Below are 72,089 nucleotides of genomic sequence, written 5' to 3'. Positions count from 1 at the left end.
GGAACACCTGCTATGTTTTACCCTTCACTGCTTTATGAAGGTTACTGTTCGGGTGTTGACTTATGGGAAGAGGTTCTGGAAATAATGAGGACAGTACAGGTTCTTCAAACAGTTGGCTTAGAGACACTTGGGAGGCTTTCATTTAAATGTCAGAAATGCTTACATCCTGCTGTCTGGTACAAAGAGACTTCCAGTGAATAAAAATGAGCCCATTTACACAGGGATCGCTAAGCTCCTTGCTTCTTTTTGTAGGCCTCCAAAGGTGTGAGCATAAATGTCTGCTATTAGTAAGGCTAGACCAATCCCATGACCTATGACTCTGAAAGCAAACCCCCCGCCCGCCCATCACCACCATATACATAAGCACATATCAGTAAGCTTTGTGAGCTTCATATTATATTTAAGGTCATCTATACTCCAATGGAGCACTTACATTTAGTACATTTAGTAAGACAAAAGAAGAAAATACCTAAAGCAGATTCTGAGAAACATAATAGAAATTGATGTTTAGCAATAAACTGTAGTCCATTTAACAATGTGTGATAATTAGAACAATTAGATGTTATAATTGATGTATTCCATTCAAGTCTAAAAGCTACATCTTTAACAGCCAATGGATAGTTTTCTTGAACACATTTCTATTAAAATCTTCAGAACACAAAGGAAGTGCAAAACAAAGCATTGCCCTCTTCCTACAAATCCCTGTCTCCCATCAGCAACCAGCAGATTTTGATGATCATTTCCAAAGTTAATGACCATATCGCTAGGGAACACTTTGTATTCACCATTTCAATTGAGATTAAATAAACTCCTCAATGAAAACCATTCAATGTGAAGCAGCATAAACAGGTTTTGTTGCCATCCTTTTTCATTTTTACCACTTTGTTGAGGCAATTCAATCGTCAAGGGATATTTGCTCTTATATTGTATATAGCTGCAAGTTTTCTCAGCCTTAGTACATCAACATCAAGCAATCCCTCATGTACAGCTGCCTTTTGGCTGTAAAGTAATGCTTGTTTAGAACTGACCATGTCTTAGGAATTATAATAATTCCTTCACCTACTGTATCTACACATAAACATACACACATACTGTACTCACAAATTATCCTTATACATCATCTTTGGAGATTATAACCCTTAGAATTATCTAAATAAAAACATGTGGAAAGAAAATGAATGTGCACAGTCATTTGCAGCTTCTTAACTTGATTTTAAGATACCAAATCAACTTATCTTGGTGAAAGACAAATCTGAAAAACATCACAGAAGAGTAAGGATACATTGTCACACTAAAGTATTTAGTTTATGCTAACAGTGTATTAAACTTCAAATGCACCATTTGCACTATTAGCAATCATGCATGATAGGCAAAATTAATTATTTAAGAACTGCATTATGTACAGTATAAACAAATTGCAGGTGATGTGAACCATTGTAGGAAATACAGAATGTTTAAAAGTGTAGACATGAACTTCAGCAGGATTTTTGATTATACAGTACTTAGAATATATGGAAATTTGACTTTCAATGAACTTTCAAATTCACGCTTAATTCTGTACTGTTTCCAATTCATAGAATCAGCTCATGGTAATACTGTACTGTCTTTTGATTGAATATATTCTGTTACTAGGATGCTATATTCCAGTGCTTTACTGTCTCAATTAAAAAGAATATGTAACAGATCCACTCTTGGAAACTGCAAATTTTCAGTATGGTAAACATTTACTTGACACAGCATTTTTTATGGGCCATAAATAAATCTTATTTACTGTGAAAATGTCAGGAACAATATTACTGCAGCTTTTGAGATGGGGGTTGTTTGTGCGATGGGCTGCTGTTGCAAATGAGGTCTTTGAGACTGGTTGAGTAAACATCAATAAAGTGGGGGGTTTGTAAAGCATTTAGCCTGGAGATGCTGGTTCACTCCCAGCCTCCCATCACCATATTAATATATTAACATTGGAGATAATAGAGTTTGCTTAATATGTATTCCTGAGATGCTCACATTCTGGAGTAATAAACCTCTCACATAGGGTTTTGTCTCTATGGTGACCTCATTGATGATACATGTGCAGTGTCTTCATAGTCTCCCAGGCCACAGCCAACCCTCCACAAGGATCCATAAATACTCCTTTGTTTCAGTGTGATTAGGATAGATGAGATAAGAAAACAGAATACCTATTTTATGTTTGGTTTGAAAGAGCACATTTAAGAAAGGAAATACAATGTATGTCTCATTGTTTTAGGATTAGTAGTCTTGGCTAATGCTCAAGCTAGAATGGGAAATTAAACAAAATCCATACATTTTCTAGAAGAAACCCCTCTTTACAAGGTGAAATGGAAAGAAACACTGTATTTGATTCAAAAACAGGAATTCCCTTTCAATACATATCTTTACACAGGATTTACACAGGTACAGCTTGGACCAATGAACATTCTAACAGTTAGGAATGATGTGTTAAGCAATTAAGCTAAAAAGAAAGAAGGATTTTGTTTAGATTTTCCAGATGCAATATTTGTTTCCAACTGAACAACTGTACAGATATGTACAGCTATGGGTCATTGCTCTGAAATCTAAATACAATCACCTCAGCATGTGGAATGAAATAAAATCAATTTATTGTATGTGATCAGGGTTGCTAATCAGAACAAATGCACTCTTCAAGCTTGTGCTTTATCATAAGAGTGAACATTTGTTTACACATTTTTTTAACTAAAATATGGATGGCTTAACCATTTGCCAGCCTAATATCAAAGAACATTTTTTCACCCTCTTTAGCAGTGCACACAGGGTTTGCACACTCCTCTGAATTACAATGAACCTTAGATTTCTAAAAACTCACTTCTAAAAGGAATATGCTGTATATATATTCTCTTTCCTTTCCCTTCATTCTCTCATTGTGAGAAATTGGTCTTAAGTGCCAATATGGTCCCTCCTCAGATATTATACACCCAGCAGACATGGAAAACAGAGCAGAATCCCCTGCCACACCATTGTAAATGTTGAGACTGAGCTATGCGTTTCAGATGTGTCAGAATCTCAGGGACCTTTCTGTTAAACCATCTAGCTTTGCACTGTTTCCTGAACCATGTAGTTCTCAAATGTTCTGCTATTTTACCAAGAAACACAATTTGTCTTCATGGGCTAGGAAGGTCTATGCTGTGTGCTTCCCAGGTTTATACCTCAAAACCCTTTACAATATTTATATGTACAGTACATGCAAGGTGCTTACTTACCATCTTTGCCTTATTTTATGTTTGTATCAGTATCTTTGGTGACTGATTCCTTTCAATTTTTAAGGCTCATTTCAATGCAATCATGATTTTCTTAAGAGAGGATTTTATCAGATTTTTTTTTAAGAAAGCATGTGACTTCTGTGTCAGGAGACTCTGCAGCTCACCATTTTGTTGTGACACAAAGGGAAAAAGTTTAAACTTGTCAAATAAAGATATCATTGTTTAATCCAATCATTGCTGAAATTATCTGTTCTGTGGAAGGAACGATAAAGCCTGATCACCAAATCAATGCGCAGTTCTTCAGTTAGAAGGATTTAAATCATTATCAGTGAACATCCAGCCAGATCAAAAGTTATTGCTAGATGCATGCCGCAAATTCTAAGCTTGCAAGATGAATACCAGAGAGCAGAATCCTATAAAGAATTGCAGAGTGCCTTCAACACTGACACAGTGCGTTTATGTCTCATCTGGTAGGTGATGATAAGACAATTTTGCCACTGAGACTCACATCAAAGCTGAATTGGTGCAGTGACATTCTTTAGCCATGACGCTTTTCACCATATTCTCAGCTGGTAAGATTGTCTTTTGGGATGAAGAAAGGGTGCATTAATTTTCCATACAATCTTATGGTACAATCCAATCAATACAATATTGCACAGAATTTCAATCAATGTCAGTACTGTGCAGAACTGCAGGCTTTGTAGCATAAATCACTGAAACTGGCCAGGGATTTTGACACATGACTGTCTGCTGCTGTATGACAGTACCTCAGATTATAAGATCAGGGTTGCATTGACCATCATTTGCAAGTGTGGGTTGAACTGTGGAATCATACACCCTACAGCAGAGACTTTCTTGAGTGGATATTGGATGTTAAGTCATCTAAGTTGTAAACCTTTTTGGCACTTTACCAAAATTTTGCAAGCTGTGATCCATGTCCAAACTCCAGGTGGTTAATAAATATTTCTCAACATCCAGTCAAGCTGTTCTAACATAAGCCCATTTATACACAATTGTGTGTTGTTATTACATTGTGTGTTACTAATTAGTCATTCATTGCTGAAGAATGCATTTCTATACAAACAAGTGAATGCTAATACTCAGAATCTTGCACCAATTTTGCATTGTGTTGTTTTAAAGCTTTCAGTAATGCACTTTGAAGCAGCAATTAAAATGAAAAGGTTACATACACAACCTACTCCCGACACTCAAAGCAAAAATAAAAAAGAAAGGAGTAAAAAATATAAAAGAGAAAGGAAAAGTCATGATTGGATAAGTACAACCTATTTATGTGGCAAATCTCAATTAATTAAGGTACAAAATGTACCTTAAAGAAGCACAAAATTAGTTGAGTGGCCTGGCTTTGCACAGTAATAGTGGATTATGTGATTTAAAAATAAATACATCTGTTTCCTTAGTCAGGCAGTGAATTTCAAACCAAGATTCAACGTTGAAAACCAAGGAGCTTTCAAAACCACTCAGGAAAAGGGTATACAAAAAAAATTAAAAATCCCGAATATCTCTTTGAGCATGGTGAAGTCAAACATTAAGAAGCGGAAGGCACCCACACACTGTCTAGATCAGGTTGTCACTGCAAGATAAGCGGCTGGAAAAGGATTAAACTGTTTAGGAATGTCACACTGAGGCCAACAGCAACATTGGAAAAGCCACAGAGGTTTGTGGCTGAGGTGGGAGAAAATGTCCAAAGTTAAACAATATCCTGCTCAATCCACTAATGAGGTACAGTATGTATGGAACTGAAAAAAAATCATTTCAAATCCCACAGCTGAAGAATGAAGACATTGCAAGTACGTTTCTCCTTCCCCCAGACCATAACACTGGCAATTTAGATCTATTCTGAATCCAGAAGGTGTTTCTGAGCACTGAAAAAACAGGAGGTAAAATTGGGGGGAAAAAGGGCGGTGTTTTATTATATATTTTTTGTGTTTTGTTTTCTTTCAGTGCTTGTGAGACACAGCATTTCTTATGGATTATATTATTTGGTTACAACAAAAACAGTTCTTATGCTTAAGAATCAGTTTCTGAGATCAGGCTGTCTTGTGAAGGCACGTTTGTTTTTAAGAAACAAGCATTCATTTCCTACATTTGTATCTCTATTAGTTCACACTAAGGTAGATCTATCAAGAAAGGGTATTTTTATTATATAGTAGAACTACAGAAGGCCTGGACTCAGGCATATTCAGTCTGTGTGGATAATCTCTAAATTTGTATTATAGCACAGATAATAAACACGTACAGTAGAAGAGTGGGAATGGAAGAGCTATTTTATTAATTAGAATGGTATCGTTTTGCTTTTTCATCTTTAATAGGACAGTTCTCACCAGCCAGTAGAAAGAAAACCACAACTCAGAGTGAAGGTGGAGACCCCGACTAACAGAGGCCATGCAGGTGAGGGTGGGAACCTAAAGCCACAGACCCAGGTGGAGAAACATGGGACAGCCTCACTCACATAAAATGCAACCAAATCCCTGTCCTCCCCCATGAGTCCAAGGAGTTAGCAATGTTCCTGATAGTCTCCAAATCTCCCGGACAAGTTTCCATTTTTATACTAATATTAAGTATATTAAGTAATGTAAATATTTGTCTTTTGAGGTTAGGCCTCTCATTACACTGCCATCATACTGTGCCAGGGAAAAAAAGAAACTCTGGTCTGAGTTTGTTAATGACTATAGGGGCATTTTATCTAGTGGTTGAATTTTGTATGATTTTTGGATCTATTAAAATGATATGCCACTTACTTATTGATTTTATTTTCTAAACATTTGCACCAGAGTCTGGTTTTGTATGTATGCATCCATTGACTGTTAATCCTAATCAAGATAGAATTGTTATCAACTATAATTTGCGCTTCCCTAGCTCTCGTGATGTATCAGAACAGCACAAGCCACTTGAATATACTGGTAACCTGCTTACTGGTCTGTATAGCCCCAACGTACAGAACATTAAAATGACTTTTCATAGTCTGGATTTGAATACTCCCAAAAAACACAACAATATAAACAACAATATAAACATCTGTAGCATGAGTTTGTATTTTCTCAAAAATGCCCCTTGTTAATAAACATCTTATTTTTATTTTTGATCAATTTGTTGAAATTGATTCTTCCCAACATTTAAGCTCATTTTTCATAAACAAGAATCAAAAAGCAATATTATTGGTCGAAGAGAGATTGAGGTAGCACCATCCTTTAACTTGCTACCTAACATTCACTCTCTCCATTGACTTTGTATGGCTTTGTGAACTCAGCTCTTGCAGTAATTTGATTGTACACATCCCAGAGGTGGACAATATTTCCAGACGAAATTGACAGTTCCATCTTACTTCCACACTGTACTGCTTTGTTTCACTAGCAAATAATAACCTTTATGAGATTGTGTCAAGATTGCAATCTATTAAACACAATACACACTAATGAGGAATCAATAACTTTCTGATGTCTCCAATATGTTTCTGACAAACTAAAAATGATTAAGTAGTTACTGAAGGAGAAGTTCGATCCTAATGTCTTTCCTCTTTAGTTGAACAATAGTAGTTTTTTCTTTTTATGTATGTTTTAATTCATAATATTGTTTTCTATTAACCAAAATTTAAGGTTTCGTTCCAGATTGTTCCTTTATTCTTTTCCCTTCTGGCATTACCATTGTATTAATCAAATCACAGATGTTAAGCAAAGTTGGGAATGATCAGTATTAAGACAGAAGACCTCAAAAGAAAGTCTCCCATAAGTGGGGCTGGAGAAGTAATACTTGGCACTGTTTTCCCTGAACAAGAATGTCCAACATAGTGCCCCCAGTATGGCAGGGGACACTGTACTGTGGCAGGTTCTGTCATTCGGATGAGACATTAAATCACAATCTTGACTTCTTGGACATTAACGATCCCATGACCTCTCACTGTTCTACCTAAACGCTACTTACTGTAGGTAGATACTGCACCCAGGTCAGTGCTGCACTTCAGGGGTCAGGGGAGGAGGAAGTGGTTTCTCTTTTACTTTATATGTGAACCACTTTAGGATCCTTTAGAATTAAAATTACAATATAAATATAAGAAGTTATTTAGAATTATATTATATGTATATTTACCTTTTACTGAATATGTGTGAAGGAAGAACCTCTATTACATACAAACTAGTTGTAATACCATTGTTCGTACTGGAGTAAAGCAGTAGTCTGTGGGTCATGAAGTCAACCCAAGACCAGGTAAGGGAACCAGACAGTCTATTAAAGAGCCTGCAAACATTTTCCAGAACCAAGACTGCAAACAAGAAAAAGTTCAAAGCTGACAAGATGTCAGCAAGGCACTGAAGGAATCCAAAGGCAAAGTCAAGTGCCAAGTAAAGAACACAAGGGAAATCCAAAAGCAGAAGTCAAAACAAAGCAGAGTCGAGAGCCCAAACAGCAGCACAACATGTAATGATGCAAGCCAAAGCTTTGGCCAGGGCCTCCTCTGGGAGTGAAAATTGGACACACCTGGTTTAATTGCCTAATTACAATCACCTGTGTCTGAAATACCACTGGACGAAAAACGAACTGATGTGATTGGTCCAGTGGTGATTTCACATCCCACAAGATTAACTCTTACAGTATATTAGTATTACTGGGGGTAGGTGAAGGAGCTTTTTATGTCCTGTAGTTCAAGGAGAGAGAAGGGTAGATACTGTACTGCTTTAGGGGCAAGGGAGAGGTAATTGCCTTTTTTCTCTCAGTATAAGATGTTTACTGTTCAAGTACTGTACTGAAAGGAGGTAGTTTTGATATTAGTTTTAAGTCTGCAAAGACTTGTGCAGGAGGTGTGGACACTTTGTCTGCACAAAGGTTGTTTGTGGAGAATTTGGACAAATCTAGGAAATGTAATCTGTGTGGGAGTGAAGATCATTCGTTTTGTTGAGGCTGTCCAAATTCCTTAGCAAATGAAGTGAAACAGGAAAGACCATTGTAAAGATAGAAAATGTTTTGAAGAGGCAATGCGAGCTGAAATAGTGATTATGGAACAGGAATTGGTGATGGAGAGGGTGTGTAGAGTTAGGGAGGTAGTGAGGGGGGCAGAAAATGTAGAGGAAAACGATGACAGTGATGTGAAAAGCAACAGTGAAGGATGATAGTTAGCAAATAGTACAAATCCAGAGAAGATATTTTCTCCCAGAGGATCAGAGGACTGAAATGTGATAGTGATACAGTATGTGGAACTCAAATGTGGAGCCTTCTTTGGGTGTGAAATTGTTGTACAATTGCACCCAGGTGAAACAGGTTTCCTGTTTGATAATATAACCATGGCAACCAACTGACAGGTGAGTTGAGGTACAGCCAACTGCTGTGGTAACACTAGCTTACTCCACAGCACTCCAGCAGGGAGAAAGATGACAAGTATAACATTGGTAGCTTAAACCAGGAGATTCCACTTCTGGTCCTGTGCAACCACACACCCATTACTTTTAATTGCAGGTGAAGTAATTGTGATTCCTTAATTAAACAAACAAGTTGTTTTAAATTGAGGTTTGTTTTAATTGCTTATAAGAATTAAAAATTTCATTAATTCCCCTGTAACATCTTACAATTCAAGCAATTAAGCCAAATGCATTCAAAATCATTCTGAGATAAGTGAGATTTAAAAAGGTCTATGCACTCAAGATTAAATTGTAAGATAAAAGCTGCCTTACACATTGAGATCTTCATACAGATTATTACTTTTTCGTTACATAAGAAAAGCTTTTTTTAAGTTTATTCTTAATCCACTTATTTTAACATCAGGGTAGTCCAAAGGCCTACTGCTAGGTTAATTGACTACTGGGAAAATGAGCCCTGGTGGGAGTGAGTATATATTTGTCTGTGTATTCCCTCCAATTGAGTGGTGTCCCATCCAGGCTATATTGTGGTCTGCAGCCCTTGCTCTGGCTCTCCTGCAACTGAGTATTTGGTAAAGCAGTTGGGGAAATGGATATGTAACATATTTTATCAAGGTGTGAATAAACTGTACAACACAACTTAAGGACTCTATGCTGCTAGTAAGTCATATCTGGGGGGGTGATTTTCAAGGTTCAACTCTTTTAATATACTTTCCTGGACTCAAAATCATCAATTCGTATTTGCAAGTTGGCAACAACACAGAAACCTTCTACACTTGGCTGAGACAATAACACGAGAACCAATGTAGATTTAGATATAAAGATTTGTTCATTTTCCTTAATGTATTGTGAGTTGACTGGTGCTGTAAATCAATGTCAGACAGCCTATGATCTAAATCTCATTTCTTCCTTAGTTTTCCCACATTCCCAGCAACTCATTTGTATATATAGATGAAAGCTTAGATAGAGCTTTCTGACCAGTAAATACTGTAAAGGTGGTATTATTGTTTAGACACTGTGATCCCAAGAGTAATAGTGTCTCCTGTTCCATACAGTAGAACTTCATATCCCTGAATATGAAAGTACCCCTGTAACCAACTATATTCCTGCCTTATCGCTGTCCTAAATCTTGAATTTAAGGTAATCTCTAATATGCCTGAGTAAGTCCAGAGGGGGAAAGATATTATTTGGGGTGGAGTGCTAGATGGGGAAACAAGGCCAATGCTGTTGTTGCTACTTGATTATGTGATATTGCTGTTACAGCATGTTAACATCAATGGAGTAATATTGAAATCGTTTATTGGAAAGGTGGCAATAATCATCTATAGTATAGAAGATTGAATCTGGATCTGCACCAACATGTGGAAACAAAATAAAAGTTGAATTAAACTTAACTAAACAGAGAGAAGAAAACAATAAGCATTTCTACTGCTAAGCCTTGTTCTCTGAAGTTGAAGAAGGAATGCAGACATGCTGAAGAAATAAAACTTAATATATTGAAAGAACAATTATATTTATTAATGAAGAAGAAACATTCTTTTTTAGAGCTACTTTCCTTATTATTAACATCACCACTATGCCTGTCATTATTATTGCTGTATTCTTCAAGCTAATGGCTGTAGTTATTTACAGTAGGTAGTTTATGTAGTTAAAACCTCCATCTTAATGCTAGAGTATTTTTTAATCCAGAAGAGTTAACATGCTTTACCAAATAATATTATAAACAATGAACAGGCAACTTATTTCTGTGGGATCTAATGAAGTCTTCCTGAAAGAGGCTTAAATGCTGCTGGAAGAGGTGTTAGTGGGGCCAGCAAGGGGCGCTCACCCTGCGGTCCATGTGGGTCCTAATGCCCCAGTATAGTGACAGGGACACTATACTGGAAACAGGCGCCGTCCTTCGGATGAGACGTAAAACCGAGGTCCTGACTCTCTGTGGTCATTAAAAATCCAAGGGCGTTTCTCAAAAAGAGTAGGGGTGTAACCCCGGTGTCCTGGCCGAATTTTCCATTGGCCCTTACCAATCATGGCCTCCTAATAAACCCCATCTATGATTTGGCTACATTACTCTCTGCTCTCCTCCCCACTGATAGCTGATGTGTGGTGAGCGTTCTGGCATATCAGATAGAATTCCATAGGTAATGCTACTATCTACAACATGTATAAACCATTCAAGTTTTTATAGCCTGGTAAATTAGATTGTCACAACTTAATGATGTCTTGTTTAAGTAACATCACATAATGTTATGCTGAGATTGTTGTATGGTCAGTACTTTAATATGACATTCATTAAAGATGCTTGTCATTAAAGTACCGGGACATGATCGCATGATCTAAAAGTAGCTTGTTTGCATTCAGTGTACATCAGTTTAATCCATTGTGGTTACACAATGAGGGTCTATACACGAAACATTAACATTTTTAATACATCAGCAATGTCAGAGAGAACCTTGGTTTCATAATTTAATGACTAAAATAAAGTTGCATTCTAATGGTTATAATTTTTTGTACAGCGGATTTGTCTGTCTATGTACTATACATTATTAGTTCAGGTGGGTAGCCGCGTCAGCATGCGTAGGCTGCAAAGGAACAAGTAATAGGTTTATTCCATGCTGAAAAAAAGAAGAAAGAGAACACAACGTTTCGGCCGTGGAGCCTTCTTCAGGTGTGAGAGAGACAGGGCAGTAGGCAAAGGTAAAGTAGCGGGAGAACAAAGGTTGAGAGGGAGGAGGAGTGAGAGGCGGGAGCAGGGGACAGAAAGAGAGGCCAATCAAGAGGTGTGAAGTCAGAATGGGTGCAGAGATGTGTGAAATGAAACTTCCAATGAATGGAGAAAATTTAAAAGAACAGTAATCTGTCGTTAAGGGAAGGGAGAATGTGTGATCCTAGCTGCAGAATAATTTTAGTTTCGGTGGTCTTTCTGATGTATGAGTTCGGAAAACCGTCTTTGAGAACACAGACGGAGAGATTAGAGTGGTCGTGGCCGTCAGAGGTGAAATGAGAAACAATGGGCTTGGAGAGATCTTTAATCTTCACAGCCCTGACGTGTTCTCTGAAGCGGTCTCCGAGTCTCCTTCCTGTTTCCCCAATATAGATGGCTGGGCATTTACTGCAAGAGATACAGTAAATAAGGTTGCTGGAGGTACAAGATGCTGTCTGGGTGATCCGGAATTGTCCTGAGGGGCCTTGAATGAGTGTGGTGGTGGCTGTGTACTTGCAGGTGATACAGCGAGCTCTTTTGCAAGGGAAAGTGCCTGGTGTGGATGGTTGCTGAGGGCGGTCAAGGGAGCTGTGAACAAGGAGGTTACGCAGATTAGGTGGTCGGCGATATGAGATGATAGGGCGATCAGAAAAGAGGGCCCCAATGGAGGGATCATCCTGTAGGATGGAAAAATTCTGGTTAATGGTCCTGGGGATAGGAAGTGTGTTAGGGTGGTAAGGAAGCACCAAAGGAATGCAGTTGTTACGGCGGGAGTTCCTGATCGGGTTGATGGTCCGGGGTGTGTTTTTGGCTCGGGCAAGTGCCCTGTCAATCACACTGCTGGGGTATCCTCTGTTGATGAAAAATGAGTACATTTCGAGGGCTTGGTTTTCGAAGTCGATGTCGTCGCTGCATAATCGTCGTAACCTAAGGAACTGTGAAAAAGGAAGAGAGTTTTTACTGTGGTTGGGGTGAAATGAGCTGTACAGGAGGTAGCTGTGTGAATCCGTGGGTTTGTAATAAACTGAAGTGGACAGTCGGGGGTAGTTGATAGACAAGTGGATGTCTAGAAACGGAAGAGTGGTGGAAGATATGTTAACCGTATATTTGAGGGACGGGTGGAAGTTGGTGAAATGGTGCAGGAAGAATTCAAGCTGATCATTGGAGCAAACATTATTATATTTATTCGGCTCACACTTTTATCCAAAGCAACACACACATGTACTCTTTTCTACAGCTGGAAATGTTACTGGAATAATTCAGGTTAAATGCCTTGCTCAAAGCCACAACCTATACGATTAATAGCTATTTAAAATCTGTTTTATCTTTCAATACAATGCATCTATTTAAAACGACTGCAGTGCAAAAAAATGTTGTCCAGCAAAAACCTTGCTTTTCATATACAGTATAAGGTCTGTGATATTCTCCTTAGCACACCTCATACCTGTTTTAAATGCAACAATTTTGAGTTCAGTACTAAACATTTTAAACCATTTTAACCATTTTTAAAAGTATGGGTGCATTTGATTTAAAGAACTAGATTATTTCTCTAAATGTGTTTGTATTTCTCATTGTAGAATATTTATTAAAGAAAATCAGAACACATCGTTTTGAATTTCTTCTTATTAGATTCTGATTCACCAACAAACATTCCTGCAAGGCTTCTGACAATGTATTTGCTTCAGTGCATGTCTTATTACCGCTTCCAGAGAAATTAGCATTGAAATTATTTTATCAACACCCTCACTTTCTCAGTTGAAAACCATCAAAAATCATTTCATGAATTTTTGACGGGTCACATATGGATAATACACTCTGATGTATTTTCATGTCTGAAAGCCTGCAAAATTATACTGTATGTAAGAACCATTTTATGGCAGTGTTCAATATTCACAAAGGAAGCAGTTAGGTGCTTTAAAATGTATCCTCAGCATAGATACTGTGTACTGTCACATTCCTTGTTGCCATAGAAACAGCTGGACTGGAATTATGATGTTAACAATCATTCATTTATCTTATGTGTAATGGATTTGGGTTGTGAAAAGTTCACAATTATAATGTCAGTTTTACAGAGCCATTCTTCAGCTCTTACGATTGCAACATAGTTTTTTTTAGCTGAAGTTAGAGTGGGGAGTGGCATCAGTGTGTGAGCAGCAAGGAACACGTAGAGGTTAATTCCATCATGAAAAGTAGAAAGGAAGATTAAAACGTGCTTTCTCGTCAAGCCTCTTTCAGGTCTGTACAGGAGAAATGGAGAATGCAGAGATGATAGAAAGTGGGACGAGGCAAGCAAATGGATGAGAGGTGAAAATGGGTAAGGTGTGGAAAAGGGGGGTTTATTAGATGGAAATGTGAGGGACAGATTACAGGGGGATGTGTGAAAACCGGCAATCTGTAAATGAATGAGAAGATTAAAAAGAGATTAGTTGATCATTGAGTGCTGGATGGTGTGTGAACAGACCCAGTTTATTGATGGTTTTGTCTTCCAATGTCTTTCTAGCACAGGTGTTGTGTGAAAGGACACAGACTGACATGGAAACATGATCCTAATTTGGAGAGTTAAAATAGTGGACTATCAGCCCTAGAGAGGTCTGTGCCCCCCTACTGCTCTGACATTCCCTGACGCTGCCAGATACTCCTCTTCCCGTTTCTCCAACATAAATAGTGGGATACTTTCTACAAGTATGCAATAAATGAGATTGCTGGAAAATAATGTTGCTTTCTGTGTCATCTGGAAGTGTCCAGAGGTGCGTGTGTATGTCTGCAAAAAAATTGTATTTGCCTGTGCTGTAGCAGCTTCTGCCACAGCTGATTGTGGACAAGCAGGCTGTGCAGGTTAGGTGGTGAGTGGTGTGAGATGATTGATGGATCTGGGGAAAAGTCCCAGTTAAAGCAGTGTTCGTTAAAGTTCATAGTAAAATGGTCTGTTGTTAAATTCCTTGTTTGGAAAATAGACGTGGGGTGAATTGTTCTGTTGTTGGTTTTCCTCCTGTGATATATGTTGGGAAGGCTATATTTGACTCGGGTAAGGCTATTTTGACTTCAGTATAGTGTAACAAATATCCCCTGCCAATAAAAAAAAACAATGCATTTTGAGAAATTAAATCAGGAAGTCAGTCTCGTCGTATATAAACGACAGTTTGTATAATGATGAGACTGACACCATTATACTGTACCATTATACAGTCCTCACCAAGTCCCAATAGTAGATAAAACTTACCTCATTTATCAAAATTCAAAATTCAATGCAAAAATTCTACTTAGTCAACATTTATTTGAAAAATTGATTTGTTTAAAAAAGAAACTTTCAGCATTCAATATCTTTGTGCAATAAAAGTGATTAGTTAATTAAGTAACTTGTGGCACATAGTTTAGTACCGATAACTTGAATTAAATGTTTCCTGTAAGAGTTGATCAGTCTCTTACATTGCCTGGGACGGATTCAGGCTCACTTCCTTACAGAACTGCTTCAACTCTGTGATGTTTGAGGGATTTCTTGTATGCACAGCTGGACTTCTTTCATAGTTTTACTCATGTGTTTTGGATCATTGTCTTGTTGCATGATCCACTTTCACTTCAGCTTTAGTTGTCGGACGAATGGTCTCACATTTTCCTTTACAATACTTGGGTATTGTTGGAATTCATGGTAGATTCAATGATAGCAAGGCCTCCAGGTCCTGAGACAGCAAAGCAGGCCCAAACCATCACCTTCTCCCGCCACCATGCTTGATGTTTGGTATGAGGTTCTTCTGGTCAAAGGCAGATGCTGCAAAGCATGACATTTTGCATTATGACCTAACAACTCCACTTTTGACTCATATGTCCTGAGGACATTGTTCCAGAAGTCTTATTTTCTACTCAAGTGCTGTTTTGTAAACTTCAGTTATGTAACACAGTTCTTCTTAGAGAGCAGAGGTTTCTTCCTGGCTACCTTCCATGAAAATCATGCCTATTCAATCTTCTCCTCATAACAGACTCATAAACTCTGACATTTACTATAGAAAAAGAAGGCTGTAGATCACTGAATGTAACTTTAGGGCTCTTTGAGACTTCTAGTAGCATCATAAGGTCAGATCCTGGAGAGAATTTGGTAGATAGTAGGTAGGTACATTAGTCTAGAATTTTCTCCATTTGTAGATTGTCTTCCTTGCCATCTTGGAACAATGGACTTCATTTTGTTTGCAAATAGCTTTGCAACCCTTCCCAGATTGATAAGCAGCAACTTATTTCTTTTTCTCTAAGACTGTCACAGATGTCTTTTGATCTGGGCATGATGTGCTTAAGAACAAAATGACGGTTTCTGTTTTTATATACACGTGGAATTATTTCTTGATGATCAACTAATTATTTGTATAGTACATGTTTTGGTGCACCAGATTCTATTAATCCTCTTAACTGAGTTGGTAGAACTAAGGGTGCACTTACTTTTTCATATTGAACAATGGCTGATTTATTAAAAAATAAAATGTGTGTTATTTGTCAAATTAGGTTAGTTTTATCTACTATTAGGACATGGTGAGGACTAGGTAAAGGTCAAATATGTGAAACCATAAAATGTTAATGCTGTGTACTAACTTTTTCACCAAACTATGAAGTGAATTTCAGAGAATTATGGAAGCTGGTGAAGTCATGTAGAAATTGTATTTGCAATTGTTCTTCTGTTCTGTTCTTAATAAGCTATCAAGAAAAGTAAATGTGAGTGTTAGCTCAATTTTGGGTGGACACAATCAGGTATAGCTGGTTTATGGATCTTGGAAAGGAGGTAGAATTGAGATACATATTAGTGTTCTAGCAATATGGTGTTAGGCTCTTGAGGCTTCAGCAGTGTAAAGACCAGAAAAACCCTTGCCAGCAGCTTTAATTCCAGTGCCTTCCCTGTTGTGGAGTGATTTTAGTGCCCAGAGTGTTAATTGGAACTGGACCTGTATTTTCTGGGAACAGGTAAGGTTGTTGAAAGTTGGTTATTGCATTGGTTAATTAATCAACCTAAAACAAAGGAACCCAAGGGGTGAGTTAAGCAGCTCTGTCTGGGATTAATACTAGTAATGGTGTTAATTACAAGATCTTTTATTGACTAGAACTGTATCGTAAGGTGAATCATGTGGTAAGAACAGTCAATGTTACTCTGAACCTTTGGGGTGACCAAAGTCTTGGGGAGCTGGCACAAAACTGAAGCTGTTGCTGAAAACAGATGTCTGAATTTGCTTTTTTGTGTTTCTGATGATGCTGAGGAGTTGTTTTTTGAGGAAAAAAAGAAGATTGAAAACTGAAGAGTACCAAAAGAATCAAACTATTAAAGTTTACTTTTTGGATTATTTTTTGTATATTATTCTGGCAACAGTGCATGTTGCAATAACAGGTGGTTCAGTAGAAGACATGGTAGATCACATGCATGAAGATACTTTTTTGCCTCAGTAACACTATATATAAAGTTCCCTCCTACTGCAGTTCATCTGTCAATGAACTCCGTAAGCACCGTTACAGATATTTTTAATGTCTCAACGAATTTCTAAATTCAATTCTCGTTTTTGTATGTTCTCTTTTGTCTGCAATGAAGCACAGCAGTAGATGGTAAAACCCATTTGCACCCATCTATAGGCTTAACCTGAAAATCATTTAAAAAAATAACCAAATACAATTTTCTGATATTATGACTAAGAGGCAATCTGATTTCTTAAAGGTCAATTCTTACATATTTCTGCAGACACAGCATTTTTTTAATTCACAGGCTGTTAATTTCATGAATGGTATCATCTCTTCTTTTTATATGTTCATTTAATGGAAGGGAATAGCTAATTGAAAATGAAGTATCTTTTCTCCCCCTGGTGCAATTATGCCTGCATATTAAAGAAACTGATAACATAGTGCAGCCCTTTAACAGGCTATGAAAAATAAGTCATGTATAATGTATTGACAATTTGTAAGTGAGTACAGTTGAAGGATCTTTTTGATGTGTTCCAAGAATCTACAGTAATGTAAAAAAGATACCCTTGTTCATTCAGGTGTAAAATGGTTAACATACCATTTTTTTATTTCAAATGGATAACATTTAGGAGAGTGTAGAAATTTGGGCACTAAGGAATATGGCCGATTTGAATGTGCTTTATTGTACAATACGTGTGTATTTTAATTGACGACTAAAACGCACAGGAATAAGACTGCATCTAGCTCCATAAATAATGAAAATGTTTGCATTGAATGAACCAGTTTCATGCTAACTTCTGGTTCATACCAATCACACACTCAAAAAGTAATATACAGCTTATCAGAGGCCAGAAGAGCTTCTAGAAGCATTACCAAAACAAATATCTTAAATATTGAAATAATACTCATTAAACATTATTAGGAAAATCAGAATTTATATCAAGGTAAATTAAAAAATTTCTTTTAAAAACATAAGATAATTTCATAGATAGAAAACTCTTTCCAAATACCTTAAAAAATAAGATTGCTAAAGCAAAACAGAAATATCAGCCTTATGTATGCTGTCTAGAAATAATATTTTTTTCTTTCTTTGGATAAATATTCAGTATTTACTGTATCAAATTAGAATGATGGAATGATTCATGTAATATTCAAATCCTCTGCCCAGGACAGAATTGTATTTTCTTGTAAATGGTTGGCATAAGGACCTTCCACTTTCAGGAGACACGAGCTTTGTGTTTGCTACTGTATGTTGATTTGTGAACATCAGATTAAAAATTCATTTGTTGCACTTTTTCTGTCTTTTGGCAAATCAGAATGATATTGAATATATGGGATTAAAAGCCTGAGTCACAAAAAAAAATCAGACTCAAAATAAGAAAAGAAAGGTTTTGGCGTTTTTTCCAACAACAGGTCAACTTCTTATCTCTCAGAATCAAGTATTTTCTTTACTTTAATTTGGTTCCTTCTATGCAATAAAAATACCCTCAGTGTTTTTAAAAGTGGCATGGCATTTTTACATAATTAATAAGTTAGCACTATAAGCAGCCTTTTCACCTTTTATTCAAATTAACTCAATATTTTACAGAAAATAATGTTTATAGCAAGAAATAACACACATGGAATTTATGAAAACCACGACAAAGCAATATCAATGGATGGTTAACCGGTAGATTTATTCAATATTTCCTGTAATCACACCAGCCTTCCTTTTATTTTCTGAAAACAAGGCTTTTTAATCTTTCTATTTAGTGTTGTATTTATATGAACAATAAAACACAAAACTGGGGCTTAATAATGCATATTTCAGAAAACCAGCATGTACTTACTGGGTCTAGAGACAAAATGTAAGATGCACAGTGTGTGTCAATTACTGGAACAGATTATATCTAACATTTTCTCATTAGGAGCAGGGAAAGTAGATGCCAAATTTGTTTAAGATTCAAAAGAGAAGAAAGCTGTTTTATCCTATACAGAGAACAAGGCTTGAGTTAAGCAAAATTGCTTTCTTAATAACTAGCTCCCCCTGTGCTGTGTGACCTTGGAACACTAATTTGACACCCTGTGCAAAAATTCCCACTAGTCTCTTGAGTTGAAGTGGAGCGCCACTAGATATGCACTGTTGCATCACAGCTGGGATCTCCAGGCTAAATTGTTAAAAATAATAACACACAAAAGGGAAGGAGGAAATTCCCAGTGGTGTAGCAGTGAATTCACCATTTCACTATGATATGGTGGGTATTAAGCACTTTCTTATTATAATATTTAATGCTATACTACTGACACCTCTTATATTAATGTCATAATCAATGTATTAAATAATTTTAGCTTTTTTTTCCAGAGTGAGGTTTTTGAGAGGCTAAAAAAACAGCTTTGCTGTATTTCAGAACATTGAAAAGCTATATAGGCCACAAATCTGATGAATAGCTACTGTATTTAATAAACATCTGTCTTTAACTATTCCTGTCACGATTGTAGTCCCTCCCCTTAAGGGCGCTCCAGCTCTTTCATTTTTGAGTTGATTTTGTGCACCTGCTTCCGATTCCTGCCTCCCTATAAGAGCCAGATGCGCACTCTGTTTGGGGCTCTGCATTGGTTCCTGTACCAGCCAAGTCTGGGATCGGTAGCGTCTGGTCCAGTTCCCTCCTTGTTCCCCCTGACCCTCCATCAGATCCCGCTCTGGTTTTTAATCATGTTTGTTTTAGTCTCAGATGCACCGCCCGGCTTTGGACTTTTGCCTCATCTTGGATTTCCCTTTGGACTTCTGCACCTGCACACTATGGACACGCCCCCTGTTTTCATTCCCGACTCCTGCATGTTTTTTTCCCCATGTTTTCCTCACTCTACCCCGGATTGTGTCGTCTGCATAGGGTCCGGAAAGAATGCTTTCGTGACAATTCCTTGCTACACAAGGCCACCATAGCACTCTGGATAGTAATATAAAGAATAAAAAAAGATGCTTTGTTCTTGTAAAGAGAGAGTATATTCTTTGCTAAAAATGTGTAAATATTTTCTGTCTGCTAAATGTATTCAATATGTTCCTTTTCATTTTGTTTCTTTTAACTGACAAAGAAGACAGAATGTTTCCAAAAAAATGCCATGAAGAATGTAAGCATGGGGTAGTAGTGCAAAAGTAAGGTAGTGTGCCTTGTCTTGAGGCATTAGCAGAAAAACACAAAGTCATCTATGTTTAATATGCTTTACAAAGTGATACATCAGACGTAATCAAATTAAAATTCTATGTCCAATCTTAAAAACTCCATGAATTCCATTTGGAATTTCTATGCATCATTTACACTCACCCTGCATTTCAGAAAATAAGCAATATTTAGAACAACATTGTTTGTACTAAATATTTATTTAGTTTACATCACCTTTAAGCAAAAAAGATGTAAATCATAAGCTTATTTTATTTTACTGTTAATTTAATGTCAACCATGATATTTGATTCAAAATGCCTATACATTTTTTTACTTAAAATATATTACTTTATCATTCTTCTAAATATCATTCAGTGCTAAATAAAATATGAGAAGATAAGAAAGAAATTATAAGAGAGTTTGAACCGTGGAGAGTAGTTCATTGCCATATGTTCACATATATTAAAATTCTTAATTGCACTGATCTCATAGAACATACACAGTAGAACAGAGAACACCTCACAATGTAGACAGTACATTACAAAGTAATTAATAACAGGAACAATAAATATGTTGTGAGACAATAAGTATGTAGCAGTAAGGAAAAAGGACATGTTAGATCATGCAAAAACTGAGTACTGCAGATATGTATTTAGTCTGAGGCACTGCAGTTAAGAATGCGTACTGCAGTGGGATAGAAGCAGTTCTTGAGTCTAGTGGTCCTTGCTTTAATAGTGTAGTACCATTTACCAGGGTTCAAGTTTGTGGCTGGGATGTTTGGGATCATGAATGATGGGTTGGCCCTTATTGTGACAGCGGATGGTGTGAATATCACCAATTGATGTTAAATCACATCTTATAATCCTCTGTGCCATTGCCATAACCCTTCGTAGTGCATCTCTGTCATGCATTGTAGAATATAAAGATCCTGTGCTATTGTACTGTATTTATTTGCTTCATTGTTTTCTGGATTAATTTTTATTTAAACAAAACTTTCAATGTATTTTTCATTGTATACCCACCATATTGGTGCCTGTTATGTTCCTCATGTCAGAGAACAGGAACTCACACAAAAGAAATGTAGGAGTACAGAAAGGTTCCTTAGATCTATCTACAGTACTCACTACAAATAATTCATTGTCTGATACATTGCAAACTACACAACAATGTGAAGGTGGCTAAGTGCTCGCCAGAGGAGAGATACATCTCTCACTGCTGTGTCACCAAAAGTCTGTAAATACCTCAGAAGACACACGGGTTTCACACAGTTTCACTAAATAATTCTAACCCTGTGCTCCGTGCTCAGCCATTAGTGCACCACAGTGTGGTGATTGCCAGTTACTGTCAGCCAGTGCTATGAACCAGCCTGGATCATAGATCATAGGATCATAGAGCCTATCCAACAACTACGTTAGCACTAAAGTTGCTTATTGTAGTTTGTACTCTTGTCAAGTGATAAAGCTTTCAAGAAGAAGTGTATAGTATTTTTATACCCAATCCCCATGCTTCTCGGAGTCTGTAGGGAGTCTTTGATGTATTTCTTGAGTCAAAAAATAATATATTTAGTAATAAAACATGCATTATTATAACTATTATTGTTCTTAATTATGTTTTATTACTACCTTTATGAGTCGTTCATTAAAAAAAGAGAATGAGAAACTACGAAACAATAGGTTCTACTTCTAAGAGAAGTAATGCTATACAGACATTAAAAACAGTAAAACTGGAAGATTGTATAGTAAATGGACTCTAGGGGACAATCAATCTGAAATTTGAAACATTTTTGTAGCGAGTTGTTTATTTTATTTATTTTTAACAGGCACCATCTCTAAAGGATTCCAACAGAGCACAACATACATTCAGATGGCCAAAAAACATTCCATATAGCGCCACATAAACGATTCATCCTCAGATTGAAAGCTGTTGGAATGTTTCTTTTGAGAAACTGTACACATTCAGAAACAGAGAAAATTGATAGTAAGTGAAACCTTAGGGGATATAATTAGTGGAGAACCACGGGAATCTGTTTAAGCCCCACTGCCAAATTAATTTATCAATGATCTTGATCTTGACGCAAACCATGTAGAAATTATAAATGAAATACAAAAATACAACATTCTTGACACACAAGGTAAATTATCTTTAATATACACAAGTGCAAAGTACTACATTTAGGGTTTAAGAAAGACATTGCAAAGGCATTGCAATGTCAGCCCAAAGGACTTCTTCAGGATCGACAATAAAACAAATATCAAACATGTCATTTTAATTACTTATTCCTAACTTAGCCTTAAGCACTGCCAAGCACTTTTCAAAGCCAACGAAGCCTGAAAATAGTAGGCTGTTTTTACAATTATGAATTTTAATTTTAAATATAATAATCTCCAGTGGTAGGGCTTTTATCTGGGATGATCAGTATTCACTGAGATTTTGGACAAAGAGCTATAGGGAAAGCCTAAACATATTTTACTATGGCAAGCTGTCAGATAACAGCATAGTAAATGGTCTAGTAAATGATTACCACTTTGCAGTATATCATAAACTTTAAATATTTAACACCAACTACACCATGGATATTAGGAGGGAGTACATTTTAGACTAAAATTAGGAGAAAATTCTTTATATTAAGACATATGACTGTCTGGTGTAGCCCGAGACAGGTCTGTTATCTAATTCTTCTCTTTCACATTTTCCATAGTAACCACTGATAGTTTGTTAATTTCACAGAATGGTTGATCTCTTATATGCATTTTAGACAAATGGCCAGATCTGTGGTAGAATCTGTCTCCAATTATGTTAGGTTTTATAATACTGAGACATCAGAACACTGTTAGACAACATTCTGTGGGAACACAGAATGAGAAGTACTACTGTATGTTCGATGCCTTTTTGCATGGTGTAATGTAGATTTTAGTTGTTATGGGGGACCATTTGAAACAGTATGAAAGGAAAAGAAGAGAGGAAGGTTTTGAACAGTAAACATCTACAAAGATAATGGACTGCTCTATTTCCAGAATAGGTAACACTCTCCTGTTATTCCACTATTGCCTAATAAAGGTCACATATATGATCACAATGTTTATGATTCATACTTTCCTAGTTATTTGTGGAGGGATACATTTATTAAGAACAAATATGTTTAAAAATTTCATTCGTCCAACATTGGAAGCAAAAGCCCAACCAATATACAGTACAGAAGTTGAAACTCTCAAGCATCTTTCATAAAATACAGTATACTGTATGTATAAGAGTCTAAGATCAATATGTTACAGTACTCACAACCAAATAAGCACAAAAGTCTTCCTCTCCTTTTGAACCTTGGAGAGGGAGAACCAGAGCAATCCTGGTAAGCAACAGGCACAAGGTGGGACATACCCTGGACAGGACACCAGTCCAACACAGAGCACACAAAAACACATACTTGTGCCAGTTTTCCCAGAAGCCAAACAAACCTACCACTATGTACTATAGGTAGAAGTCCACAGCACTGTAAGGAAGCAATGCTAGCTGCTGCACCAGTATTTCATATTAAATATTAATTTTTATGATTTTAGAAGTTCTGTGAAATTGTAATAACAACAAATTTATAATAAATATGATAACACTTAACACTCTGGTGCTACTTCACCTGGCTAAGGAAGTGACAGCGTTAGTTGAAGATCAGCACTGTCCCAACTCCCCTGAACGAACTCCCATACGCAAATACAGATTTCAAACATGGATCTACTGTAAGATTGAGTTGGTTCAACTACATGGAATGTGGAACTATCATGAAATGAACAGGAAGCGCTATGATGCAGGCTTCAACTTATTTGACTTAAAATAGGAAAAGACTGCTTGCTGAAATTTGTTACATCAGAATGGATGAGGAAGTATTCTAAACAGAACCCCCAAAAGAAAAAAATAATATTTGCTACTCTCATAAATGGACATTCTGGGAGGCAGAAGAGTCGAGGACCCAGACTGTACCAGTTGTATACCAAACAAGGGGGTAAATGAGGATGAAATCACTGCAGCAGTCAGGGGTATGACTGGGAGCTGGCAACAGGGAGAAGGCCTGGACCCAGCGCAGAATGACACTGTGTACTTGTATCCACAGTGAGGAGTGGGTTCCAGTAACCAGAGGGAGTCCTTTGGGGGGACAATAAAAAGAAGGATTGGGGAAAGGGGAGAGACAAAACAAGGAATATGTAGGAGGGGCTGTATGGGCGGTTGGTTGCACACTTGACCAGAAACAAAGAGAAAAAGAGGGAAGAGGGAAAATGGAGAGAGCAGGATTATGAGAAGAGAGGAAGGAAGGGAAATTGGACGACACAGATAGATAGATCGATAGATCGATAGATAGAAGCGTGCACAGTTGTTCAGAATTCCAAGAATGCCACTTGTTTTCTGTAAAGACATTCTCATTGAAGAGGTAATGTTAGTATTTCTTAGTTGCTGTTTTGTTTTTGATCCTGTGTCTATACTTTTTCATTTTCTCTCGCTTCACACCAATTCGGACATGTTTTGTTTGTCATGACCATACTAGACATTAGATGTAGTAGAGAATGACTTGTTTTGTGAGCCATTTACTATACCATCTAAACAGTAGTACAGGACACATTCATTCCATGAGAAGAAAATGGAAAACAGAACAATCGAACAGAACAATTTTGCTAGTTAAACCCATTCGAAACAATTGTGAAATTTTCTATTCAGTCAGAGAGTTAAAGGGAACTACAGTTTAAGAACATTAGAACAGTTGCAAAAAGGAGTTAGACATTCATCCCATCTGGCCTTTTTGATATAAAATTCAGCATTTTTGCAAAATTACAGTAGCAAAATCTTTCATTTATTTTCTTCAATAGTGTGGCTTAATAATAAATAACATTTTATTTTGGCCTCAGTATTATTTCCCTCTCTCAGTAATGCTTTCAGTTTAAGTTTTGTTTGTTTAACATTCTAGTTTGCAGAACTCAGCAGCAAAGTATGAAGTTTATTCTGCTAGATTACTTAAAAAGTATTCAAAGCAGGCATCCATTTTTTTGCTGATAAAGGAAAATAATTCTGAATGTTTTAAGAGATGTTTCACAACATTTGCTTACTGTCTTAATGTTCTTCATAATTTCTTTACTGCTGTTATTTGCTATTGTGGCAAGGGGAAATGCCGTCATATTCTTTCCAGGTTTGTTTAGCTTCCTTCTGGTATCCTGCCTATGAAGAAGAAAGATAAGAAAGATATTTGCTTTGGAAAAACAAATATTTGCCATTGATGCTGATAATCTCTAATATTCCCAGAAATCATTAATAAAATGATGAGTGATCATTGGCATGCATCATTTATATTGGAGCTTGCTAGCAGTAAATCTAAGATGTGGATATTCTTTATCTATGTGCCTCTTGAACTGTGTGCCTCTGCAGCACTACAAACACAAAGTGGGTGTGACCTCTTGCAGGGAAGGCAGACCTTGCAAAAATGATTGGTATTTATCAGCCATGTAACTATTTTTCATTGAGAAATGTAAGAGCTGAAATAAAGTGATCACCATTCCATAGAGTCTGTTTATTATATGGAAAGAAATAAAATTAACCACAGCTTCCTTATTATAAGAAAAGATAATTTGCTTTTATTACTCTGGTCTTAAGTGAGGTAAACAAATAAAGAACAAAACTGTCATTAAAAAAGAGATTACTTAGGTGATAAGTCACTTTCTAAGCCCAGACCTTTTGCTCAAACTGCAGGAAGTAAATTACACATGATGTGCAGATAAAACACCACATAAACCCATCACAAAATGCAATCTCCTATATGCAGGATTTAGTGCCCAGGAAAAATCAAAGTTTTCACTTCCAAGAATGGTTATGGCTGCCAGCTTTTCAACTTAATGTTTTAGAAATGTGCATTTCAGCATACCTTAGGCTGCATGTTTTCTCACCTTCTGCATATGAGGCTCAAGTGCCTGTTCATAAGATTTAGAATAATTTGTGCCAAGGCTTTTCATAATTTCTCTACACATATCTTCATTGTATTAACAATTTTATTCTGTTTTGAGTTCAAATGATTTTAAGTGTCATTGTGGAAGGACAGTAAGGCAGCTTACAGTATACTGTACGTACAGTAGTCAGTTTGTTTGGATGCTATAATAATTACAGTATTCTATGGTGAAATTAAAACAAATGTGTGCCATTATACTGAAAGCATAAATTTATGTTAAGTGTTAAGTGATATTATTCACAATATTCTGTGAAATGGATACAATTACACATTTCTATGCGACATTTAATGGAAAACCTTACCACTTAGATACAGTATGTCACCTGTATTTATTTTTAAGATAATTTTAAACAAACTCAAAATTAAACACAAAATAATGAATGATACCAGAATGATAATGATAATAAATGATACCAGAAAACATTCTCAATCAAACTTCCATTTGAAAATCATTTATTCTAAGTACATTTTAGCTTGTGTGGATTAATGTAATATCCAAATCAATGCAATCCAACCATCTGTAAACTCAACCCACGTTTTCCATCATCAATATTTCTTTACATTATTACAAACACAGCTAATGTATAGGATTACATGATTAAGAAAGAGGATAGTGTAACAGAAGTGAAAAAGTTTCACAAAGGTTGATCAACACAGAACTGATTTATTTCCTTAGAGTAAATGCTTGCTTGCAAGATGGCTTCTTTCACTGTGTAATAGAGCATTTAATCACAACCTTAAGTGCAAGCACCTCTTTTAATAGGAAACATTTGAACAGACATTAAGACTTATTTTATCATTATGCACATTTCCCAATATGCTACTGAAGCATATTAGAACGGTTTTCTGATGATCTGCTTTCAATATGAATTAAGGAACATAGGAGAGTAAGAAAGGTTGCAAATGAAAAGGTGTATTTTAGATCATATTGCGCATTTGTTGCTAGTAGCTTAGTGGTTCAAGGAACTCATTACACTGTTTTGAAAAGATGGCTAGATTCCTCAAGGAAGTATGCCAAAAGAGGGGCCAAAAAGAAAATACTGCTCCTCCTTTACATAATTCCTATTAACATTGCTTTAAGTACTGGCATATTATTTAAGTGTTTTAAGTGTTTTGATACAAAACAAAATTTGCCCCATAGTTTCTGAAGGCAAATCTCATCGTAATGCTCAGACATGGGTAAGTGCTGTTCCCAGCTTCTGCAACACCACAGCTGGTGTTCAATCACCTCATCAATCGCCCAATCTGCCCGTTCCTGTGGCAACGCGCTCAGGCAGGTTGTCAATACCACCTGCCCATAATTAAACAGCACTTAGCTTGTTACAAGCAAGGTATTTATTCTCATTTCACCATAATTATTACTCAGTCTTTGCACTAGTTCCTGGCTCGACTCTCTGATTGTCTCTTTGACCAGGTGTTTGATTTTGTAGACACTTTCTAGCATGTGGACCTCTTGCTTGCTCGACCCATTCCACTTGGATTTCTCCCCTGTACTTCAGTCACCTCTGTGAACCCCCTGCATCTCTGACTGCTGTGTAGCTCTGTCTCCTGCTGCACCACTGTCTTTCATCTCTTTCACCGAGTTTTGCCCTTCTGCACTAGGATCCTTCTTCCAGCAAGGACCACTGCCCCCTTCAGGTTTGTTCAGCGTTCCATTTCACTCGTCAGTTGAGTTTTAACAGTTTTAAGAGGCTATAACATACAATACATAAAGTATACATACAGTATACAGTGGTTTGCAGAAATATGTGACACCCCACAAAATCTTCAAATTTCATCTCCACCTGAGCACACATCACAATGCTTTCAGTTCAGACTTTATATGCATAGTCTGTAGGAATTGCTCCAAAATGATCAGGTAAAAAAACATGTGATATGGAAGTAGAAAATGAGGAGTAAATGAATTGTTTGAAAGGTCATAACATGAATGAAATGGTTTAACCCTGTGTATGATCAAAGTGGTGTACATTGAAGATATTTGTCCGTGTGTAAGCATAACCTGTAGATTTACCCTAAGGAGCATAAAGACTGTGATTAACCTCCAAAGCACCCGTCAACACCAAGGAGCTTAAGAAACAGTTTGGGGATAAGGTGGTAGAGAGGGACAGATCAGGAGAATGGTACAAGACAAAGTCAGATGTGATGATCACCTACATGCCTCTCATTACAGTAATGTCTTGTATTAGGAAGTGGAAGATGCATCATACGACCCAGATGCTAGATCAGCTCATCCTACCAAATCGAGCAGCTAGGCAAGTAGGGAACTGGTTTGGAATAACATTCTGAAGCCATTGTCCTTCAAGTATGTGCAAAGTCAAGTATCTGAGAAGTGAGTCTGTGTTCAAATTAAATTGCTTAATTAAAATTGAAATTGAACTTTTGCTCTTAATTCAGAGTGTTATGTCTGATACATGCCAAACACAGTCAATACTAAGCATCAAGCATAGTGATGAGAGCATTATAATAAGGGAATGCCTCTCATCGGGAGGGATTGGAAATCGTTTCTGGTTTGAAGGAACAAGGTACAGGCAAATCCTAGAAATGAACCTACTTGAGTCAGAAAAGAATCTAAAACTCTGCAGGAAATTCATATTTCAGTAGAACAATGACCCAAAGCGCAAAGGAAAAGTCACACTGGAGCAGTTTGTCCAAAAATAAAATAATGTTCTTGAATGGCACAATCAATGTCCTGACATGAATCCAATAGAAAATTTATGGCAAGACTTACAGATTGTAGTCCGTCAATAATTTCAAACAAACTTGTCAGAACAGAACAATTTTGACCGAAGGAATGGGCAAAAATTGCACCATCTTACTGAAAATCTGAGACCTACTGTACTATATCCAAAAACACTGACCTCTGTAATTACTGCCATTAGTACTTCCACCTAATCCTGACCTAGGGGGCTCAATACTTCTGCAATCAGTAAATTACGCTTTGTATATGTTATTGGCATGTTTTTCTGACATTTAACCTCCTCCTCCTCATCTAAGAGTGTACAGTTTAACCCTTGCAGTTTTGAACTATAGAAAAGGTCACTTTAAACAGTGTGCATGTATTAGTTGTAATTAAATTAAATATAACATTATTGGTGGGTGGTGAAAACTTGTGCAAACCACTGTGCATTACAACAATTGGCAAAGCAATCAAAAGTCATGTAAGGTAAATAAACAATTTCCCATTCTGCAGAAAGTGAATCAAAACCACATATCAACTTTAGTATAATGATTAGCAGTCACTAAATAGGGATGGGTGTTTTCATACCATGCAGCAGACATACAGTATTATGAGATAAGAGTGCACCCTGGAGATTACACTGTGACCCTGGTACTGCTGCGCATGGCGTTGATGCTGCTGCATGTGTCCTTCTGAATGTTTCAGACTCAATGCTTTCACAAAGGAAAGCAAGAGTAAGATCCCAGGTGGCAACACAGCTAATGCAGGAGATCCAAAGACCTTGACAGTCGTTTGCTCCTGGAAATCTGAACGGAATCTTCAAAAGAATCAATAGAAAAAAATACATGCAAACAAAAGCCCTCTAAGCACTTCAATCTTATCATCTATGGACTCTGTTTTAAAAGATTAAAGATTTATTAATTTGGTTCCACATTAAATTTACTAATTTGCAAGCATTCAAAGACAAGCTTGAACAGTTTAGTTCTATATTTGTAAAAATGTAATATTGTTCAGATTGTTTTACCACTTCATATAGAATTTGCAATGCATGTTTACTGCTGCGAGTGAAAGGTGCTGAATCAGAGTTGAGGAGCTGTAAAGGGACAGCTCCTAAATGCACAGGGAGCCAGCTGCACCACTGGGGACTGAGTGAGACAATGTCAGATCTGTTTCTCTTCCTGCCTTTTTTATTAAAACACTGCAAGGTCATTTTGACATTGATTATCTTGGCAAGAGGCCTTCTCAGAAGAAATTAAATTAAGATGCAATGATAACACATTTGCTTAGCACATACCCATATTTAAATTTCAACTAATAGAAAGTTTAAATAATACTTCAAATTTTATCTGTGTAATTTAAAGATACTGTATCACTGGTATAAACAGTAAATGGGCTATTTAATATTCTGTGTTGTATCTTAGGAACTACTGTTTGTTTATTGCAGCACTTATTGTGCTGAAACAGAATGGTTATTTTCCAAAGTAAAATGCATTTACAGTATACAAATCTGAAAAATAAGTGCAAGACCAAGACTATTTATCACAGTTAGGTCTGAGTTAGTTTAGTTTACAATAGAGCAAAATAATATACACATGCAGTCACAGCCTTTTCTAACAGCTAAGCAAAATACATAAATGCAGAAATATTAATTTCAATTAATTTGTATGCAATAAGTTATATAAACATATATATTCCAATTTTTAAGTCAATTTATTAATATTGCTTGAAAATAATCCTATTATTATTTGGCACAAGCATCTTCTCTTGTACTCTCTAGGATATGCACATTCTCATGCATTACCATATAATACTGCAGGTGTAGAAAAAATAGAACACAGAATTTTTCTTAAAAAAACCTTCCAGTTATAGTCCAGTGTTGTAAGCATTCAATTCAATTTTCTAATGGTTTCTTAAAGGTCTTTTGCTGGGCATCCATTTCTGATCACTGAGTTGTGAGGTTTGCTCTGGAAAAAAAGCTTAAAGGCTGCTTTTCTACTCTGCAGGGGCTGTAGTGCCACAAAACCAGAAACTGCCAAAATGGAAAAGCCCAGGTTATAGAAAAACCCTGTTGGTCTCACCCTGTAGGTCTATAATTTAAAGAATGTCTGTATAAATTAGCATCTTATTCATAAGATGGGAATTGTAACTTTTTTGCATTGTAATTGTAACAAGCTCTGATAATTCTGATTTTCTTAAGAAGCCTTGTGCTGCTTAGTCATGTATTATAATCAAGATCTGTCTTTGAAGTCAAGGCTTTCCATCAATAAATGAAATTAATTTTTCTATATTGTGCTTGGTTTATTTTTTATAGTGAGACAAATGAGACAAATGGGGAGAAAAAATGGAAAAGATCAGGCTTGCCGTTGATGACCTCTTTTCTGCCCTCTGGTGTTGATTCCTCAGCATCACGTTACATTACAGGATGATGTCGTTTGCTCCAAATTCACTGCTCTTTTAAGTCATTTCTTGTATTTTATGGAGTGTATGATTATATGCTGTATGAGAAGAAAAAAAAAACAAAAATACTTTCCTTGGGAGCCTTATTTCACGCTTCAATGTATCTTATGCATTTCTCAATGGAAACAATTGATTAGTTAAAAAAAATCATTTCATTTGTTAGGACTTGATAGATAGCACATTTCTAATATCAAAGTCTATTGCATATAAAAATATAACCTCAAAACTTTCTTGAATAATTTCATGTAGAATTACTTTTGGATTGTCATTTAGATTACCAACAAGCTGTTATGCTATGCTGCATAAGATATAAGACTAAATATTATAAAATGGCTATTTATTTGTAATTAAAAAATTCAAGTCAAGCATGTACATACCATATTTAAAACACACTCTGATAATGATAATAATAATAATAATAATAATATAAAAAATAATAATGCCACAGTGAAACAACAATGTTGATTCATGGTGCCTTTCATGCCTACAGTATCATACTGTATATCATGGCTTCACAAAATGCCTCTTCCAGACAACTCTAAACAACAATTTCAAAAATGTGCAAAAATGTACTTCTTTTTAATAAATACCTTAATGATTTGACTGATAATCAACAGGGTATTTATTAAAATTAAAGAGATTGTTGCATTAAAATTCTAGAGTGGAGCAAATTGGAAAGACCAGAAGTTGAGTACCCTCTGTACACAGTCATTGCCTTTCCAAATCAAGTCAAAAATTGAATTGCTGTTTGAGTAGTTTGTTACAACTGAAATTACCTTTATAGTTACAGTATAATACAAAGATCCCACTAGTAATAATACACACCTATCCTAAGGGCATAAAGAATCTGCAGACACACATGAAAGAGAAATGAAGCGAGGAAAAGGAAATGGATGATTTTAAAGACTTCATTTTTAGCCGCAGTTCTGATGGTGCAGTGCCTTAGGATACCCATTAGATGGCGTCAGTAGTTTAAGTGCAGAATTTTCCAGTTCACTGTTTCATCATAATTTGAACATTTCATGCCTGTAGTATATTTGCAATCATTTCTCATTTTGAATCTACATAAAATGGCAAATAAATTTATTTTGCATGACATAGCAATCAGAAAAAGCCTGTAGCATAATATTAAATAACTAAGAGGCTTTTTTTATACTGACAATACCTTAAATGTTCTTTTTTTAGGTGAGCCACTGAGGGCATTATGAATGCTTCTATGCTTAATACATTTTACTGTAGAAGCCTTACTCCAGATGGGGATACTCTAAGGATCTTTTATTTTTCTTTTTGGAGATTGTTCCTTCATTCTTCTGAGTATTTCACAAAAAATGCTGTTTTAATTGAGAAATCAAAAGGCATTTCGTGTGCGTTTATTCTTTTTCAAAGCTTCATCCCAAACTGCATTTCCCTGGTACACATGATAGCAGGATACAAATTTCAGTGTTTCTGATACAGTAACTTAATAAATGAACTTCAAGGCTAAGATAATGATGGATTCTTATTCAATAAATGTCATGGGAGGGTTAAGCCAGTGCCTTACCAGTGAAAGAATTATGGAGACTAGAGGAGTATTTAAGAAATACAACAAAAGTGAAAGACTCAGCACAGATTATAATATGTACTATATATAAATATGATATTTTCCAAAATGTAGGATGTGATTTTCTATAATTTCATCATCATTTATTGTTTATTGTTTTCTATAAATTCATTTTATTTCTGCTTCATAATGCCTCTCATTCTGATAGGTTTTAATGGATATTATCTTAATATTTTGCCCTATACCCGAGGCTCGGATAGCTCAACACACACTCATTCTCTTTTATTGAGACTCCCTGTCAAAATATTAGTTTGTATATTTTAATTGTATATAGAAGAAAATACCCGTCATGTTTCATCATGCAGCTAGACACTGACTGAATACATATGGCCAATGCAACTATGAAGTTCGTCAGGAGAACAAAAGAGGAAAATATACAGCATTTTTCATACAAAACAACAATATGAAGTCAGAACATCCCAAGAACTCAAAAGAGCTGCAACAAGGCATCTCAGATGATTATTCAAAAAGTATTGTGAGTGCGATGAGATGCAGTGAATTTCCAAATATGCAACCAAATACTGACATTTACACACTGAACATTACTTATAGTAGTTCGGGTGGGTAGCTGCGTCAGCATGCGTAGGCTGTAAAGGAACAAGTAATAGGTTTATTCCATGCTGAAAAGAGAAGAAAGAAATCTCAACGTTTCGGCCGTGGAGCCTTCTCCACACTTGTTCCATTACTTAAAGTATGTGTGTGGTCACTTAAAATCACTGGGTTAATTACACAGCGTAATTTTGTTGTACTGTACATATGTACAGAATTTCCCAAAATTAAATATTCAGTATATTGTTCTTATTTTAATCTTCATTCAATTCATATTAATCTCAAGATCACATTTACTTACTGCTTGACTTTAAAATATAAATTAATGAGGGCACTGTAGATACAAAAAGTAATTGTCAGTTGTACAGTACAAGTAAATGTCAATACTTTATGTATGAAAAAATAAATGGAATTTGACTTTGTAGACAGAAGAAATTATTAAAACATTCCACCTCAAAATACCATCTTTTTTAACATTGTCAAGCCCAAAACAATACATGTACATGTGTGAAATGTTGTGTATAAATAATTAGTGATATACTATTTGTAAATTAGTGAAAATTAGATAAGACCACTTTATTGGCCATAAACAATGTTTTGTATTAGGAATTGTCTTTTCACATACCCCAGCTTGCTCTCCATGAGGTATATAGACAGGGAGATTAGCTTGGGGTCAGAGCACAGGGTCACCCATTTATACGGTGCCCCTGGAGCAGCTGGGGTTAAGGGCCTTGCTCAGGGCCCAACGGAGTAGGATTCCTCTGCCGGCCGCGGGATACAAACTTGCAACCCTCCAGCCACAGGTGCAGATCCTTAGCCATAGAGCCACCGCACGGCACATAAATAACCTTATATTTAACATTATACAGTTGAGGAATATGTATATATTTTGGTTTTTTTTATTTTTAGTTTCTTCAGGTTTAAGTAAACAGTTGTTCTTTTATCATGTTTTTTTTTTCTCTTCTGTATCATCGATAGTAGGTTGTATTTTATTTATCACTGTAATTAGCATCCACTAGTGTCTTTTTAATCATTGTTTTCACATTTCAATGTTTGCCCCTCTGTCATCACATTTTTTTCTATTTACTTGTGAACATGACACACGAAAACTCACTGCCTCTCCTACACTGTTTTTAAGATGATTCGCACTCCATCTCCAATCATGTCTACTCACTTTTTACTCATTGAAGTTTCTTTGCACAAAATATACATATTGTATAGAATGTAGCTCTTCATTATGTAGGAGTTTTGTGAATTCACTAGGACAATTTATTAATTGTAGCAGTAACCACGAGGTGATTCTTTTATGGCTATTAGAAAATCAATTGATCAGCAATGCACACACAGATTCAAACACGAGATACATTTATTAATACAAAAATTGTGCATAAAAAACATATAACCTTCTGCCTGGATACAGATGGCAGATCTTACTGTGAGGGTTATCAAAATGCAAGGTATATAATCATGAATGATGCAAAACACAAAGAGATACAAAACAAAGAATCTACTTTAGTATACCATTCGGCTATACTATATCGTTAATCAGTCTCACTAATACCACTTCTACATTAGATACTCAAAAGTAAATGCATTACTTATATGAATTAATTTTATATCAACTTGTGTTGAAGAAACAATTGAATTTTCGAAATGCAATGTAGAACATTGGGTTACTTATCCAGATATGGATTCGTATATCCCGGCACAGATACCAAATGCCAGCTGTCGGCTGCGTCCAATCGCTTTGGCGTTTGATAGTTGTCCTACGGCCTGTTCTGGCTTGATGCCGACCAATCCTGGCGCAACTCCGAATCGTAAGGAGGGAGGAATCTAACTGTGGTGCACAGTGCAGTCGTCTCCTCCTAGGGACCTTCTAGTAGTCCAGCTGACTAGAAGAGAGTCTTTATGCACGGAGGGTGACCGCGGGTACGAGCAAGTCACTCTTTAGGGAGAAGAAACTTGGGTTGCTTCTGGCATAGCACTACTGCTGAATAAAAACGTATTCAGATTGCCGACAAGAGTCCAAATGTATACTTGGGTGATCAAGTGAAGCATCCATGTTTGCGGCTAGCAACTTAAATTCCTACGTACGGGCATTCCCCGGGCCGATGCTTTGCTGAAACAAGGTTCCAGTCCCTATACAGACAACACTGGCTGTCACATGATTGTCTAAGGGTCTGTGGCCTGAGAAGCAGCGTTCTGAGCTGTGCAGTGTCTTTTAAACCAGAACCAAGACAGGTGATAATTGGTCGAAAGTTTAGCAGGCATTTGAGACCCACGTGGGGTTACCACGCCCTGCAAGTACATAAATGGAGTAACTTAATGTGAAAGCTGGAACTGTTCTGCTGAATTCAAAGACAGGATGTCACACTGAAGTGATAAAAGTTTGAGCCCTATATAAGAATCCATATCACATTTTTATTTTAAAAGGATCCTCTGTAGTAGCTATTGCAAATCATGGGTTGCGAGCCTATAAATAGAATAAATAAGTATATTCCAGGCTGAAAAGAGAAGAAAGAAAACACAGCATTTCGCCTGTGGGGCCTTCTTCAGGTGTGAGGAAGGCCTTCTATAATATCTCAGTTTAATATTATACATGTTATCATAAACTATCAAATTAAAGGAACAAGTAATAGGTTTATTCCATGTTGAAAAGAGAAGAAAGAAATGCTTCTCAGCATGGAACAAACCTACAGTATCACTTGCTCCTTTGCAGCCTACTGTATGTATGCTGCTACCCACCTGAACTACTATAAAATTAAAGCACTGTTATGGAATTTATGGTATTCCAGGACTGTTCAAATTAGCTTTTCATGTTGCTTATAAAATGTCTTGTTTTAAGACTATTTTTTGTTCTCTCAGTCCAGTTTATTTTTTAATATTGATGACTTATTTTATTTGAACTAGCACAGTAGTTGCATTTGATTTGTTCTTTTGTTTTTTTTTTTTCCGGCTGAAGGATTTTCAAAATGAAAGTGAAATATACATTGAGAAAACGGTGCTGTAATAGACTATGTCAGTCATTTCAAAACAGAACTGTACAGTATGTTAACTGAACCGAAAGTGCTTTATTCCTTGTGTGCATTACTTGTTTTTCTTTCATGTTTTAAAATCTAATGTGTCTATAATGTGAATTGTGATTGAGGTGTATTTGAACAAAACATGACAAGACTAGAGGGTTTTCTTTTATGTACATTTGTTCAACTGACATTTTTTGCAAATACACAGTAGCAGTGTTTCCAGCACTAAGTAAAGTCTGCCTACCTTTCATGACACAAGCATTCATACTCAGTCTGTACTAAATTCATCCTTCATTTGACTGATTAATGCTCCCTGCTGGTTCAGCTGTATAATTAATTCTAAATGTCTTCTTCTCAGATTCATTACAAAAATTCTGTAACCTATGATGCAATGCCTGCTTTAACAGAATATGCATCAGCTTTATTAACTGCAGTGTAAATATAAATATTTAGTTCTTCCTTCTGTATACATTTTGTTGAGTTTCATAATGTATCTGTTTTTGGTAGGTTACATCTTTACAGATGTTACGTATCTTGAAAATGTGTTGTTTTTTAGGTATCTCAATGGGCAGCTTTCTTTTTAATTATCTTGTTGTGTTTTTTAGTGAAACATCTTTGGCAGAGAAAAAGCAATACATTGATGTTTTTTGTAACTGTATAATATCTTGAACAATGTACTTGTTGTTGGCTGCTATATTGTTGTAACAAAATATATATTTTTTACAACCTTTGGTTTCAGGTTTTATTAAGATTTGGAGATGTGGGTTCCACAAACCCACAGAATGACACTGCCATATCTGTCTAGACAGTTCTAATTGTATGAAAACTGTAGTAAGTGAAAATAAATGAGTGATAGAGAAAAGTTAAACAGAAGAATTAGAACATTCTAATGCTTAGTGAAAGCATAGCTTAGTTTTTAATTTTCATAAAGCATTCACATGCATTTCCTTCACAGTTCCTTTTCATTACATTAAATACAGTATATACTGTAGTTGCATACTTATATTGCTAATTTCTTAAGACATAATGACATTCTTTTCATCATAATAGATGTGTTTGTAGTGAATAGGCGATCACTGGTGCAACACTTGTAATAATTGTCTAATAATTCTAAAACAAATGGACAACCCTTAACCCACACGTTCTAAAATAATTTCTAATGGGATATAGTAAAGACTCCATGACTCTGAATTACTAACTAAAAAGACAGAGAAGCTGGTTAGTGCTAAATATGTTTCCTATCCAGCCAATGAAAAACCGCTGAATGTGGCTTTTTCTCAAGGTTAAAAGATGAGAGTTTTTCCCTCTTTGTGCTTTAATGGAGCATGAGGGCAATCTTTGGTTGTTATTTCTAGAAATAGATTAAGGTTCACTTTTTGTGTTAAATGTTTTATAGCTGTACTGTAATTTGAAGCTTCGGGGTTTACCATATGTTACTGCACACTGTCTTCAGACCTAGTTTTCCTTGTCTTGCTTTCAAAAGAAAATCATTCACCTATTTTGCTCTGCTTCTTTCTTTATTAACTGACCATTGTAAATTGTTCAATGGTTTCACAGACTGTATATGGGCAGGCAATATCAATGCCCAAAGCTGGTTATGGAAAGGTTGAAGTAAGAAAGGCTAAAAGTTACAGATTAAAGTTTAGTCCACAAGGAATAATGACATCCACATATCAGATACTTTATGAATGTTTGAGTATTTAAGTGTATGAGCCATAAGTTATGGCTCAACCTCCTTAGTTAAGGGGTACTGTATCCTCCTGATTGTAAGACATGGATGCCCAGCCCCCATTCAGAGATACACTAGGAGTTAACCAAGGGGTAGCTGTAAAGCTGGAGACGAGATGGAGGTGGAATGAATATGACATAAATGTGAGAAGATTTGTGAACAAGAGTTCTAAATACTGTACAGTATTTAGTGTATACTGTTGGCTTTGTTTGTCATTATACCTCTCAAACCTCAGTTTTGAAAGTCCATTCTAGGAGGAAAATCCAGTGAAAATGTTATCTGCCTGAAAAGTAGTCAAGCACACAAAATGCTTTTGCTGCTCAGGTGGAAAACTGATACAAATCTGCAGTGTGTACAAAAGTGGTTTTTCCATCATATAATAATTAAGGTGGAATATTATCTGTATTTGATTAAAACAATAGTAGCACTAGCAGTAACGTAGACATCCTTATCCAATGAGCCTGCACACATATCCTTGGTCATATAATAATTGTAATGTGTAATGTTCCTAGAGAGAGTGCTATAAATAGTTTAGAAAATACCAGTCAGTAAAATCCAGCTGAAAAAGAGACTACATTAAACATTGTTGAAACAATTATTTTAAAGCACCAAATGATACAGGTAATAACACAATTATTAATAAGACTGCCAGGGTTATGATACAAAAGCCTATACACTATATCAAACCCGTTTAATGGTTAAGGCTACAATTACCTAGAAAACGTGAAAATTATTAGTATACCATATCAGCATATGAGGTAAAGTTGTAAAGGATGGCAATTAAGAGCCAAACATATGACAAAGGCCTTACGCCCTATAACTTACTTAGTATATTTGTGTAGTCTAAGGATCCTACCAGTACGCGCTTCTCCAGATGGTCACAGGATAATTAGACCCAATTGCAAGATTCTGCAAGTTTATTGAACACAGGTGCAGCTAATAAAGGCCAGTGCACACTGTAAGGATGCAGCAAAATAGATCGGTTTGTCGCTTTTATAGAGACTTAGTGGGTGTGCTGAAGACTGTCATTTTACTGCCACTTACTGTAAGAAGCAGAATGGAAAGCAAACGTTTACAGTATATGAGAAATTAAGAGTGAAGGAAGAATTATTGTCAGTGAGTGCCTTTCTTACTCTGGTGTTGATTAAGAAATTTGAATGTGGAATATCATCTAACAAATTTGAGGGTTGTAAAAAAGTATAGTTAGAACTCCAAAAAAGAGTATTTTCTTTTCTTTTCTTTAGAAAATGTACAGTATTCTTCATTTCCTGTTTTCTCAAGCCTTGTTGAAGTGCTGGGCGTCTTATTATTTTTTTTTCTTAAATATTTTAGGAAATAAACAAGTGAACCTTCTTTTTAAAAAACAGTAGTGCACAGTCTATACCTTACTTTAGAAGACAAGCCAGGAGGAGCCCTGTTGTACAGCCCTGCAGAACCCCAAGATACCTCAATATGAACATTTTTATTTTATTGCACAAAATATACAGTATTCGGATAATAGGGTTTTTGAGCACCATCAATTCAATTTTGGTTCAAACATAATAAAATATTTTGAAATTGCATTGTCATATTAATTAAGTCTGTGTTCTTATTTTCAGAATATTAAGTCATGGTTTATAATATTGCAATATTGTTGGGTTTTTTTTTTTTGCTTTTTACTTTCTTACCTTTTATATTGATTCTCAGACTTTTAAATTGTTATTTTATTTAGTGGTTCTATTTTAAGTAGTTATAGACCAGCATGTCTGACATCTAGCTCCCTTATCCTCCTGCAATACTGCAAGTCTAGCAGAAAACTTCTCCTGGATGACTTACCACCATCTCCAGCTCAATTTCTCTAAAACGGAGCTAATATAGTATATAAGTCAAACCTGGCCAAACCTTCACTTAATTGTAAACTCTCTGGGCGTAACTAATGTAAACTCCTCCAAGACTGCCAAGAAGTTTGGTGTTCTTGTCTGTGGCTCACTCTTTCAGGTTCAACTTGTGCAACAACCAGAAGATCTGACCATGCCTAACCACCTACTGTACTCAGCTCAGCTATTTCTCATCTCTCGACACAACTCACTAGTTATCGTATGGCTGAATTGCCAGAACTCCCTTATAGCAAGACTCCCTATGTGTACCATAGGCTTAGAAAGAATGCTCCAGCCCAACTAGTCTTCAATCTCCCAAAACACACTCATGTTTCCTCTCTCATTGATTCTCTACAATGGCTTTTGGTCATGACTTGCACTGAATTCTGAACTTTAGTGCTAGCCAACAAGGCTTTCAAGGGGACTGCACCAGTTCCACTGGGTCAATTGCAACAAACTTGCCGATTTAGTATGGAGCTGTGGACTGAGATGAGAACTAGCTAGTACGGTTACTATCTTGGGATCATCCCCAGCTGTACACTCAATTGCAACACAAAAACCTGAGGAACAAAGCTGGAGAATAGCTGATCCTGTTCTAGTATGGTGCTAAGGATTAAACTGTTCTTCTACCAAGGAGAAACTGAAAGGAGAATCTGATTTGTAATATTTAAATTTGTATTAATGTGATAATATGTGTGACAACATTAGTATATTTTATATTACTTTGTCATATTTGTAAATAAACATTCATGATAAATGTAATGTTAGTTTTTAATAAATGTATATATGCTCAAATAATCCAGATGAAGGCATGCAACTAGCTTCAGTACCTGTATGCAATATACAGTACCACTTCACTAGGAATAACAACACCTAGGAATTAAGTGTACTGAAAGGATTATGGAGTGTTTAGTCAAAATTTGGCTTAACCCACTTGGTTGAGGGCTAACCTCCTGGCCAGAGGACGAGGAGACTGGGACCCCCCTGCAGAGTGAGGAGTGACCGAGGTGCAGCTGCAAAGGTGGGGATGGCTCCATCTTGGTGGAGGTGGGATGCAAAAAGACAGGGAGATAAGGGGATCACATACAGTATTTCATGTGTTTCAGGAGAGGAAATTACATCAGGAGCGATTGCGAATTACTGACAAACTTGGCTGTTGTCATCCCTCACGAACTTTCGTTGTGAACTCCTTGAATTCCAATGTGTCAGGAAACAAGTACAGCTACACTACATATTGTGATCGAATTTGCATATCACAGTGGCTTTAATTATAAATGAGACATACTGAAGCACTGTACATGTTTAAGAGACACATTGGTAATTTAATTTTTACTAATAATCTACATTTATGTTCTAGAAATACTGTGCAGGTAAAACTCATGCACTCATGTAATGCAGTTTTGATACTTACCCTGATTTATCAAAGATTACACTACCGGAGCCTCGACTGCCATTCCAAAGGATCTTTATTTTACATACCCTTGCATTTAACTACATAAAATAATACATTATGCCCAGTGTTCCTCAAAATATCCCTGCTACCCTGTAAGAACCATCAGTGTGCAGTCTATTCAGATCAAGGTTCTACATTGTTTATTCTATAGCAAGGGTTGTTCTAACATAGCTGTTTTACTTTAGTATCCTCTGGATGGCAGGGACTATTACTTTGGGTTCAATGCAATTGAGAATATTTTAAGTGTGGAGGAGGAGACTAATGTCAGCAGCCAAGTTCATTCCAAGTCATATTAATCTAACGTAAGGAGCTGCTTACTAACGACAAGCACATCCTAAGTTAGTACAATGATTTTTGCACATTGCAATTGACACATTGTGATCAATGCTGAAGGGCCACTAGTCCCAGAAACAACTGTTCTCTGCATTAGCCCCACAATAGTGTAATGATCTACAGTACCTGATGCTATCAGAAATGCTGATTTTAATGGAAGAAACTGAAAACCCGTCTCTTCGGACATACGTTACTCCAAAGGCCCAAGACAAAACCTCTCTTGCTCACTATGCTATTATTATAATAATTGCTTACACTTATATAGCGCTTTTCTGGACACTCCATTCAAAGCGCATTACAGGTAATGAGGACCCCCATCCACCACCACCAATGTGCAGCATCCACCCGGATGATACGACAGCCACAGTGCGCCAGAACGCTCACCACACATCAGCAATTAGTGGGGAAGAGAACAGAGTAATGAATCCAATTCATAGATGGGGATTATTAGGATGTCTTGATTGGTAAGGACCAATGGGAAATTTGGTCAGAAAGCTGGGGTTACACCCCTATTATGTTACTAATTCCTCTCGGTCAAGGATCTCTGAAACCTCTTAGCGCTGTACAGACTCCTAACACTTATTTAGCACTGTGATTACTGATTTGTGTGGTGTTATTGTCTTTTTGTGCTACTTTTATATGCACCCTTCACATCTTGACTGGATACGACAGTAGAATGCTTTGAATCATCCTGATGAATGAATGTAAAATACCTAAAAACAAATATCCATTACAACACAATGCACACTGAAACAACAGTGGTATATTAACACCTCTTAAAGTGTTGTTATTTTAAATTGCATCTTTTGACTTGCTCGCACGCAGGGGCCACCTTTATTGCCCATGGTGTATCCCCTCATTGTCCCTTTGTCTGCATAACTCTTTCTGAAGGATTTCTAGGAGAATTCTAGGAGATGTGACTGCAGAAAAGTTGGGTGGCATGACATTTTTCTTGACAAAGAAGCAAATGTCAGCGGTATCAGCTTACATTTACCTGATGTCTCGCAACTGACAATAAAAGTTTCATTGAATTATAAACATGTTTGTTTTAACACACTCCTCTAGTTTTTTTTTATTCAATTTGAATCACCCGTTGGTTTTGGTCATGTCCAGCCTCTTTTGGAATGGCCAATTGTGTGCTTTCACATCTCAGCTCATGGCTACATGCCCCACATCCTCACGATGGGAAGAAAGACCAAGTGTAGACAGACTCCCCTGACCTGCCTACCTTTGAGTCATTTATCTTTTAACACTTCACAGGCTTTGCAGCCCCATTTCAGAGGTTCAGCACCTACTGGAGGAGGGAGTCCCTCACAGACCTTTAACAAATATACAAGCACCTAGAAGGCTACAGAGGTTGTTGTTTACCCATCAAGCCCTGGCCAACTAATGCCACCCTACTCCCAGCAGTTTTCCACCTGAGGAATCCTGGTCATGGTCAAGGATCGACATGACCTACGCTCATACCCATGACATAGGTACCATATCTGGATCATAGAGCTCAGCCTGTACTCACGCAAGCAACTTGAGAGGCTCTAGTGCTCAAGTTTTCTTTTTCTTAATTGTGTTTATTAAATACTACAGAGTAGTCACAACAGGGACATTAATTTCTACACTTTTTAAGAGAATAACAATGAACTTCAGAAAAAGAAATATAAAATGAAATGAAAGAGAGAATGAAAGAAAAAGAACAAAAAAGTTTTGTCTGAATCTCTTCATCTGCCCATATATTAACCAATTCCACTATTTTACTGTATAGTTTACTCCATGTAGAGGATTCATTTTAAAATGAAACATTTGCATTTCATTTTTATTAAATTAATTCCAAATTAAAACAAAATAATTTCTATATTTATTTTTATCCTTATGGTTTATATTTTATTATTTAAAATAGATGTGAAAATTAAAATTATTTTTTTAATGAGGGTAGTTAATTGTCTACAATTTTGATTATCACATTAAAAAAGCATGTTTCTCTGGAATCCGTTCAGAGTGACCCAATACATTTCTGATATATGTTATGCTACTTTTAAAGGAAATATTTTAGTTCTCTAAAGAGACAGTTTCAAAAGTAGTTGGCAAAAACAACCTGATTATTTCTTCAAAATTGACAGTGAAACATGAGCCAGAATAGACAAATAGAAAATACATTGAAGTGCATTTAAAATACGAACAGGAGGCATTCTTTACATAAAGGGTTGTGGGAGTCTAGAATAGGCCATGTTGTTGAAGCTGATGACCTCTCTTCTTTCAAGAAATGGCTGAATTATATCCTTGGATCAGTTACTAGAAGCCAAAAGATATAGCTGGGTCAGATAATCTCCTTTTGTTTGGAGACTTTCTATTGTTCACATGTTCAGTCATCCTGAATTGTGGGTGTATAGAGAAAGTACTCCAGCAAAGCCAACATGCTCTGATGTTATTTCCTGAGAAAACAACGTGTACAGCAGATTGACAATATTGATTAGCTACAACAAGAGCCTTCCCAGAATAGATCCACGTGAGTATTTTTTAAATTCTAAAGCAATTTTAAACAGATTAAGTAATAAAACTGGAGAAATGGCATTACAGAAGTAATAGAATTGTGTTTTATTACTGAATGGATTTTATTGTAAAAACACAAAAGTCCCTCATATCCATATCGATACTGCAATTCCAAGTTTTCTGGATCCCCTCATGAAGTTGGATAAAATAAAACATCTCTGTGTTCTTTCTGGATGTGCACTGCATTTCTGTCTACTGTATATTCATTTTAATAACTCAAAAGGGAACTATTTCAAAGCAGCACAACAGTATTTATGTAGCCTTTTGCATAGAGGTTCAATGCAGTTTCTCTGGGGTTCTGTTCTGATCCTAGCTCATCAGTCTTTTCGTCTGGTCCAATTGTCCACACGTCAGCCTGCTAAACTCATCCCCCTACAGGAGAGTCATCACACACTGATCACGCACCTCGTTCTGACTCCCTACATAATAGACATGGACACATACATTCACCCTCACTATTGTCTTTTTTCCTGCACAGTAACAATTAACTATCTACATCTTGCTCCACACACAACAGACTCCCACATGTTGAATTTCATTTAAACCCACTAGAACTACAGATATGTCTTAGTTTTGTTTTTATTATTTTGTTTCCCATTTTATTTAGTGTTCAAAAGAAAAACAAAATTAACAAAGAATGTCTTCTCCAGTCCTTCTTAAAAAGGAATATACAGTAACTGCTGCTTGAACTCAATGTAGCCTGGAAGTGAATGCTCTGCCTGGATCATGCCCACTTAAATATGTCCCCTACATAGCACCTGTTAATTGCAGCAAGATATTGTCCCAGACGTTGTGCATTTCTCATCTGCAGCTGGAGTAGCCATGGATATTGGTTCTCTGATACTACGGCACAGACTGAGTGTTTACCTTCACCACCTAAAGTTGTAGCTGTCATCTGGTGCTTCAGGTGCTCCTGAAGTATACAAGGGGTTCAGTACAGTTCTCCACTAATAATAGTTTAGTAGTGTCACTTGACTTTTGCTGATTCTCACAACTCAGCCTGCGGTTCACTCTCTCTATGGCAGGAGCTCATTACTGCCATCATGCTGGCACTGCTGCTCATTCTTGGATTTGAAGCAGTTAATTTTTCACTTGAACAGCTCCCACTTGAACATTTCCCATTACACAAATTTGCTTTGTAATCACTCCTACAGTACCACAGCTGTATCTCTCCCAGCTGCACTTTCTTGGGATAGAGTGCTCTAGCTAATGCATCCAATGGAGCAACTATTAGAATTCTAACATGTTTTGTTTGTTTTTTTAATTCAGGTAAAGCTATCCCAATCAGCAACTGGTTACAGACAGACTTGGCATGAAGTACTGGAACAAACAAACAAAAGTGAAGGAAAACCGCACTCAAAAATTACCTGTTTAGTTATGTTCTCCTTATGAATGCCAAAGCGTCATCTGGATTTAAGTGAAATAAGTGAGTGCTCCTTTATAAAAACATGTTTATCACTTAAATAATGAAATAATGAAAATATCATTTTAATGGTACTGCAAACTACATCGTGAGTCATAAAGAAAGTATGACGTAATTTAATTGAACTATTTTCATTTATGCACTATTAAAATTAAATGAAAGGTAAACAGCAAAAATATTTCATATTTAAGCTGAACATTCTCTGAGTTACAAAATTGATATTTTCCAAAGATTTCTCTGCTGACACATCCTCAAGACACACATAAAAACAAGTCACTCTAAAATAGAAGATTAAGACAATAGGGAAAATGTGCCTGTGAAGGAATTTTTAATTATTATACACACATTGTCTTCATAAGAATGTAGAAGAATCAACATAAACACCCAAAACTCTATAATGTGCAACTTCCTGTATAGGAAGAAGGCTCCACAGCCAAAACATTGTGTTTCCTTTCTTCTTTTTTTCCAGCATGGAATAAACCTTACTTATTCCTTTGCAGCCCTACGCATGCTGACGCAGCTACCCACCTGAATTACAACTTCCTGTATATTGTCATATACATATTGTCTTCCCATGGTGTCTTATTTTGTGAAATTACAAAATGATGCAAGCATGTGTTTTCCAGTAGTTCAGTTAAATTCTAACATTGAACCAAACCAATGAATATGAAGAGATGGTGCACTTATTACTTTGGCTTTAGTTCACCTGGCTGAGCTAATATCAGTGGTGGCCACAGTCACATCGGTCCTCACATAGGATGGACAAGCCAGAGAGAAACAGCTACAAAGCTTAAGCTGGGTAGGAGGACGGAGGGGTGATAGAAAAAATTAGCACAGCACCTTCTCCAGCCAGAGATCTTATAAGTGTAAGGAAGGGAAAGAGCAAGATTAGAATTTGACCTCCTCCTCAACTTCTGTTTGAAACACACATCATTTTAAACTTCATATTTTATTCAAAATCTGAATACTCCAAGTGAAGATGAACTGTATAAGATGAGAACCAAATCTAAAGCAAAAAAAAATGAAAAATGTGGATTGCATATGTCTTTAGTTCCTTGAACTCGGTATTTGGAGGAAACACCTTTGGCGGCAATAACAGCTGCAAGTCTTTTGGGGTCTTTCTCTAAAAGTCTCCAAAAACTGTGGCCTCGTCTTTTGGATCATAACCCTGCTGAAAAGTGAATTTGTGCCCCAGCTTAAGGTATTGAGCAGGTTTTGTGCTTAGAGCTAAATGCACTCAAGGACAGAGTTCCTGAGCTTTGGGGTGAATGTAAATGAACTCGGGGGATAAACGAGATGGGAATCAAATGAACGAAGGTTGAGGAATGGGGAGCAGACACATAATAAGTTAGATAGGTACTGAGCCTTTTAGATGAGCATGAAGCAGCTCGAAACATGATAGAAAACCAGTGCAAAGACTCCAAAATAGGAGAAATGGCTTGTACAGAGTGGCAGTCGAATTCTGGACATATTGGAGTTTGTTCACTGTGGATTTAGATACTGCAGTGAATTGGGGCATTGCAGAAATACATTCTGAAAAATACAAATATATTGACTTGATAACTTTTCTGGCACAGTCAAAGACAGCATATGGTATGTAGATTGGCAATATTTGTGAGATGCAAGAATAATGTTTTTACAATATTCTGCTCATGAGGGTCAAAAGTCAGACCAAGTACAAATATCACCCCTAAATTATTCCATTATGATTAAAATTCAAGCACAGTGCTGTCCACAGATCGGGTTACTGCATTGGCTTTACATAGGTGATGGGAGGTGAGAAGTAGCATGACTTCAGTCTTGTGACAGTTCAAATGAAAGAAATTTTTCAATCATCTAGATTTTTATATAAGAGATGCAATTAGAGAATGCAGAAGCATCTACTTCAGTTTAAGGTTTAGAATGGTTAATTTTCATTACTGGCCAAGTGGGAATGCGTAAATACTGGATAGCAGGAAGCCCAGGTTTGAGCCTTGGGCAGCGCTAGACTTAATGAACCCATCTATGAGTTTACTGAGTGATGCACTGGGTTACATTCAGATTACATGTTAGTACATTGTATTAAAAGTTCCAATTTAGTATTATCTGACCAACTAAACTTTTCTCTTGGCCCCCTACATGGAGTATTCAGTCATTGCTGATCCATGAACACTTTTTCCTGTCTTGGTCACTGAACTCTATAGGGTTATGCCTGCACTAAGCGATCTCTTTTCCTAGTTGAGTCATTGATTTTTTTAATTTATTATACAGGATATCTGATGAATGGTTAGTGGTGCTGACCTGTAATTGGTATATGATGTCTGCTTCTGAACTGATGGACATGCTCGATTTAAATAAAGGTTTCTAATTTCACTTTACCAACTACCAATCTTTTTATTTGAATTTGTTCTTGGCCCAAAACTCAGGTGTATTTAGCATAAATAAAGAATTGCTCTAAGAGGGGTGCTGGTGGTTCAGGGGATGTGATCTAGTTTTTTTTTTTTTATAAAACAGCAAATTTATTTTGTCATTGTTAAAGTGCATTTGCTGTGACATTTTGGTTACGGGTTGCTGCCTCAGAATGTTTGGGTCCTGGGTTCAATTCTAGCCTGATGTACTATACTATCTGTGAGCAATATTCTTTTTTTATCTGAGTCCCCTAGTGTACTTCCATTTCTCAAAGTGTTATTGCTTAGGTCAATTTCATTGTCTCTAAAATGTTCCATTATTGTGCCCTACATTGGACTGGTGGAAGCTCTGTGATCTTTAACCAGGGTAAGAATATTTCTGATAATGGAAGGATAACTAGCACCTGTTTCATATACAGTATATACAGTATATAGACATATTCATGCTAACACATGATATACAGATTCACCGATTGTGAATACAGGTACAAGAATACAAGATTTGTGACAAATGTATTGATAAATGTATTTTAATTGTTTACATCTGGCATCATAAATACTGTGTCCTTTAATATATAGAGAGGTGCACCTCAAGCAACCACACAACTATTTACTGTATGAGTCAGCCTCAATGTTGTGCAATATTTTGATATATATGTGTGTGTGTGTGTGTGTGAATGTGTGACGTTTGTAAAATAGGTGTGAGCCATCAAAAACTATTCCATAATGTCTGGTGATAAGCTTTGTAATTATGTGTACTCTGAAAGGACCTGAAGTTTCCCGAAAGTTGAAGGTTACTAATTCATATTAAAACAATCTAACATTTTCATTGGGTAGTTGGAAAAAACGATTTTTCTTTATTTAAAATCGTCTTGTTGTGCTTAATATATTTTAATGCATTTTGTCCCCTTTCAGATTTTATTTTACGTTTACACAGTAAACAGTACTTTTCCTTGCAAATATGCATAAACCTTCGCGATATTTAAACGGTGTATTGTTTCCAGTGTACATTTCTTGTTAGGAATTCCACGCAGTGTGGTTTTCTCCCTCCATTGCAGGATCACCTTTTGACAGCTGACTGTTAGGCACTTTCTATTTTTATCCCAGTGGCGCTGTTTCTCTTCTTACAACAATTGTTGATTACAGGCAGAAATAAAACAAATCAAGGACTCTCTTCTTTCTCAATCTGTTCGTTTCTTAAAATAACCTACTGAGTCGTGATCAACTCGTCCTTGAAAGCTGTATATTGTAAAAAAAAATCAAATGAGGGATTATGGATTGTTACAAATAGTCACTCTCACCAACCTCGCTCGGGTTGAATTAATGTGTTACTATTTTTGGACCCCCAGTGTTTCCACGGGAAACCTAATGACGCAATGACGTCAATGCAGGTCAATAGCAGACTGGAGGAATTGAGTGCTTCCATTAGATTTTGCAGTATTTTCAGAAACGAGGAAAGAACAAAATGGATGTGTTTTAAATGCACCCCAAAAAATAAATTAATTGAGAATATAGTAAAAACGGTAACCGTACCATTGAGTTACTGGGGAAAAAAAGAAGTTATAAACGGATGTTGCGTTTTCTCGAATTCCCAGGGATTGTGTTATATACTTCAGTATCTTGGATCAATGGTTTCGGGGTGAGATGAAGCTTTAATTTTCTTTCTTGAGCTCTTGCTTTAGTAATCCACAGTGTTAGCTGATGTAAAACTTTTGTTCTCTTTCTATAAGGTACGTACGGTAGCAAAACTATTTAGAATTTCTGCCTTTTTTTGGAGATAAAGCGTCAATGGACAGTGATACATTTTTTATTATTCATAAAGATTGTCTTTAAGATAGTAGTGGAACTCAGAATATTTACACACAGAGAAAGGTAACAACATTAATGAATGGACTGTAATTTATTGAATTATATATATATAGGTAATGCACGTGTTTTAAGGTGTATTCTATTTTTGCTTCATATACATCCAAATTAGATATCACTGTTAGAAAAAAAGTAAAATGTTAATGCTGAGTTTTAAGCTTAAGTGATGTAATGTGATGTTCAAAAAGGTGGGATTTCATTAAATAATAATGAGAGCATAAAAGGAATGTGATGAGCTATAATACAGATGTTTTTTCCAATAACATTTCGAAGATTGATATACGTTATAATGCTTTACAAAGCATTAAAATCGCACTGATGTCGATCATTGCTATTTTAAGCTTATTTTAACTTCCTAGAATCCATTTATAATCGTTTACACGTGACTGCACAGTACATATAAAAGATGTGTATGTATTATATATGGGAAGAATATGGTAAAGGGATAGGGTGTTGGATGGTGGTTATAATGGTGGGGATGGAGGGGTTGTATGAAGATCATAAAACTATTATATCAGAATCTATATCACGGTCTTTGAAGCCAAATTAAGTAGTCAAGACAGGGTGCAGTCATTAAAATAAATAATTAGATATATATACGTAACCTTCAATTCAGCTATGAACAAAAATATTTTAAAACATTTTAAAACACTATAAATGCAAATGAGTGTGTACGGAAATAAGATTTTTTTTCTTTCCCAATCATTATTTCAGATGTAAGGGCGTTTACCCCAGCCTCCGAAGAGGAGTTTCAGCACCACGGTCAGCTCTCACCAATCATATTTTTTTCTTAATCAACATCGAATCTGTTGTTGCAGAAGGCTGTGTTCCCTAGGTCAGTCGTAAATTCAAGGGAAAAGTTATTGTTCAAAAGCTCATGGCAACAATATTAAATACACGAGATAATGGAAACTATAATCTATGCATTGATTGTCAGATAGTTCTTATTTGGCTATTGCTTAGAAAAGGACGTTATTAAATTGTTATTAATCTTTATATACATATATGCTTAATGCATATGATTATTTTATATCTGAACTAAATTGTAAAATTGAGTTATGCTTAGGGTCCTTAACACGAGGTCGTCTTCAGAAATGGAAGCCAGACCTTAAAAATGAACAAGTTTTTTTTTTTTTAATTGTACGGTTTTTAATTGTACTTTTGTACAATACCAGAATACACAATGACATCATGTTAGGTAAATTATTGTACGTGAAAATAAATTAATTTATTTAAATTTTAGAACGTCTTGTGCAGAAAGGGGATTATGTCACAACTATACAAATGACGCAGTTGGGCGGTGAGGTAAATGGTCTGAAAGCGGACATCTGAAAGATCAGACTTCGTCTAGAAAACTTGTTAGTTGCTGTTTCTTGCGCTTTTCAAGACATAAGAATAAATTAATATAATTTCAGGGGTAATAATGTCCCTTCATTAGTATTGTATTTTTGAAAATTGATTATTACTGGCATAATTTCAAAATATTGGCAATTTAACACAATATGCTAAAGGAAATCATAATACCAGGTTAAAATAGAATCAATTGAATTGCCACCAAGGTATTAAATTATATTTTAGACTGTAGTTTTCCAGATGTGTACATACAGTACAGTGTATACCGTATATACAGTACATACAACCATCTTATTTCTAAAGTGAATTTAACAGAAAAGGCAAAATATGAATATAGAAAATACACCATACACAGTGTCCTACAGTCAGGGAAACTTGCTTTTTTTCAAAACTTGGATAGGATGTATAAAGAATGTGCACAGCATATACAGTATGCAGGCCCAAAATCTGTGTATATCTTTGAAAGTTCATGCTAAGTACATTTTACTATAAGTGACATCGAAAGCAGATTAAAAACACACTTTAATTGTATTAATGTGATTAATATTGGATATTGGATAAAGAAAAGGTCTGAGCTTTTTTATTATTTAATCACACCAATTCTAATTGCTATAGTTCCAAAAATTTAAATATATACGAATTTGACCAAATCTAACTTTATAACTAAATGAATTAAAAGTGCCTGTGCTATTGAGGTCACAAATCATGCTAGAGTACATTACATTGCCTCACATCCATAAAAGTTTAACTTTTTTTAGTGGTTGGTTTAGTTTTTGATGGAAATCGTTTACATTTAGAGTAACAAAAAAGCAATGCTATATCAACAACCCATATTTTGTAAATGTATTATAAGAGTAACTGTCACTAAATTGAATTTGGCTTTAGATTGGATTAAGGTATTTAAATATCAGATACTTCACAGGCACCATTTCATGAGCATTACAGCCTTTTGCAAGCCTGTCCAAGAATTTGAGCTATTTGCAAGTTGCAAGACATTTTGATCAAATGGAAACCTACATTTCTTAAAATATTTTTAATAAACATATACAAATGTATAATGTACTTAGAAATTATTTTGGATGACTGTGATATTTAATTTTCACATGATACACCCTTTTCTTCAGAATGCAAACATACACATTCTGAAGTCTGAATAGCAGAGAGACAGAAGGAGGCTGGGGAGTGATTACAACTTGTTTTAATCCTATACAGGCTGTCTATTTTTACCGTATCCACCAATATAAATACCTATTTAAATTAATTTGGGGCTAATCTAGCAAGATCTGCCAAGATGTATGGTATTTTGAATTGGTTTAGTGGTTGTTGCTTTGTTTAACAATTTTGCTATGAAGTATTATTATAATATTTAATAAACATCTAATTTTAACAGTAAACAGCAACTCCACTTCTTTGATCAGTATTTCCTTTATCTGAATTTTAGCTAAAGAAGAGATGAAGTGTCTCCCTCTGTCGGGACTAGTATATTTCTTACATTTTACATCATTTTTCTATTTGACAATTTTTAATGGATGGCTACTGTAATTCTAACTTTAAAGCTGTACACTTTGATTTACCTGTTAATATAAAGTAATGTAATGTAACGTTTTTAAAAATCCAGGTGTTAGTTCAGTATCTGAAATTTCACATTGTTACAGTACCAACCCCCCCCCAATTGTAATGCAAATCAGTACTTTCAACAGTTATTTTCTAGTTGGTCACTAGTTGATCAAGCCAATAACCTGAATTCCATACCAGCCAAGTTCTAAGTTAAATTTATGAAGTATTTTTAAAGATTACTGACTCTACTAAAAATATTTCAGATTAAATGATATTGTACAGAGTTTAGGTGGTTTGCTGTCATTATGTTACTTGGATTGTAAAAACACTTTCACATAACTATACTTTCTCTTAAAAATCTGATTGAAATGGCAAATTGATGTACTGTATTGCTAAGGTACAGTAAAATATATCTAAAATGGTAGAAACATTCCTTAACCAGTGTGTGTGCCTCAAACATCACATGCAGTGCAGGTAAATTCAACATCACAAAGACAAAAACTACCATTTTGCACAGATGACTGCAAGGCACATGCACCACATAGAGGCCATCACATTGGTTGCTTGGCAGTACAGTTGGCAGTGGAGCGGCTCTCTGAATATGTGTGATGTATGACCTTCATCCATCTGTCTTGTGTAGGCATCACTAAACATGGGCGTCCTAAACATGCCTGGTCATTAATGTTCTGATTGCCACTATAGCATCTCAGTATGCACCTGTGGTGTTTCTGTAATATCTGTAGTGGTTTGCAACAACTTGTTTGGACTTTACAGCCTGATGTAGCAGTTGACTACACCCATTATTGTATAATTGTAGCACCAGTGTGGATGGGGGCTGTGTATAAGATGTGCAAGACCTTTTTGTTAGAATTTACGTTTTCTCTTTTTTAATTCGAGACTGCATTTTGCACATACAATTGAAGAAATTTGTAAAATGTCATGCCTGAACAGTTACCTGTGCCACTGATCTTTGTGTGAAAACTCTGCTGCAGATGTGTTTCATCACAGCATGTGAATGATGAAAAGTAACAGGGTGATAGATTAACAAATTTGACAAAATTATAATTCACTGTTTTAAGGGACCAGTGTATTATGAACAGTCGGTGCCTGTTGCTTAAATCCTGGTGATTTACGTTAAGTATATTTGACTGAAACTGAGAAGTGACGCTGTGTTTGAGACAGAACTGTAAAACTGAAGATAAATATTACTTTAAAAAACAAGTGCTCAAAAATCGTCAATAAAAATCAGTGAAAGTGGATTTTAATTTAATTTGTTTTATAAACAAATTTATAAACATTGGGAATCTATAATATGTGAATCAATTTATTTTGATCAATTTTAATTGTTAGTGACTCTTTTTCTACAGAACTGAAGTCATATCGTGGCTACTGTCCCAACATTGCCCTACCAGTGCTCTTCAGCTTTTCGAGATACATTAAGATCTGAAGGTAATACATTTTCTGCTTTTTGATTGGTGTAGCATCTCAGGAGGAAAGAAAGGAAGAACATGTTTTGATATATGCATAGTTAAATTATATGAAAACTAAACTTTTAAAAGAATGTGCAGTGTTTTATTGGCATTTTGTGTTACATATCCCTCAGCCATTGTCAGCACACATTCTGACATTCTGTCACAGAACATTGTATGTGAATTTTTGTTCACCTGTCCATATTGAATGGTAACTATATATAACTATAAAATGTTTAAGCTTAAACCAGATGAGCTTCCTTCTTAAATCGTTTAAGTTAAATATGGCGGCGTTTTTGTGAAAAAGGCTGTCCATTGTATTAAAAGCATACAACTTATAAATCCAAACTTTCTGAAAAGCAATCATCTTGGGTGTACTGGATTATAAACAGAGTGAAATGATATTATTCAGATACCACAGCTTTTTTTACTTTATCTTTTTTTGTGCACCAGACATTCATCTAAGTCTTTTATCACAGGCTCTCCCCAACATTCTGTACTCATATTTATGTTTCTTTTTTGTTTTCTTCTTAAAACTAGAAAGTTCATGGAATTGTTTCTTCTGTCTTTAACACTGCTGTCAATGCCTCATTTGAGCTCATTTTATTATATATTATTTTACACATGTGTAATTGATTTGTAGCTGCAACCATGTCCATAATACCTACTTCTTTGGTATCTTTTTAATGCTTTTTAATCTTTTGGTAAAATCTGTTTTAGGTTTTCACTTTCTAACTCATCCACTTTTATATGGATTGCTATGATTTTGTGTTCTGGTTCTGGTGACTGTGGCTTTCACTCCATCACATGAAATGTGTATTTTCTTGAATTTTATTCCACACTGTAGACTTTCCTATAAAGAGTGTCTGTAATTGCATGAACATTACATTTTATCTCAGTTATTGCAGCCATGATAACTGATTTGCCATGCATTCTTCATCTCAATCTTACCCAAATCAGAATTTGTCCCAAATTTTCCAATTTTCCTAATGCTACATGCTTCACATATATAAAAGGTACAAATTAAGTAAAATGCCAGTAAAACATATCTACAAATACATGTTCTCACACAAATGATAAACTTTTACATGAGCAGAGTATGATTTCAGTACCGGTACTCTTGTAATAATTTAATTTCTTGTAATAAGCAGTTGAATAAAGTATACATTGTTGTAATGTCCAGTAAGTCCTTCCAATTCATTATTTCATACAGTGCTTTGTGGACTGAGTGTTGTAAAGGTACCTGAACAGAAATGTCATTCTAAACTGTACTTCTAGCCTTACCATTAGAATTGTATTAATACTTATATTCTGTCATGTCTGTTTGTTGTGTGTGTTTTATCCTCACACTCTCACAACTAGTTGACCCAGTATTTGATCAATTTGATTAAATCTTTAATGCTATTTAGTTGGTCATATTAAAGTAACTGCCAGGCCACTTACTAAAAATGTGAATGTGCCAATATTCATTAACGCACGGAATGCTCATTTATGACTGATGCTTTTGAATCTTTGAAAGAAACTACTTTCAATCAAATCTAAAAACATTTTACTCTACTTCCCTTTACATTTTAAAGGAGTGCTTAATAACAGTATGGACACATTTGTACCAATTATTTCTCCACACGCCTTTTCAAAGAAAGGTGATGTTAATTTTTTCAAGATTATTCCTTCTTTTCACCCAACATTTAGTTATGCAACATGTAAGTTTTAAGTTGACAATATTTTAACAGTTCATTGAGCACTGACCTGAGACTAATTTACTTGCTCAGTCATAGTGAGACCAGCTCATAAACCTGTAAGCTTTATTGGTAATGCTCTGTAAATTTATTTTCCCACACAATCAGATTTTCTGTTTTTCAGTCTTACCAAAGAAAATAATTCGGTGTGGAAGAATCCTTGTCCTTTTTGGATCTTTTTGCGGTCTGGGCTTGCTGTTCCTAGAACCAGTAGTCAGGAAGCCCTTACCCCAAAAAGTATCTGCAAAGGACGCATTCAGCCGAGAAACAGTTTTCTACTAGTCCAGATGTAAGTTACGCTGAAGAGTTAATAACGTGTTGATAATTTTGAATCATTTCTCATTGTTTGCGTATTGTATGCACATAGTGGTTATTCAGTTAATGCAGGGTTATTCAATTCATGCAAAACTGTAAAGGGAAATTCAACTTTGTAAAAAAATAAATGTGTTTTCTTACCTGTGCAAAACTACATGAGGAAATAAGACTGATTACAAGTGAAAAGGGTATTGTGATGCCCCTGTAGCTCATCTAGTTTTTCAGTCATCAGTTGAATTCAAGAATTCCCCCCGCCCAGTTCTTTCTGACAAGAGGCTGGCGTTTGAGTTCCAGTAACACTTCTTGACAACATGTGCCAGAATCTCACACCCCTGTACATAAAGAAGAGCCTTGTATGCTTAGATTCAGCTCCCTGTAATATCAACTTGTGTAATCTATTTACAATAAACATCTTAAATCATGAAAGACTTCAGATGTCCTAATTCACTGAGACTTTTAATGAAAACCAAATATGAAAAACAGAAAATGAAAGACACCTTTAGTAAAATGCTGTCAGTCATAAATTCTTCCATAACAATTTAATAAATAAAGATAGACGTAACCACAAATGATTTTTGTACATCTTTTTTGAGACCTAATGATCTTGCCACAACTGAAAGATATCACCCGTACTCAATCACTTGCACACTGGCATAATACAAACAGAAACGATGGTAATAGTACACTGCTGCCTCTCAGTAGTAAAGCTACTACACCATTTAAATATGTAAATAATTTGGCATTATGAATAGAGGACGGTATTTTGCAGATGTGCACAGGATATTTAAACAAACCAGAAAAGTAAAATTTAAGTAACAATGGGATATTTAATTTTGATGACTATAGATCTATGGGGAGCAGATAATAAAGCCTTTCAAGAGTGATGATCCTACTGTTGTCATTTCTTCCTTTTTTTCGCTAGACTCAAGAACTTTAGTGTTTTGCTTTCTTTGTTTTTCAATACTATATGTACCATGGACTGTTAAATGGACTGTGAGTCTTCTCTATAAAGAGCTATTCAGGCATATGAAAATGTCATGTCCTATCACATCATATTTACATCTGAATGCTAATATTCTAATAAACTGTGCAGTTTCATACAGTATATAAGCTTACAAACATTTGCATTGCCTTTCAAATATTAAAATTATTAAATATTTTACATTTGTAACATTACATTTAAGAGGTATTTTCCCATAATAGAAATTATCCTCCCAAATAAAACAGAAATATTTGTTGACTTCATGTTTTATTTTTATATGTGTGTTGAAAAAGCCTCTGTCCTCTTTAGTGTCCAGTTTCAATCTCTGTGGTATTACTGTACACTTGTTTGTGATTTTAACACTTGCTTGTTAAAATAAAAATTTGCATCATCCAGTTTCGAGTGTAAAAGTGCTCACCATTTAGTTTACAATAATAACGACTATAAGAATCAAAATGCACTTGAATTAAAATTTTAAATAGTTTTAAATAAGAGTCTACTGCAGGAATAATTAAAATAGTTATCAAAAAGATTGTGACTTGCTGTAAGATTTCTGTAACCTTGCTTATGTTTCTTTCGTATACGTTTTGTGTATATGGTGCACATTTGACATTTTATCTTGAATATGCAAGGGACATGACTTTGAGCTCTTAGGCAGTGGGAAACCTGGGTTTGGTGGGTTCAAGATTATTGATGAATCTGTGCTTGGCCAGGTACAGAGGGCTTTTTAGTGTCATCAATGTGCAAGTTGCATCAGTCTTTCATTTGACACCCTAGCTTTCTTTATATGACAATGGTCATCAGGAACGTATACATGTGTCAACTTTTCACAACTTGCTTATTATGGGTGCGGGAACATTTTGCTTGTTTCAGGTAGAATATCCGATTGCCTTAAAAAATAATGATCTGGTTGTATTAAATGTGGGTTTTTTTTCAACTGATCAGGGTAAATACACATTAATTTTGTAAGCTTTCTGGGCTATACTTTGACAATACTGATGCTCAGTATACATTTACTTCCTCATTTGACTTCCTGCATGAATTGCCCTGTAGTTTATTGCATCCTTATTGAGAAATCCACATACCGTGGGAGGGCCAACTTTTTCTAGAGGATTATTAAAACAGATCAATTGTAATGTATAATTAACAATTACAGCATAGTAGCATTTTTAAGCTTTCTTTTACCTACAGTAGCATGTTTTTACATAAATCTCCCTCTCACCAGCCTTTCATTTTATGTCCTTTAAAGTTATTTAAAATTTGGTCTTTTGTTATCTGTGCAAGGACAATTGCAGGTTTTGCAAACATAAGCTACTGTATATCCATCGGTACACCAGGTTGAACTAAAGGTAGTATTTTCTATGTAAATCTCACATCCATTTTGTTTTATTTTCTTTAGTTCATTCAGTTTATTGTTTTGCATCCATAAACATATTGAATTTAATCACACTCATTAATCTGATTGCATAATGAATGCTAAAATCAGAGTGCATACAGTGGCATCTGGGTCATAATAAATGATTACAGGTTAGGAGTTTAAATAGTTACATGGTAAAGAAGAACTCCAGGCTCTATTTTGTCTTTCCTAATCCCACTTACACATCACTACACACCACAGTATTTTAAATTCCATTACCAACTGCCAGTCTTTTGTTCCATGAAATCCATGTTCATGTAGCACTCAGAGCAAAACTCCAGAAGAAACTGAAGTGGTTGGAAAGACCTGAAGTGATAGAACAGGTAGAACAGCCACAACATGATCACACAATGGTCACATAGAGTGTGAGAAGGTACAGATATTCATAGACTCTGGGATCTGAGTGCTGTAATTGAGAGAGAACACTCTGTCCCCAATGAGGACAATTCTACTGGCAATTTTTAAGACAAAGTATTTAGCATACTGGATGCCCAGTGTGGCTACTGGCATGTACGACTACATAAAGAAAGCTCAGAATTGTACATTTAATGGCACCTTTGTCAGACATTGTTACAATTTATGCCATTTGGCATAAAATTAGCATCAGAGATTGATGTTCATAGAGACTGCTCAATCAAATGTAGGAAGAACTTGAAGATGCAGAATTGATTAACACGAACACAGGAAGACTAGTGTATCTACAGGTTTTCTATGTCTCTTTAAAACAGCACTTCAAGAAATGGAAAAACAATGTTGAGTGGCCTTGAATAAGCCAAGACTTAGATTTAGCTCGTTAGGAGTAAAGTTGGAATGAAAACCTGACGAGACACCAGATTTCCAGGACCAGAATGGGACAGCCCTGTCCAAAAACAATGACATCTTTCCCATGAATCCTGTATTCCCTTCAGCTGCTGCAGATGAGAAAGAGCAAGCTCTCTGAGTCTTATGTCTATAAATATTTTTCAGTCAGGACTGAAGACAGTATTTGTGCTTTCTGGGTTCTCTCCTGAGGAGTCAATGTCAGGGACAACTGCAGGGCTGTTATCTGGTTTTCAGCCCAAATGTTTGATACACACTTTAGCAAACTGAGCATAACTGATGGTGTCACTCCCGAATTTGGAGCAGTTGTTATGCGGAGCGAACACGTAATATCAAACAGGTGGTGTTTGTTTCAGTATCCATGTGTTAATGGCTGTTTCTGAAGTGGATAGAGAATTTAGATTTCCTTCATAACCCTGGTCCCCAAGAGAGAGCAATATCTTTACTATTACTATAAATTTGACATGACTATAAATTCATGTCTGATGTCCAGTATTTAGGACTTCTGTGTGAGTCAACAGGCAAATAATTAATATACAGGCTGGTCATTCAATGAGCTATGATATGAAATTTTAGATTGTATACATTACACATGGTAAAGTACATATAAGGCTGCTGTAGCTGGTACAGGAATAATAGCATTATAGTTGCATTGTTATTTATTATCTAGTAGCTTACATCACAAATCTTCCAAGGGATTTTCACTTTTACATATGTGATGGTACCCATTTCTTCCATCACTTACAGTATGTGCAACCTCCTCCTGGGGTAGATAAAGTAGGTCTCCAATGTGTACCATTATGCACTAGCTGTCCCACTTCACAGCAGATCAGATGGAAAAGTTCAAAGTTGTGTCAATAATTAAATGAAGGGGAAACTATAGGCAGGCCAGATTCTTAAAGTCTGAGATGGAATTTAGTCAGGGCATCACAATTAACACCCTAACTCTTGCAATCAGTGCTAAGGGACCTTGAATGTCTTCAAATAGTCAGGACTAAATCCAAAGGATAAAACAGATAAATGCTTCTCTTTTTTGACACAGAGGAAAATGACTTTCAAACCACAGTAATAATCATATTTTGTTCCTAAAATGTGTTGAAATATACTATCGGCCAATTATAATATTATTATAATATAACTATTTGACATTATTACATGTTAAATAGGTCTGAGTCTGCAACAATATTTTTTGCACTTATGTACAGTATATCATTTATTATTTAAAATACTTTGAAGGCATACTTCAAAATACTGACTTTGAAGTCAGTTTATCTGGCCATATACAGTAGCTCTGATAAGCATATTCACACTCCTTACATGTACAGTAAATAGTTTTGAGCCTAATGTTTTTGGATGAGAAAAACTTTGTTTTGACTTGAAATACATTCTAAATGTGAAGAAAATGTGTGTAAGCGCACCTTTTGTTTTTGTGCAAACTTTTTTATTTGGTGCGCAATTAGAGCATTTGGGATGTACCAAATGTTCTATATGTCCTCCTAAAGTTTTAGAATGTGAGATTTCTTACATTATTACAAAGCTGACACCATTAAGTCTGAAGGCAGTTACATTCACTACAGTTATCAAATTAATTATGTGCAAAACAACTAATGGATGGTGGTGTCAGCGAAAAAGTACACAAATGTGCAAGTCTCAGCCTCTTTTTACTGGTTTGTTTGAATAAATCAGACTATTTAACCCATTCAATTCATAATGGTCTGTGTAGTTTATTATTTCTTCTTGATTCCTTCATCAATGTTCAGTTAGGATCAGCATACAGTACTTTGTTTTGCTTTTAGCAATTGAAAAGTAACAGACACTCTCCTTTAGTTAAAAAATAAAACATTCAAACCTATACCACTCACCTTTGTTAAAACTCAACAAACCATTTCCTCCTGTACAGTCACGACTTTTTCTCTTAGTAAACCCTGTATACGGTATGCAGCTGAGGATAATTCCACACTCACTAATGAGTCCACTACCTGTAATTCATTTATGTGTTCAACATTGCTGTCTCCTTCGAGGCAGGAAACAACACCTGCTTTATTAGCATGTGGTTTTCCATTATAGCTGCCAACTAAAATGTATCTGCAAACACTTTTAAAATCATTGTTAAGTATAATTTTCCAGACAAACCAGTGTCGCTGATCAGCTACACTGCCATCTACATTGCTTCCGTGAGAGATAATAAAGAGGAATATGTTAATAAGAATCATATTTTTTTTTAATGTGTTTAGTGCTTCTGTGGATATTTTTACTAAACGTCCCCTGTGATCCAAGGAGATGCAAAAGCGTGATAGAAACAGTTATAGCAGCTTTTCCAATGAGAGAATTAAGTACAGATGTAAAGCAACATGAAATACTCTGTCTCTGAGCTACAACACTGCACATAATAAGCAATTAACTTTGCCACATGTAAGCCTATCTGTTGCAATATTGCATCATACTAAGTCATTAGTGAGAGCCCAATTATTATACCTGCCTTTTACATAAGTGAACAATTGACAGGCTACGGGGCGATGCCTGCCATGCACAGACCAGATTCCTTTTTTATAATAAATCTCTGGATACCTTCATTTAGACCCTAACTATAGAATGTTTAAATTCTCATTTTAATTAATGTTCCTTGTATTGCTTTTGTCAAAGCAGACTGTATTTTAGAGTGCTGTATATTCTTTTCTGTAAACTGGTATTGCTGTTGCATAAGGCAATGATGCTGCATTGCTGTTCCCTTTTGTCATTGCTAATCTATATTTCAAATGTGTATTCTCTAAATATTTAGAAGAAAAATATTACAATTGCGAGAATAATTACACATATTAAAATATACAGTAAGTCATATATTGCGTGTAACACTGTCACTAAAGATTTCATTAGTTTGATACACTCATAAAAAGAAGCATCTAAAGCATTAGAAAATACAGATTGGTACAGTGTAATGAGTGGCTTTATCTTGATCCTTGCCACTCTTTGATGGCAAGACACCCACACATTCTTTAGAAAGTCATGTTTCTTTTTTCTTCCCAAAAAAGTTAATTTTATGTTACTGATATGTACAGAGAGCCCTTATATTATACCTTCCTGCAGTTGATCAACTGGCACAATATTCAAGGGTCTCAATTCAAAAGAATTGATTTTTTACATTTTTAGATATGCGAGACAAAGCCTGCTTCTAGTAAGAAAAGAGTATAAAGTATCAAAAGTATCAAATTTTAGTTCTTAATGTTCAAAGCCTAAGCTAGCTAAAAATATGAATGAAAAACTTCCTCTTCTGTATAAACTGGTTATTTCACCCTAGCAGAAAGGTAAATGGTCTCAAAAATGTCATTTCCTTGTTTGCATTCAGGTTCATTCAGGTTTTTAGGTATCACCTATTATTAAGATAATCAATCTATTTTAAATTAATTTTAAGGTTTAAAAGAATAACAATAAAACATTTCATTAAAAACTTAATATCTAAAATGCCTAAAACCAAAATCTTCCATAAAAAATAAATACATTTCTTATTCAGCATAAAATTTACAGTACTAGGAGTGACTTTTTTTCACTGCTCATTATTACATTAAAGAAGAAATATGAAATCAAAATAAAACAATGATTTTACATAAAACAAACAAATTCTTGGAGTGTTTTAGGATTAAAACCTAAAAATATTATGGGTAATAATGTCTCATTGGCTTTGAATGCCTACAGTACTTCATCTTGTTTCAATTGAATAATTGGCTGTTTTTTAAAAATGCATCAATGTTTATAAATTTCATAATATACTAAAGATATAAAAAACTGTCCATAGTACTCCTTTAGGAGTACCTCCACAACCTAAAGTTGTCTAAATACATAGCCTGTAGTTATCCACTGCAAATGAATGAACATAATGCATTTTATCAAGGAACCTGCTGTCTTGTAGTCTTAAGTCTCAAGCATAGCAGTATTGTAGTTTAGCACTTACAGGAAGATAAATGATTTGATATACTGTACATACTCTTTCTTTCAAAAAAGGGAGGAGAAAAGTTCACATTAATTGCCATATTTGAGATATTTAATATTACCCCTCTGTTTGTAGTAAACATGCTGTATATTGTGGCTATATATTAATGCAAGGGGATAATCATTTAGACAGGGTAACTAGATCTGATATTCGGTCAATAGCAACAAACTGAAAGTTATGCCCTAACAGGACTATCTCACGACTCTGTGTGAACCTACTACACACACTGAAACAAACTCTATATAGTTCTAAGAGCAGTACTGAGAATTTGCTCAATTGTAACAAACCCAAAATAAGAGCTGCTGCCCTCTAGAGGATATTGAAGCACACGACTAACTTCCCCTTATGTAGAGTAGTAAGACAATAATGTATCAAAAAACCCCAAATGTATTGTCAACTTTTAAACAACAAAATTATTCATAATCACTAATCCATAAAATAGGACTCAATTTTATATTTGAAGCACATATTTATGTATAGCCACAGTAAGTTTCTCAAATATATTGAGCATCATAAGAAATGTATCACTCGATGCAGGTCTGGTTTTAGAAACAAAATATATGTTGCAATATAAGATTGCATAAATGTCTGTGGTGTCACTTTGATTAATTGTTTATTCATGACTTGCAGTGATAAACTCTAGTAACATTGTTGTACTGTATAAATCTATACATCAACCCCTTATTTGTGAGAGGGTGGAATGGGCACAGATGATAAGGTGATTTAACCTTTTGAATGTCAAGCCTGATGAAAATCTCAAGAGACAAATACATAAAATTACCAATTTGTCCTGCGTATCTACAAAACAATGCCTTTATGCCATCAATATTGTGCACATTGAACTAAATCTAAGTTTTCATAATCAGCAATTTATAAACTGGTAAGATGTTGCAGCCAAACACAATCCATCAACAACACCATGCGATTTGGAAAAACAAAACTTCACAATGCACAGCTTCATACTGTTAATCAGAGCTGTCTTGAGAAATGAGAACATTACAGTTATACTGTGGATGCCCTACATCTAGCCTCATTTGAAATCTGTTGTGATGACCTGGGATGATATGTGGTTCAGAGACCAGAGAACAGACATATGCTTGGCTGTGGTCTATGAGAGGTGTGGAACAGAATCCTACGAGATAGCATCTGTAATTTGCTGCAAAACATAGATAGCAGATATACATACAGTATCTAGATTTCTTTCATTTGGGGTCACAAAACATTTATAGCCTCTGGGTTTCATGGTAAACCCTCTATTGGCAAGTTTTGTTAATGACAAAAAATTTTAATAATAATAATAATGTTTCTTTATTAGCCCTATACAATTTCTTGCATTAGGAATTTGTTAATCAACATAAGGAGTTTACCCATACGATGCTCAAGAAAATGTATAAGTTAACAAAGATGGCAGTAAGAAAATACTGTATATAGAGCACTAACAGCACTTGAACTGACCTTTTTCTCATCATACTTGGTAGTTAATGGAAAATATATTTTAATGGAGAGATAGAGTAGTAAAGGATTACACTGAAAAGTCACCACCTATAGTGTGCAATAAGGTTCTGATACTTCTGTGTGAAGATCTTTGATCATTCACCCAGGCAGAATTGTCCTTGTGCTCCACTCTCTTTGATTTCAGTTTGTGATCTTTAGTGTTCGAACCAAAAATATTTGATTGGATTGTGGTATGGACATAGCCAAATGAGAACATTTTGTGTGCATTTTGTCGTTGTCTTGACATCTTTGTCAATTTTGATTTACTTTTTGGATCATTGTAGTGCTGAAATGTCCATTTTACGACAAAGTTTCAGATTCTTGACAGAGGAACCAGGTGGAAATACAATACTATAGTGGAAAGTGGTAGATTCAGCTTTTTCTGGGTTTTTATAGCTAGTTCCTACTTTGTTGAGATCAATGAGTATTTGCCTGCAGTATTTGAAGACTTATCTAATCTTAATCATGATAATGGATAATGGCTAAGCAGGTGTGAGCCTGGTCAGCACCTGGACCGGAGACCTCCTGGAAAAAACTAAGGTTGCTGGTGGAAGAGTTATTAGAGGGGCCAGTAGTGATGGGCTCACCAGTATAGTGATGGGGACATTATACTGTAAAAAGACGCCATCCTTCAGATGAGACCTAGAACTGAGGTCCCTGCTCTCTGTGATCATACAAATTCCAGGTTTGTTCTCAAAGAGAGTAGGAGTGTTACCCCAGCATCCTGGCCAAATTTCCCATTTGGACTTCACCAAGAATAGCCTAGTAATAATCCTCATCTATGATGTGACTTCCCCACTGATAGTTGATGTGTGTGAGTCACATGTATAGTTCAGAAAGTTCTATTTCACTTCCAAAGAGCTGAATGTTTTTGGACATGTGTTTCCATTGGAGTTTATTTACAACAAATACTTAGATGTGTGAATATTGTGATTCTCATTGGAGTTCAGTTATCCATTCTAAACATATTCTTATTTCCCTTAATTTATGGCAGCTGCTAACTTCTCTATGAAACTATTTTTTGTGGTACAGCTTTTGTATCCAATGTGCGGTTGCATAGATGATTGTAATCATAAAAACATAAATAATCGATATGTAATCTAATGTACATACAGTTGTATGCAAAGGTTTGGACACCCCAGGTCAAATTGCAGGTTTCATAGAATCGCTTAAAAGAAATTAACACAATCTCTTCATGATACAAATTTAAACATGACGTATTTCTGCACATTTGCTATTTGAACAATTTCAGAATTAATATTTATTTGCTGCAAAAAATAAAACAGTGAATGTGTCATTTGCAGACATTTGGGCACCCAGTGAGTCAGTACTTTCTAGCACCTCCTTTGACAGAAATCACAGCTTCCAAACATTTCTTGTAGCCAACTAAAAGTCTTTCTGTTCTTGCTTTAGGAATTTTTTTCCACTCGACCTTGCAGAACTCTTCTATCATATTCTTAGGTCTTCTTGCAGGCACTTCATGAATCTCCCCAAAGATTTTCAATAATATTCAGGAATGGGGACGGTGAAGGCCATTCCAAAACCTTAATCTTTCATTCCTGTAAGTACTTCAAGGTTAATTGTGAGGTATGTGTTGGATCATTGTCTTGCTGAAATATACAACCTCTTTTCAACTTCGACCTCTTGTTACGATGAGTTTTACAAACCCTGTGCAGGTCTCTGACAGAGTCTGAGGTGAACAAGTCCAAGAAGAGCGAGGCAGGAGAGTAGTCGAGTCCAGAGAGGAATTCTAGGCTAACAATCTGAAAAGGGCGAGACGAAAGAATGGTAGAAAGGTACCAGTTGGATAGGGGTGCAATAGGCGAGGTCCAAGAGAGCAAGGTGTTGAGGGTCGTAAGTACCAAGAGTTCAGGAGGCGGAAAGATTTCTAATACAGAGCGTAGGTTTGGAGTGAGCAGAGAATTTAAATGGTGAAGGTGCTGGCTGTGCTCATAACACTTCTTTACTGACTATGGGGCATTACCTTCTAGGATTTGTTGATATTTAGTTGAATCCATTCTTCCTTCCACCTGCACAATATCTCCTGTGCCACTGGCTGCCACACAACCCCAAAGCATAACAGATCCACCCCCATGCTTAACGGTTGGCAAGGTGTTCTTTTCTTCAAATGCTTCACCTGTTTTTCTCCAAATGTATATTTTGTAGTTCTGGCCAAAACGTTCAATTTTTGTTTCATCTGTCCACAGCACTTTATTCTAAAATGTTTCTGTCTTATCTAAGTATTGTTATGCATACTGTACTTCAGATTTAACCTTTTGTGATGAGATTGTAAGAAAGGAAGTTCCTTCTGACAGCTCATCCATGCAAATCTTTTTTATGTAAGCAACATTGTACTGTGTTCCTGTGAACCACGGCTCTGGTGTCAGCTAAACCTTTCTGCGGGTCCTTTGCAGTGATATGTGGGTTTTGCTTTGCATACTGTATCTGACCAGTTTACAAGCAACTCTATCAGACATTTTGAGGGTATTCCAGATCTTGCCTTGACTTCAACAGTTTCCCGTAACTTCCGTTTTTTAATGATGTTTCTGACAGTGGAAATTCCATGCTGGAAGTGTTTAGATATCTGTTTTTAGATTTGTATAGCCTTCCCTTGCTTTTTAAGAATCAATTATCTTTATTTTTAAGCCCTCAGTCAGCTGCTTAGGGGAACCCATGGTTATTGAGAGTGGTAAAACATCCTGAGAGGTTAGAAGGGTCAGAGAACCAAGTCTTCACCTGGCTTAATTTAAGGCCTAATGAGTCCATCTTGTTTTGAGACATTAAAAAAAGTATTAATGAATCAACTTGAAGGGTATCCAGTCTGTTCAATTCAGCAAATAAATAGTAATTGTCACTAAAATATGCAGAAATATGCCATGTTTAAGTTTGTTCCATATATAAGTTTGGTTGTATTAACTTCCTTTATACTTAGAGATTCAGTGAAACATGCTATTTGACCAGGGATGCTCAAACGTTTGCATACAACTGTATAACCTGTACTATATATGTGAGTTTAGTTTAAGAACAAATAAATGATATAAATGTGCAATTCAGCCTTAGTGATTGTTTTTTTTTGTGTGTGTGTCATACAGTTTCCTTCACAATTTACGTAGGTTTAATACTTTTGAATTAAAAAATAATAATTAAAAAAGAATGTATCATGTCCAATTTTATAGAGAAAAATAACAAGCTTACATGTGCAAGTAGACGTTGAAAAGGAAACAACAGTGTACAATAACATCTGGGTAGGCTGTATGTTTTTTTCCTTTTTCCATCTAGAATCAGAAATCCATTCATCCCAGTGACGGTTTCACCAACCTAGAGCCTGCCCCAGGAACATAGGACAGAAGGCAGGATGAAGAGCACGTGGGTGACTTCAGCCAAGATGGGACACCAGTCCACCATATTGCAACAGGAAAAAGGAACAGTCAGAGATCACCCAAATCAAACCCAGCTACTCAAGATGTTATTGGAAGCTTATACTGTAGGAAAACCAATGCAGAAGCTAACAACCTAAGCTGAGTCAGCAGTGATAACTGCCACGTCACTACAGTATGCTGCCCTTCACTCAGCTTCTTTTTTTCCGTTTGAGGAAAACTTATCCTCTTCTTGTTTCTTTTGCAGACTTCATGCTCACATACCTTCCTGCTCTAACCTCTTAATGTATGATCAGCTCACTGCCCTCTCTTAAATCCCTGTTTGGTAGCTCAACACTAACAGTAAAATGATCCTTCATATTGTATTAAAACTAAGGATCAGTTTTAGTCCTCTCCCTTGTTTCTCATATATTTTCAGTTCAGTAAGTACTGCTATAGTACTGACACAACTTATCATCTTGATATAGTGTGTGACTCACTCTGCAGCTGATGACCAGTACATTAATTTCACAATAAGAGAAAGAACATACAGTAGTAAAACGTGAATTTCACTGTTCGGAGCTTGTAAGCTTGGGAATTTGGTAATTAGTGGAATGTTGGAAACTGGGGAAAAAGTGGATGCAGATTAAAAAAATGATTTCATATTTAATATTCCTGCTAATTTGAGTTTTAGTGTGGGATACATTGCAATGATGCTTAGTGGTAAGTATTGCAATCCTGCAGGTGGCAGTAATTACCTGTTTTTTTTAAGAAAAAATCCATGCACTGAAATGAAGGAACTGAAAAAGAGGTATGTATACTGTAACTGAGCATTCTTATATCAAAACTCCACGTAGAAAAGATGTCCTTAATATGATCTACTGTATGTATTTATTTTATCACTGTTTTCTTGAATGTGGCGTGTTTGAAATTAATATGCAAGTGGTTTATTGATCATGCTTTTTTGCTGCAATACATTTCTTTCTTTGCTGTGCATGTCCAACCTACTCCTGATAAAAGCTGTGATATTCCTTTATACTCCAGTCTGAGGTCTGCTTATTCTTCCAGGATTATCCCTTGGCTACAGAAGTTCAATGCTGTTACAACTTTACAATAATATACCTGCAACGCAAATACCTACATACCCAATTACAAACTATCAGCAGATAGATTCATTAAGAGTATCAAAATACTTCTAATTAGAATATATAAAACACTTTCACAACAGTCAATAAACAGAATATTTTTTATTTGATACAACAACATTAAAGGGAATTTCTGTAACGAAACCAGCATCTTAACTGTGATCATGAATCTAAGAATAATCAATTAATTGATTAAGACAATGGGTCGAGCAAACTTCTGCAATCAAGTCGACTAGAAGAGCCAGAGGGTAAGTAGGTCCTCATTATTGTGTGGTTATGACATATTGTAGCTTTACTGTGGTTAACAATGACACAAAAAGAAGGAAAAGCTACCAATGACTCGGTTTCCTTGCCTACATGCAGAATTGAGTGTGCACATTTTTTTCCACCACAAGTGTCTCAGAGCAATTCGCAGCAATCCCACATCTTAACTTACAGTTGTACTCAGATGTGCAGCCAACTATGGAGTCTGTAAATGTGGGGGGTCAAAATAGCTATTCAAGGAAAATTAAGATCACTAAATAAAGGAAAGTCATCTGGCATAGACTGCTTATCCACTTCCTTCCAGTGTGTTTTCGTTAGAAAATAGGTGCATTGTAATTTAAATATTTTACATGTATGTATTCTCATGCGAAATTGACAAGAACTGCACATCAGCAAAATTACTAGACACATTTATTTGATTTGAGAAGTCAAACACCTTTATATAGTAGATGTGAAGATGTTTTATTATTTATTTGTTGTTTAGCTAAATGCCAAAGATCCTTAGCATTAAAATGAAATCATACTTCATTAGATCCAATCACAGTTTTTGGAGGAGATGTTGCCCTTATGTACTGTAAATATTTCTAAACTTTATTTTTTTGTAACTTTGGAATTGGAGAATAACTAGGTTTTTGCTTTGTTTTTTTTAATATATATATATTTGCAGTGATTTTCAAACTTTGTTGATTCATAGTTGTTTTAAAACTGAAAACGAAGACCGGCTCAGAAAGTATCTGACAACAAACCTTAACAACACAGTTTCTTGCAGTCCTTTGAGTGTCTGCAGGAATGAGAAAGTACATTTCCACTGTCTGCAGGAACTTCAGTTTGACGTAAGCAGGTAATTATGTCCAATTTTCCAGATGTCAGACTACAGTTAGGCAATTTGTGTGTCAGAAGCCCAAAAGCTGCAAAGAAATATCCCCTAAGTGTATTAAGTGACAGAAAGAAAAATCTACAAAACATATCCAGTGTTTTTTTTTCCAAAAACACTGCTTTATTCTACTACAAATTTGTTTTCACCATGCAATTATAACTAGCCACATTCCAAGAATCAGCATCCCTGTTTATAATCAATTCTTATAGCTGATGACACACAAGTGCAAAGATTGCATTACAATACCATTATATACTGTACATATATATCTTTTGAAATAAACACATCAACCGTTTATAACTATCAACAATGAATATATCGATTTTTTTTGTTACATCAGAGGTATGTAACTACCGTTTAAAATAAATTAAATAGTTCATAACTGAAATTAATACAAATAAAATCCCACAACCCCAATATCCCTTGGAATTAATCTGAAAAATGTAATCCTGAAATGTATTTTTTTATCTTAACTAATTATGTAAAGACAAGTAATTAGCATATTATGCTGTACTATATTCTTCCAATGTCTGCATTATTGTAAGAACATAGCAAAGACCTTCAAATGGTTTTACTGATGTGTAATGGCCGATACACATTTTTATTTCATCGTATAGCCTTGGGAAATGGAGCAGGACAAAGCACAATGTCATGAAAATAGAGAGCACTGCTTTTTGAGAACCCTTTCAAACATTAAGTGTATAATTCCACATTGATATACTGGGATGAAACTAAACAGAGAAGGAACTAATGCTATATAAGAACATTTTTTGTCAGGTATTACCCCGAGGTTTGAATGTGACTCACCTCCCTCATTACTCGAATTTCAAAGAAGAAAAAGGACTAATAATGATGCAATGACTGAGAGGTGAGAGGTTCTTTTATGTGGAACCACTGATGTTTTATGTGTAGCATCTTCACAAGAATGCATAGTTAAAATCAAAGTAATCAGCAAACCAAGCAGAATGAAATTAATTCTCCTGTACACGCATCATATGGCTTCATGGAGAATTTCATTCAAAAGTGAAAAGTGGATAACTTGCTGGATTCTCTTTTTGTGAATGTTTCATAACACCGATGCTGGTGCAGAGTCCTTTATTGTTATTCCAGCTAAAGGCTTCAGGTACTCTACTTAATGTATCTAATTAATAGCTTGTTTGGAAATATTTAACATGCTTCATAGACCATTTACTTTTCGATGATTTAAAGACATGTTTGACCGTAGGCACAAACAATCAACATATTAAGAAGAAGACAAAAGCATTGAATTTCACAAGTTGATTAATGAAACACAGAATGTAGAGGTCAGCTAAAAATAATGGCTTTCTGCTGTCCTTGGAGTTATGTGACTTGTCCTTAATGAATTTGATTTAAAAAAAAACACCCCTGTGAGGCATTTGCAGTTTATCGAAAGCATTTAAAAAATGTTTGCAAATAACATAAAGACAATGTGAATGGAAAGAACTAAAAGTTCAACAGACCAGAACTTAATTCCCGTAATTTATTTATCAATTTCTGCTTCTATTTCACTCATTCAAATTACTCATGGAAATAAAGCTGATTCACAAAAAAGTCTTTT

General features: G+C 35.7%; 1 long non-coding RNA gene across 2 annotated transcripts; it reads left to right on the top strand.

Annotated features, from left to right (window-relative positions):
* The first annotated feature begins 49,290 nt into the window (after nt 1-49,290).
* LOC107077977 (uncharacterized) lies at nt 49,291-69,262 on the top strand. Of its 2 annotated transcripts, none has more exons than XR_001478953.2 (4): nt 49,291-49,511; nt 50,453-50,500; nt 54,016-54,097; nt 68,148-69,262. It is a non-coding gene; the product is annotated as an uncharacterized lncRNA (long non-coding RNA). The 2 variants fall into 2 exon arrangements; XR_011190099.1 differs by having other exon boundaries at nt 68,118-69,262.
* Nucleotides 69,263-72,089: the final 2,827 nt, after the last annotated feature.

The sequence above is a fragment of the Lepisosteus oculatus genome, chromosome 7, assembly GCF_040954835.1.
Source record: "Lepisosteus oculatus isolate fLepOcu1 chromosome 7, fLepOcu1.hap2, whole genome shotgun sequence".
NCBI lineage: Eukaryota > Metazoa > Chordata > Actinopteri > Semionotiformes > Lepisosteidae > Lepisosteus > Lepisosteus oculatus.
This window is presented reverse-complemented; position numbering and strand designations above follow the sequence as displayed.